Below are 63,573 nucleotides of genomic sequence, written 5' to 3' on the forward strand. Positions count from 1 at the left end.
CCATACGTGCTACATGTCCTGCCCATCTCAAACGTCTGGATTTAATGTTACTAATTATGTCAGGTGAAGAACACAGTGCGTGCAGATCTGCGTTGTGTAACTTTCTCCATTCTCCTGTAACTTCATCCTTCTTAGCCCCAAATATTTTTCTAATAACCTTGTTCTCAAATACCCTTAATCTCTGTTCCTCTCTCAAAGTGAGAGTTCAAGTTTCACAACCATACAGAACAACCGGTAATATAACTGTTTTATAAATTCTAACTTTAAGGGTACCGGTATATGTGTGTGAACGACCACAAAATATTATCAGAAAGTACAGGCTCTAAATTTCTAAAATTGTATAAGGAAATGAACTCACAACTGGACAAAAATTACAAGGTACCAAACAAGACTTATTAGAACTTAAATATCTGAAAAAAGTATTAAAAAAAAGGTTACATTATTTACCTTCTCGCCCCGTTATAGCTGACCGTGGTACAGTATATCGGAATATGATCATTTAATAAAGGTATTTTCGGGGGTGGGGAGGTATATTTCTTACAGTGTTACATCAATATCTGCGATTTTTCAGACCGAATTGTATAGGGTTTGAACTGTAGGTGTACACGAATTATAATAGAGCATAAGTTAAAACAATCTCCCTCTCTTTCTCCCTCGTACACAAACAATGTAGGCCCATACATCAATAAAACTATGTGACAGTGCTAACAGAAACTTTTTATCTGAAACTTACCTTCCTGAAGATATCATATGAAATGTAAATTCTAATTATTTTACTTAATCTCTGATCTTTAAGTTTACACATTTTACCGGGATCACTTTTCTTTTTTCTGCATTGTTCTGCAGTATGTTATTCATCAAGTGGCGACCTGAACATCTGCAGACTTCTAACCCATGAGTATAGGCTGTTACAAAAGAAACATTACAGTGCTTCCATTCCTCAAATGAGGTATAGAAATTCTTGTACATTCAGAAATTTAAAATAAATATTATAGTCCAGACACATGGTCTAAAGACAAATAATTCGTCAATTTAAGCACAGAAACTTACTGTAATCATAAACAAAAGTAAGAAAAATCGTTTGAATTCAATATTTTCTTACGTTATTAGAAAAAAAAAAAAAAAGAGTTTAGACAAGTTTTGGGGGGGCAGTGCCCCCCCCCCCCTGTAACTCCGCCACGGTTTTATAACCTGCCTCTTTCAATCCCTACAGTATATCACTTCCACTCTGTAAAGTCTCCGATTCTAACTTAAGATAACGCTTATCAGTTTTCTTTTTGTTTGTTTCTGTAGCCATGGATCCGGTGGCAGAAGAGCTACTATTGGAACTCCTGTGCCCCGTCTGTTTACACTACATGGTCGCACCCATCACGCTTTGCAACAAAGGTCACAACATCTGCAACAAATGCAAGCCAGGCCTGGAGAAATGTCCCAACTGCGAAGGAACCTTGACGGTTATCAGAAATCTTGGACTGGAGAACGTCACCAAGAAGCTGAAATATCCCTGTACTAACAAACACAAAGGATGCCCAGAAGCGTTTCTGCTAGCCTCTATTCGAGAGCACGAATCACAGTGCCCTTACGGAGTCCACAAATGCCCCTTTTCCACAGTAGAGAAATGTAACTGGAAAGGACACGTTTTGGACGTTAAAGGACACTTCAAAGTCTCACACACAGATCCCGGAATCACTCGAAATGCTACTGGAAAGTTTACGATCACACTAGGGGACTTCACAAACGTCAGCACGGGCTGGTATCAAGCTGTGTTTACGCTGGATGCAGTTTTCTTTTGCTATTTCACAATTATATCTTATTCACTATACAGTATGGTATTGTGTATTGGGGACATAAAGAACGCAACGAAGTTCAAATATGAAGTAACGCTATGTTCTGCGAATGGTGTCCAAAAGATGTCTTCCACTCTTGTGACGCCCTGTTACTTGAGAAATGTTTCAGATATCATTAGAAACAGTGACTGTGTTGTTGTGCCATACACGTTTTATAAGACATGCATTACAAAAAATAATGATATTATTGTTGAAATACTTATTTCTAAAAATTGGTAAAATTTGCTGTTCTCAACCTTTTTCAATTACGTACCATTATTTTTAATCTATCAAGAAAATAGTAGGAACTGTTTAGTGGTACGGAATTAGATTAATATCAAGGCATCAGAGTACAGCTCGATTCAACGTTATTGGCCTCTGTCCTTAGTTGTTTGGCTAGTGAGCGAGCTGTGTGTTGCGTAATAAGAAAAAAAGTTAATCACAAATGTGCATAGGAGGGGAAGAGGAAAGAGGAAGAATGAAAATAATATCTATGCTCGAAGTTGAGGGACACTCATGTCAAGAAAATATAAGCCATCATGACATTGTTTAGTCAACAGACGTAATGGTTAGTAACGGGACGTGTGGAAGAATATCGTGTTTTAAGACGGAGTGTACCGCGACACGATAGGAAGGAAGTGTAAAGGTAAGCGTTCACTACATCGTATCGCACTCATCGGACGAATCGCACGGGTCGGAAAAAGACTATCATTGCTGTAATTGTTATGTATCCGCGTTCACTACACCGTATCGCACGCATCGCCTCTCGGTAAACACGTCCACGTTTCTCGGATGAGCAACTTTTCCGATGCGTGCGATCATGGCCTTCTTTAATAAATCAATTTTAATTGGTCAATTGTTACTATTATGTTGTGCCATGTTCAGTGTCGCGCCGAAATGGCAGATGGAAAACTTATTTCGCGTGTAGAAAATTGCGAAGAATTATATAATTTGAGGAGTTCCCATTACAGTAATCAAGTAATTTCTTACATATATATTATGTAACCAACATTTCTTTCGTTTCATCCTTTTCAATTAAGACGCATGAAGCAATTACAAATTCTTATTCGCTAACAGACGTAATTAATAGACCTAACCTCAACTCCTCTGTTTTCAGCAATGTCAATATCGTACGACGTCATGTTTTAAACAGCTGATAGGGGAATCCGATGAGGCGATGAGATGGAGCCGTTACAGTGAACGCACTGCACTTAAAATATCCGTTGCGTGCGATTCGTACGAGGAGTGCGATACGATGTAGTAAACGCTTACCTTTAGGTGTTATGATTGCGCGGCCTGACCTGTGTGACCCAGCCCGCCAGTAGTGATGAGTAACTCGCTCTTAGTCTATTTACTTTTTACAGGAGCCAAAATCCTTGAATCAAGCTATATCTATGAAGCTGTGAATAGCAGAAATTATTTGATGGCGGAAATAAGTTGTTATAGCAAATAGGGAACTGAATAACGAATCGGCTATAGATGTCAACTGGTATAAACAGTAAGGTATAATTATGTGAACTAGTGAATAAATAATGAATAGCAAAACAAGATAAGATTAAGTATTAAATAGCCGATAGACCGAGCAGCAAGAGAGGAGATAGCTAGTGGGATTAAGGTAGTTCTACTAAAGTGTACTGCAAAGAAGTGTTATTTGTAATGATTGTAATTGTAACAATGTGAAAATGTGAGGTCCACCGTTACATATAAGAAATGCTGTACGCTCACTCCTCGTGAAATGCAGTTTCTTGAGGATCTGACTTTGTGGACACAGCATATTTCACCCTCTTCACCCTTCTACTTTCATGTCACAGCACATAGGCCTACTGAAAAACGGCAGAATCAATGAGACAATGAGGGCATCTGCAGGATGGAGGTTGTGTAGGCCTGTACATTACCGTGAAGGAATAACGAAAGGGCCCTTTTGCACTTTTCAAATTTCTAAATTATTAATACTTGACAATGAAAATATATTTATATTAATTTTAACAATTCTCATACTTTTATAATCACGCGAAAAAATCTTCTGTTTCCTATTAGCCGTTGAATACAGTTTTGTATTAATCTATCAACTGCAGTAACCTACCCGTTACTGAAGTGATAAAAGCCTACAGCATTCTCATAGGAAGATGAATCGACGAATTCTTAGTTCATCACTCTTGACGTAAGAATTATTGAAATTATCATTTACATAAATCGCCAAAATTTTTACTTGTCAAAAAAGGGGGTGTGAAATGAAGGAGATTTTCATGGATTTTTTTAAAGAAAGAGACTTCGTATATTTTCCATTAGCCGAAAATAGAAATGTAAAACATAAAATCTCCTTAAAAAGTAGACTTGGCAACACAGCGATAATCGGAAGATTATCGAAATTAGATTTGCAATATCAATACATTGGTATTCAAATAAAATTATTTCCTCCAGCCCTAGTCGAAACAGTTAAATTTGTTAGTTTTAAACAGTCCTGAAAGTATGTACTATGAATTGTATATCTGACGTAGCCAATGCCAATAACGCCAGAAGAGATGGAAACGATATATCGATTTTTACGAAATACCTATATTTTCATATAGATATATCGGTATCGAAATTTTGATTCAATATATCGTATAATACATCGGTTTTTCTCAAGAAGACATAGTTTATTATTTTTTTGGAATTATTATCATTATCAACAACAACAAAATACACACTAGAGAACTCCGATGATTTCCTGAGAGATAGCGCTAACGAAGATGGACAATTGCATAATTGTGCAAAATTGAAATATCAAATCCAATCAATATCCTGCTCTGATTAGCTGGGCTGGAATTCGAATTCAAGCTGTTTAATATGCAGTACAAAATTCAAAAGCAACGTGTGCGAACGTGAAACTGAGACAAAAGGTTTAATTATTTATTTAGTGGGTTATTTTACGACGCTGTATCAACATCAGAAGGTTATCTACTATTGTTTTAATATTAGCCTAATGTTCTCCAAGGCAGGAGCAACTGCCACTCTGAAAAGGAACCGTCTGACCTCAAAACGGCTATCAAAACTTTTATTACTATGTTCCGAAATGGAAAGAGAAACAAAGATTTAATACCGGTATGACAATCAATTATTTACGGCTATAAATTCTAGTATTGGCATTCTGTTTTCTTATTATAACTTTTAGTGCATAAAAATTCTATCTTTATCATCACCACCATTGTTGTTTGGAGTATTGGAGTGTAACAATAACTTGCAATGGGAGTTTACTATAGAAAGATTGTATCAAATCAATTTGTGAAGTTTGTTAAAACTTGTAACATTTTAAGTCCTGTTTACTTACATTTAAAAATGATCACGTTGTTAGGTAGAAAAGAGCATTATATTTGTGTCCTGGATTGAATTCTATATAAAATTAGTATAGTTGAATACTGTTCCAGTATCAAATACTGATCCATGTAGAGTTCATTTCACTTTTTCCCATTCTATCATTTAAGCTCACCTTATCTCCACCATAATTTTTATTTAGGTTAGAAACTGCATAATATGGTTTTGAAAATGTATTCTTTATCGTACAAATTTACATTTATGCTTTTGACTGTTATATTAATTTCAATAATAATAAGGAATATTAAAATTTGAGTAAGTTTATTGTAATAAATGTTTAATGTACACATGGAAATGTAATTGCATTAGTATTAATTAATATACTTACGAAATAGTAATATATCGATAATCGTTTGGTATATTTTCTGCAATATATACAGGGTGTTTCAAAAATACGGGGCATAATTTCAGGTATGTATTTCCCACATGTAGGCAATCAAAATAGTTCATTATAACATGTGTCCGGAAATGCTTTATTTCCGAGTTATGGCCTTCACAACATTGAAATTCACCGGAACGTTTTTCTTTCCGCAGGTCGTTGCCGTCAAAGGAGACATTAAGAGGCACTCTGACAGTTCATTCCGAGGCGAAGGTTACATTCAGTGTTGTGTAGGCGTTAGACTGTGCGACATGTATTCAAATCAAGAGCTGGCAGAGATACACTTCATGTACGGTAAGGCGGACGGCAATGCTGCGCTGGCTCATCGTTTGTACCAGGAGAGGTACCCACAGCGACAATGTCCAGATCGGAAGACATTTGTACGTCTCTATTACCGTCTGTGCGAGTATGGAAAATTTAACTCTCCTGGTTTGGGAAGGGGACGACCAAGATCTACAACTCCAGAAGTACAGGAGGAGATTCTGGAGGATGTCAATGAGACATCGATGTGAGGTCTGTATTCAAGCAGAAGGTGGACATTTTGAACATCTTCTGTAATGACAACGACCTGAGGAAAGAAAAACGTTCCGGTGAATTTCAATGTTGTGAAGGCCATAACTCGGAAATGAAGCATTTCCGGATACATGTTGTAATGAACTATTTTGATTGTCTACATGTGGGAAATACATACCTGAAATTATGCCCCGTATTTTTGAAACAGCCTGTATATATATATACATATTTCGATTATCGAAATTAGGTTTGCAATATCAATATATCGGTATATAAATTGAGACCCGGAATCCAAGAGGGGCTGAAGTCCATTACATCAAACTTTTGGAAAATTGAAAAAAATGTTTGCTGTTGCTACAAAATGCCTCTGACTATTTTTTGTTTCGTAAGTACATCTCCATTATATCTTTCCATATAACCATGGCAACAAGCTTCTATTAATTATTTTGCATGAGAAATAAATTTTGAAAGTGATTAAATATTGGGCCCCTCTTGGATTCCGAGTCTCAATTATTTCCTCCATTCTTAAACGTCAATCGCAAAACTAGAGCATCGTAACACACTATACACCAAACGATGACACGGAGTCATCAAGCCAATGACATCTACGACGCCCCAAATAATAAACCACACCACAATAATTAAAAACTACAAAAGTACTTGTGAAAACGATTAGATGGGCTGATTCTGACGGTACTGCAATACCGGGCCAACCCGTGACAGAGGTGGAGCAAGCCCCTAGCACTCCGTCATTTTCCAAAAATCAGTTTAATATTCTGGTCCTGTGATGCAGGACGTATCAGATATTAAGCTGATAAGAACAGATTTAGTTTCATTTAAACAATATTTGTAAATAGAATACTAGACACAATAATAATATAATATAAACAGGACAATAATTCAATTGTTCTTTGTTTTTCAGTTTGCAATGTTTTTAGAAAAAAAAATATAAACAGAACAATTACATGTCCTTCACTACTTTGACACTTCACTATCACATTCACTTCACACATATATCATTCGTACTGCCGGTGGCCTGACACGTGTTCGACATATATGTCCCGGCTCCATCGAATAGTGTCCGACACCATGAGCCTCTTCATAAGCACAGCGTACGTATGAGAGATGCCCAGGTGACGGAGAGCAATCTCGTTAGCCGGATCGTACCCGCCCAGGGAGCCGATGACGAACGCATCGACCGAAGTGCGAAAACCCTGTTGTTCGAAGTGAGCCGCCAGGTTCTGGTATTTGTGGATTTTTGTATTTCTAGCAATTTCGAAAGCCGTTTAACGGTTTTCGAAAGGAATGGTGACGTCCAGGATAAATACCGTCCGGTCTCTCCTATCCATCGATTCATAGAGTCATTCTACCTAAGAGCCAGCTGGCTAGTCTCTGAAATTGAGACAACTCATCCTGCCTAAGGTTTTTCCGTGGTTTTCCTAAGGCGCTAAGACAAATGTCGGGATGAGCCCTAAAAGAAATGGGCCACGGACCTGCACTCATATCCCAATGACCCCGGTAATTTTTCTAAATTTAATTAATGATTACATCCTACCCTGCCTATACTCTCTGGCTGGTCTCTAATTTGAGACGATTCAACAAGGCTCAAGACAATCAATCACCTCCTACCTAATAGCCAAATTGGCTAGTCTCTTATATGAGACAACTCATCCTGCCTAAGGTATTCCGTGGTTTTCCTCAGGCGTAAGACAAATGTCGGGATGAGCCCTAAAAGAAATGGGCCACGGACCTATATGCCCTTCCCCATATATTCATACTCGTATATTCCCCCTTTTCTAACAAAGGACGTATTGCCCTAGTTCAGAGCCTATAAATTGCCTATTAAATGTGCGAGGTCACTCATTTAGTCGCAATGCGAAAGGACAGGGAACCTATCAATTTGCAGATTCAGAATTCACGGCGTTTCTTCTGACGGCCTTCACCTACCTTGTCATCGATCAACAGATGACAGAGTCTTCTCTGCACTGCGAAATGGCAAAACCCTTTTCAATGTGCAACATAACACCTGCCATCCTAACGGCAAACAAACGAGTCTTCTCGACTCCTCCTGCACTGCGATATGACACAGTTCATTTGAATGTGCTGATTTACACCAGCCATTTCTTCCTCGTCCCGTCCCGTGATCACTTTGATCACATTTCCGTCCCCTCGCGTATATGGTAGCTAAGAGGTTACGTCCATTTTCAGTTTTCCCCTTCAACATTTTCTAGAGCTCCTTCAGTGAAGCAGCGTGACCCGGAGTGAGACAAGTGGCCAACAGGCTTGGAGCTCACATATTTAGTTCTTACAGCCCTGAAACCCTTGCAAGGACGCGTTTGCGTACCTTTTGAATGTTTATCTCCAAATTCTCCTCTTTCAATCCAATCAATCCAATCCGAACCCTCGTAGTTGGGCAGGGGCTGATTGGAGTAAATCTCATTCGAGCCTGACTTATTCATGGCCCGGGTGAGGCGGTCTAGGACGGCGTTGTGCCTGCGGGTCATGGTGACAAGGTGAGGAGGACAGTGATTCAGGACGTGGGGAAGGGTTTCATTGGGCGGCCCCGCATCGACGACAGCGTTTGTCGCCACCACCAAATCTTCGGCATCCATTCAGTGGAACCACACCCAGGCGAGCTCGATGAATGAATCTCCATTCCGCAAACCTGGTGTAGTTTCCACCCCTCATGAAGTGGTTGGATGCAGAGGCTAAGGTGGTGACGTCACTTACCTTTCCCTGGTCGGGTTTGGCTAGGAGTCGGGAGAGATAGAAGTGTCGAACACCGTCCTTGAGGATAACCTCCGCCTGCTGCCGATGGAGGTTGACGTCGTGGAGTTGGAGAACGAGGTCTTGGTCCTGCGACTTCCAGCACACGTCGAGTTTCAGGCGGAGGCGCCTCGTCGCTGAGCGAAGTCTCGTCCAGGCGGACGAGATGTCCCCGCTGTCTCGCTGGAAGTCCCCCCCCCGTGGCGCCCGTCAGGAATGCTGCTATCTCCTCTGTGGTTGGGTTGCGCAGCAGCTTTTTCCTGACGACCTCCTCCAGGGACGCCCTCGCCAAGCGCGCTGTGGTGACGTCGGGACTCGTCAGGAGACGCAGCCCATGTACTGCCTGGGACACATCCGCTATGACGTTTGTGGGGAGCAGATTCATGCCGCCCCACTGATGACGGAGATATAGGACCTCGGCGCTGGCCCTCTGGGGCAGGTGCAGCCACTTCTTGCCCAATTGTTTCAGCTTGGTGTCTAGCTGCGTAAGTGGCTTCTTCGGCACTGCCCCGGCTTTCAAGTGGAAGGCCAGCCTCGACAGCACGTAGGTGTTGACGGCGTCGAGTTTCTGCCAAGGTGCTAGCAACGCCCTGTCGATCTTGTCGAGGTCGCTGAGAAGTGAGCGGATGGTGTTCCCAGCGGATGGCTGCTTCTGGAATCCCGTTGGGACTCGTAGACTCCGTTCTCGTCCAGGTTTACCATTGGCTCTCCCTGAATTGTGAAGACGGTGCGTTGCGCAGAGTGCCTCTTGCCGTCGACGTGGAGTGAAGCGCACTTCCGGACGTTGAAGTTCAGACCCGCCCACTAAGCCATCGTGGCGGTCACGTCCAGCATGTTCTGCAGTCCAGCGGCCGACGATAAGATGGCGAAGTCGTCGGCGTAGGCGAGAACCGAGAATTCTTCGCCGTGCAGAACGTAGCCCATGTTGAGCTGGGTGACCGCCCGGATAATGGACTCCATCACGATGTTGAATACTATTGGGCTCAGTGGGCAGCCCTGCTTCACTCCTGAAGCAACTTCCACGTCGTCGGTTAGGCCCTCGGAGCTTCTGATGTGGGCTGTGCTGCCATCGTAGAGTTTCTGCACGACTCGGATCGAATCGTGCCCCAGGCCGATCCAGCGGAGACAGTCAGTCCCAGATGGTGGAGTGAGGGACTGAGCAGAACGCGTTTTGCAGGTCGAGCCAAGCGACTGCAATTTCTGCTCGGTTGCGCCTCGCGTTCTGGATGGCTGTTTGAAGCAAAGTTGTGCTCAATACTGACCTCATAGGGCATGAAGCTCTTCTGCTCTGAGGAGAACCGGTCGTGCCGACAGCACTACTCCGTGAGCCTTGCTGCGATGCACGACGCATGGAGCTTGCCCTCCGTGTTTGAGATGCGATGGGGCGCCAATTCGAAATATCCTCCTCCGGCCCCTTCTTGTGGAGCAGAATGGTTGTCGGCCGCTTCCAATCGGCCGCGTCTGTGGTCGAGACGATGGACTCCGTTGAATAGGGCGGAGATGATACAGCCCCCGAGGTTGAATCGGCGTCAGGCTCCGTACCGCAGGTTGTCAGATCTGGGTGCGGTGTCGTCACATCTACGGAGCCGATTCCAGGCTTCCTCCGGGGTGAACGTTGGGTTGAGCACGTCCTTGTCTTGGGAGAGTCGAGGATGTCATCTTTCATTTGCTGAATTGTACAGCACCTGGCCACATTAATAGAATCACTTACAATCTTTTAAATACCTTATTTAATTCTACATTTACTGGAATTGTAACAATACAACTGTACTATCTCCACTATATTTTCAGAGCAAATTTTGAAAAATATTTACACTTTCAGATTACAAAGAATGGGGCACCTTGTCACATTGTTAAAAGACTGAAAACCCTTCTGTCAGAAAATATTCTTCTTTTGACTTGGCCTGGAAATTTTCCGGATTTTAACCCAATCGAGAAGTCGTGGTGACTGGTAAAAAGGATATTGCCTAAATAGGTTATTACTACCAAAGTCATTAAGAGTATGCAACGCAGAGTTAAGGATGTTATTAAAACAAAGAGAGACCTATAAAATTTAAAGACTTCACATAGGCTTAAATAAACATATATTATTTTAATGTACCGAAGTACATATGATATTTCCATGCAGATATTCTGCGTCATCATACGATGAAAGAGTAATGGAATGGAGAAAAATTCTCTCCGGCGCCGGGATTTGAACCCGGGTTTTCAGCTCTACGTGCTGACGCTTTATCCACTAAGCCACACCGGATTCCACCCCGGCGTCGGAAGAATCGTCTCAGTTTTAAGTTCCAACTCTTGGGTTCCCTCTAGTGGCCGCCCTCTGCACTACGTCATAGATATCTATGAACCTAGGACCGAAGTCCACACATGTGCTGAGGTGCACTCGTAATGAGTGACTATGACGTAGTGCAGAGGGCGGCCACTAGAGGGAACCCAAGAGTTGGAACTTAAAACTGAGACGATTCTTCCAACGCCGGGGTGGAATCCGGTGTGGCTTAGTGGATAAAGCGTCAGCACGTAGAGCTGAAAACCCGGGTTCAAATCCCGGCGCCGGAGAGAATTTTTCTCCGTTCCATTACTCTTTCATCGTTAAATAAACTTGCCTATATTGTTATTTTGTAATATGAAAACGTAAATAGGCATTGTTCAAAAAGTGTTCTGAAAATGTATTGGAGATAATGTAATTGTATTTTCAAAAATAAAATTGCAGTCAACAGTTCGGGTTGTCGTGTCCCAGGCTGCAATCCCAGGATCGACGGACTTCCTTCGAAGACGTAGGTTGTACGTAATTCTTGATGTACCGGCGATGACCCCAGATGTTGGAAGATGAGTTGAGTTGAGTTGAGTTGAAAAAATAAATAGAAGGATTACTGTGCTAGCTCACGTTTATTAACGGTTCTAATTATATCAGGTCGAAATGATAGCCGAAGCTTAGTCACAGAATTTAAGTCGCTAAATGAGAACAGATACAAAGTTACAAAATGTTAAAGATACAAAGTTACAGAATGTTAGCGTCGACTAGCGCAGATTGCGCGTCAGAAAATACACAGTTCGCAAGTTAGCACGGAAACAAGAAATCACAAGTGAGCAATAAAGTACAGAGTTCGGAATTGAGAGTTCGCAAGTGAGCGAAGAAACACAGAATACGCAAGTGAGCAAGGGGTCAGGGCGAGTCAAAACTTACATAGGGAACAACAGTCATTGAGGGGGAACACCTGTTTCGTTAGCGTCCCTCACGCGTAGAGTTATGTGACATGGGACATGTTCCCTTCAAAACATAAGGCCGGGTGCACACAGAATCAGACGCGGCGCGGCGCGACGCGACATTTTGTCTCGTGGTACTTGTCTCCCATTGATTTCTTATGATGCGATGCACACAGAATCAGACGCGGCGCGACGGTCGCGAGGAGACACAAGGAGACACGAAGAGACAACTTCGAATGACTGCTAGAAGTTCGTCGCGAGGAGACAGTCTGATAGCTGCAGTGTACTGCGCATGCGTTAGTAGTGGCTATGATTGCACGCTTTCCTTATCTATAAAAAATACTATTGTTGTGTAGTGCACATTATTCATAATGGAGCTCGATGCGGATAAATTAGTTGATTTAGTACAGGAAAGATACGTTCTGTACAATTTTTGAAACAATATCACGACAATAATGTGGTTTCTAAAAATATGTGAAACATTGCAAATGAGATGAAAACACCAGGTGAATAATAATTTATAATAATAACACTGCGTAACAAATGTTAACATTTTTTTTTTGCGCTAGGCATGTGATATATGTTTTCTATATAATTTGAGCCTCCTGAATACGAATAAGACAATAAAAACAGTTGTTGGTTACGGTTTTTGAGAAATGTTGGAATTTATATTTATTCAAAATATTGTTTTATATAATGACAATAAGGCTAAATATTCACTGTTCAGAAGATTACAGCTTTCTTTTTCTGCATTTTCTTTTACACTGGGCATCAGGTACATCACGAGCTAAAGTCCAACAATAGTCTGCTAGCATATTGGTACTCCATTGTCCTTGGTATCTTTTTTCCATAGTTGAAATTTCTTGATGGAAGCGCTCATCATGCTCATCACTGAAATCGCACAATTCTCGGGGGGAAAAAAAGTCAAGATGTGAGTGAAGGAAGTGAATTTTCAGGAAAATTTTACAACCCCTAGTTTAATACGCCAACAGTAAATTTTTCACTAGTTCTTCAGAAAATTAATTCAACCTCCTTGAATGCTATCCAGACGGCTGTCTCTTTTCCTTCCTGCAAAGATTCGAAGTGATTGTCCTTCATTATTTCTCTAATTTGTGGTCCATTGAGAACTCCCTCCTTTATTTTTGAATCACTAATAGCAGGAAATGTTAAGGAATGCGCGCTGGTCCGAGTCCTCATGGGGGAAGAAATTTTCTCATGAAATTTCGGCCAGTGTATGGGACCGGTGCCCACCTAGCATCGTGATGCACTTGGGAAGCTACGATAGGTAGCGAAAATCGGTTGCGAAAGCCAGATATAACGACTGGGGGGTTCATCGTGCTAACCACACGATACCTCCATTCTAGTTGGATGATCGTTCACCTCTGTTTTGGCATGTGGACGTGAGGCCAGCATCCGGCTGGTCGGTCTGGGCTCTTCACGGGGTGTAGCGCCACGGATTATTATTAGCAGGAAATTTTTCCTGGATATTTTTAAATGTTTCAGTTTTATAATTTATCCCTTTAACAAAATTCTTCATTAACTCTAACTTATTGTGCAAAAGGGGTAAAATTACTTCGCTTTGAGGTATAAGGGGTTGATGTATAATATTTTTCTTCCTTGGCTCTAGTGATTGTCGTTTTATTTTATAATGCTTATCTCGAGCGCGAGTCCACACCTGTGGAGTAACGGTCAGCGCGTCTGGCCGTGAAACCAGGTGGCCCGGGTTCGAATCCCGGTCGGGGCAAGTTACCTGGTTGAGGCTTTTTCCGGGGGTTTCCCTCAACTCAATACGAGCAAATGCTGAGTAACTTTCGGTGCTGGACCCCGGACTCATTTCATCGGCATTATCGCCTTCATTTCATTCAGACGCTAAATAACCCAGATGTTGAAAAAGCGTCGTAAAATAACCCAATAAAATAAAAATAAAATATCTCGAGCGCGACTGTCCAATTCGTACAGAAAGCAGCAAAATTTTGTGTAGCCTAATTGCATTCCAAAAAGCAATGCTACAACCTTCAAATCCGCACATATAAACCATTCGTACTTTGAATATTATCATTAAAGCACACTTTAAAGAAATACACGTCTTACACAGAATAGTAACACCACAAAAATATCCTGGTAAACTGAAACGTTTTCATACGGCGAACCTGTTTCTTCCCCTCCAAATGGAACCGAAAAGGGCAATAAAACAATTTCCGCTTCTAGAAGTGGTTTTAATAAGAAAGAAGTGCGCACAAACGTGCAATTTAGTTTGGTATGAGTTACTTTTCTTTACTATATTCCATTAGTGACTTCGTTCTATTCACACATTTACTAAAATGATATTTTGGACACACTTCGTAGCACAGTTTGCACACGCATTCGGGGGAAGGTTCGTGGTACTCTGATCTTCTGCACAGTTTTTTGGTGAACTGCTAGCCTTGTTATGGCGCTTCGTAACTTGTTGTTCGGTGGTTTTGACATGGTGATATATTGCAAAATATAAACTACAGTAATGTAATTAAAGCTCACCGTGAAAGAAATGCACATCTCAAGTAAAATCAGGTAAACTCAAGTGAATTTATACCGCGAACCTGTTTCACTCCCTCAAAATAGACTCGTAGAAGGACAATAAAATAATTTCCCTTTCTACAAGTGCTTCTAACATGGTGCCCTACTTATACTAATATTTTTTTCACATAATGGGTCTTCACATTTGTAAAACAAAATAGTTACGCACGAAATACGGTGATTTTTTAAATAAAATGCATAGAAAATTAATTATATTGTGCATCTCGAAAACCCGAAGTGATGGAACATTTTGCTTGTTATTTATTAATTCAGGAGGTCGAAATTAGTAAGAATTTGTTAGTTTTATGTCTGGCGCAAAATGACTGTTGACCAGTGTAATTTGTAGTAAGTCTAATTCTCTGCTCTATACTATCATCATTATTGATTTAATATATTATTTTTCTTTATTGTGAGTCGTGAAGTAGTCATAAACATAAAAAAAGACGTTTGTGCAGTACATTTTAATTTTAAGACTCTTTCAATCGTATAGATTTTTAGGAGCTTGCGTTCTTTGGAAATAATAAGCAAATACAATAGAATTTTTCATATAGACAGTCCTCTTTTATCGACGCCATTTTCTAGCCTAGGCCCGTTTCCCAATCCCACAGCCAGCAAATCAGTTGTCGCGAGCAGACAGTTTTAAGCTGTCGCGAGGCGTTGTAAAGCAAAACGTAGCGTCGCGCCGCGCCGTGTCGCGTCGCGTCTGATTCTGTGTGCACCCGGCCTAAGAATTGTGACAACAATTAGGGCATACAAATCCCGATAAGTTATGACTAGCCCAGCCCCACCTGTGAGCTGTGAGGCAGCTTGAATTACCATTTAAGTTACTTTCAAAGCCTTTTCAAAGTTTCTGTACAAAAGCTGAAATACTTTTCAAAACATGTGAATGCTCCTTAGAATTGTTTCTCGTAGTCTGTCAATTTTCCATTCGTCTTCATAAATGTCTGTCACACTAAAACGATATTTCACTTGAAATGTCCCAAACACACAATAACGTCAAATATACAGAGGTGTGAAAATTATTAGAATAATCTTAATTTTAAAGGTTTTTTAATAGTTCCTTCACAAATATTCATTGAATTGATGAATATTGGTATATAATATTACTATAATGATGTAGGATATATTTACTATTAACAATGCCGGAAAGCATTGTTGTACATTGGTATTTTTCTTATTTTAATTGTTATGGGAATTCAGAAATTATTATGTTATGTTGGCGGAATTGGAAACATAAAAAATTAATTAAGAAATGCTTTAAACAAATTGTTCTTTGCGTTTACATTGTTGTGAAGGTTCAAATGAATGTATACATCTGTTTTGTGCATACAATTTTTTATGTTTCCAATTCCGCCAACATAATATAATAATTTCTGAATTCCCATAACAATTGTAAAATAAGAAAAATACCAATGTACAACAATGCTTTCCGGCATTGTTAGTAGTAAATATATCCTACATCAGTATAGTAATATATACCAATATTCATCAATTCAATTAATATTTGTGAAGGAACTATTAAAAAAACTTTAAAATTAAGACTATTCTAATAATTTTCACACCTCTGTATTACCCTACAATATAGAACCAGTGACTTTTAATGTAAAGAAAGGGGAAACAACTATTCTAAACTTTAGACACTGAAGTCACTTTCTGAGGTATTCACTACAGGGTATTTGAAATGTTGTAAGTGATTATATTAATGTAGCCAGGTCCTGTACTTCAGAAGCAGATTCGGTTCTCAGATATTCAAATAAATGCAATTGATAAAAACTGCACTACTGCACCTGGAAAGAGTAGTGCGCATAATTTATTACTTTCGCAAATCTACGCACCTTAACATTTCATTTAAAATAGAGATAAATACTAGACGAAGTGGAAAAAAAAAAAATAACTTTGAGACGGAACAAAGGGTTTTTATTTTCTCTACCTTAGCCAAGTTTGCATTCAATGGTTATGTTATGCCCCAGAGCTTAACCAAGCTCTGTAGCATATTTTATATTTGGGCACTGATTTCGAGACAATCCAGGAAACGTTTTACAAGGTGACTGTATTGCATCTATGTCAAACAGGAAATACAGAGCGTCTAAGGCTCGAGAAGAATTTGCACAGCAAACAATTCTCCACAGGGCATGTACCGAAGTCAGTGAACTTGCTGACACGGTACATGGCTACCGCGCGTGGATTTGATATCACTGCCTGAGGTAAAAGTACAGGGACATCACTTTATTTTTACCAACATTTCTAACATTAACCTGGCTATACTCGGAAACACTGTTGCCCCCTTCCATTACAGGAGTTTGATGTTACTAGTGCAATATGTAAACAAATCATTTTACTAGGTATAGGAGGAGAGAAAAGTAGTGTATCCATTTATGTTGTAGGGAAATATGATATTACGATTTTCAGTTTGATCATCACTTTTACGGAATTTATCAAAATACAGTAGAGCAGTAACATTTTTTTTTCTTCAAAAACTCAACTTTTCAGGCGGCTATGTTCGTTATGTAATGTCTACTTTACTTAGCATATTAATTATTGGTGTTAACATACAATATAGAGAATGCATTTAAATTGAGGGGTCATAAGTAAAGGGCTGTAAGTGCACTTAAGTTACTTTTGAGAAAATGGGGTTTAAATATTTAAGCTTTCGTAAAACCGGTGAAATTTTTATTTAAATGTTAATGTGTGATGCGATTAAAATATCCCTTTTCCACTAAAATTTTAGATACTTTTGCTTACACTGGATGCACTTAACTCATATTATTACAAATGTCACTAGCATTCCTTTGCTTCTAGCCACCTCAATTCAAAAAAAGCTAATCTGAATTTTTAAACAAGTTGCTGAAAATGGTAGCCGTTCATTACAATGCAGGCTTCAATTCAGTACGCATATTATTAAAAACATTTTGAAGCATATTCTCTGAAATTGAATTGATCGTTTCTTGAATATAATTTTTTAGTACGATATTATTAATATAGGTTCTTTCTTCTATAGAAAACGCAATCATATTTATGAAACACACTATATACTGCAGTGTTTACTTCACTGCTTGAAGACTTCGAATGCAACAGCGGCCGTAAGTTTGTGTGTCTGACGGGAGCAAGGACATTAGTGAAGGGGTGAGAGTGAAGTACATTCAGAAATGGAGGTACAATAAAAATGCAAGTAAAAATAAAATGATGTCCCTGTATTATCACAGTCTAGTATATACAGTCACGAAGCTCAATGCGTAGTAAATATGCATCCATAGATAGTTGCTAACCACTAGGATCGCTACTATCGCCTCATAACAGACAATACGAAATAGTACCTGCATAGTCTATTGTTCCTAGCACCCTCATGAACTCAAGCTTCGTGACTGTATATACTAGACTGTGGTATTATTGCGTCATGAATCACAGCTGGACTAATCACATTCGCCTAGTTAAATTAATCATGCATTTTAATTGGTTAAATTAAAATAAGCATTGTTCGGACTCTTTTCTTACGCGTAATCTCAACAAAGCGACTTATTTCTGTATTGCAAAGAATAGACTCAGTTGTAATTTTGTTAATTAAGATTACGTCTTAAAGTGCGTATAAACAAAAAGGTCCTAAAGTTCTTCTCATCTGCTTGATAGCATAGGCGACGCCACAGTCGGGAACAGAACATAAAAAGCGTTTTTGCTGACGGATTAAAGACAGTCGTGGATAACCGAGAAGTAAGCGAGGATCGTGGCAATAAAAGGAAGCACAGTATTAAGATGACGTCAGTTCCCTCAGCAGTTATTTTATGTAAGTAATTCTAACCTGTTTGTTTAAAATAAATCATGTTTAATTTTGTGTGAAATCAATTTCATCTTGAAATTCAGATCAAGAACCAAGTAGCTTTCCTATATATCCTGAGAGAACCAGCTCATTCAGTAAAGTCAACCTTCTTTTCCATTATATTATAATTGTGGTGTCAGAAAATCCTGAAAAGCTTGAGTATCATCAGAACACAGTGGCCAACTTTTCCATAAGCTATCCGTCATAGGTTAAGCTAAAACTTAACTTAGCTTGTGTGCTATAAGAAGTGCGCACAACAGTAAGTTATACAGGGACATCACTTTATTTTTACTAACATTTTTAACATTAACCTGTCTATACTCGGAAACACTGTTACCCCCCTTCCATTACAGGAGTTTGGAGTTGCTAGTGCAATATGTAAACAAATTATTTTACTAGCTATAGGAGGAGAGAAAAGTAGTGTATCCATTTATGTTACAGGGAAATATAGTATTACGATTTTCAGTTTGGTCATTACTTTACAGTATTTTATCAAGAAAACAGTAGAATAGTAAACAATTTTTTTTTTCACAAACTCAAGTCTTCAGGCGGTTATATACATTATGTAATGTCTCCTTTATTCAGCATATTACTAACCTAATTTATTCCTGAGAATTTTGTGAGCACTTCCGTAAGAAACCCCAATTTCTACAGCTAACTTCTTGACCGACTTATTAGGATCTCGCTGCATTCTTTCTCTAACATCTTCTACAGCATCTTCTGTCATCTTTGTTGGCAATCTTACACTTTTCTTCCTTTCTGTACACTCTGTTGCTCTAAATTTATCTACCAGATTAATGACATTTCTACGAAAATATTCCGTAATGATATAATCAGGAAATTATATTAAAAAAAAAAAAAAGAAAAACTGTTGTTCACATTCGGTTATATTGTAATTCCAGTTTCCATCATCGTCCTTCATACCTACAAACAGTAAAACAAAACTCTTGTTTAAATAATGCCGTTAAGTACCGTACCATATTATAGGGTACCGTACTTTCGGTAACTCTAATCTTCACTTGTGCTCAGTCCACACAGATAAATTCAGTTATGCTACACACCATACCTGTGTGAAAATAAACTTCAATAATATAAGCTCTTTCTCCTATAGAAAACGCAACATATTTCTGAAACACACTGTACTTTGTACTGTTTGCTTCACTGCTAGCAACAGCGGCCGTAAGTTTGTGTGACTGACGTTAGCAAGGACATTAGCGAAAGGGGTGGGAGTCAAGTACATTTAGAAACGCAGGTACAATAAAAATTGAAGTAAAAATAAAATGATGTCCCTGTATTTTGTCCCGTGTCAATTCATACTCATTTGATGTGCTATAATATATTTATTTATTTATTTATTTCATCAATCTTTGTTCACGTCATGGCGGATTAGATGTGTTCCAGTTCTTAATCCGCCATCACTCTCAATACAAATATAACAAAAACTAATACATAATGAACCTATAAGTATCCTCTGTTTACAGCAATAATAATAATAATAATAATAATAATAATAATAATAATAATAATAATAATAACAAACTAATAATAAGTATAGCTCTTGTATTTAAAACTCTTACTTTAGCTTTTTCACTTCTATACTCAATCTCTTAAAAATTATTCTGTTAACTTCATTGACTACTTTTCGTAGTTTCTTATCGTGTGACTACTCAACATTTATAATTCCATCTCCGTTAGAGCTTTGACTTTCTCTTCCCATCTAATTTTAACTCTAAAAAGAAATTTTCCTAATTTATGCAGACTGCTGGCGTTCATTTTTTTATAAGCTACTATAGCATTTATTGTTTGACGTGCTATATTGCTATAACAACATTAAATGTAACAGACACTTACAGTTTTACATACCTGAACAACTACTTGACATGTTGATACCAAATATGTTTTATTTAACGACGTTCGCAACTGGCGAGGTTATATCAGCGCCGCCAGTGTGCCGGAATTTTGTCCCGGAGTTCTTTTACATGCCAGTAAATCTACTGACAAGAGTCTGTCGCATTTAAGCAGACTTGAATGCCATCGAATGGGCCAGGATCGAACTCGCAACCCCCGGCATAGAAAGCCAGCACAATACCACCCAGGCCGATACCAAATATGAAGGGAATCGACCACTTACAACAGAGTTACAGTACAAAGAAAACGACAGACTCGCAGCACTTCTAAGCAAAAATTGCCGAAATGTGTTACGATACCGGCCTCTTAACTCGCTCTGCACCCAACTTCGCTGATTCCAATACGATCAAATTGAGAGAGTTAATCAATTATATAGAAAAAATTATTGAAGGGAGATATATATAGCCTATATATACTAGACTGTGGTACAACCATCCCAAATTATAAATCACATCACAATAATGAACTACGTAACTAATAGAGATAAGTGGTTCAAGAGACACTGAGGATGACGTGACATAGCGTCGAAACGGGCCGTCTGTCGAAGGTATATACCAGTGGTTTCCAAACACCACGAAATTGTGACGTAACAGAAATGCAACCCGCACACCACTATCGCAGGTAGAGGAGTGGAGTGGGTATCTCCTCACGTAATGCAGTGAATAACAGTGCAGAGGCGGACTATGACAAAAAAACAAAAACAATATAATATTCTTCTACTTATTAACTACACACACTTTTTTCCGTGTTAACTTTTTATCCTCCTATTCATTATTTTTGTATTATTAATAAAATAAAATATATTTTCTTAATTACCATAAAAAGAACGTGTACTTTACATCAGCAGATATTTGAAATAAGAAAAACGTACCAGGCTGGTCACGAAGTTGTAAATTACACTACATACTTTAAAAAAACGTCGAAGTATTTTACACCGATTAAGACAAAGAAGCCGATACTTTTTGTTTGTTTATTAATGAAATATTCAAATTACACTACATACGTCGGAAAAAAAAGTCGAAGTATTTTACACCGATTAAGACATAGAAGCCGATACTTTTTATTGTTCGTTCATTAATGAAATATTCAAATTACAGGTAAGCGTGTGGTAGTCTTTATGACAAGAAGAATAATGACGTCATACACTGTTCTTTTATACTTCATTTAAAATTTTACAACAAATTAAGTATCTCATATTTTTGTCATCTGCACAAAAGAAATACTTTTCCTCCTATGCTCCTTAAAATTAAGTTTTTACACATTAATTGTTATCTGTTTTGGAAAAGACATCGAAGCATAATATCCTACACACTTGTAACATTACATGTGTACGTCCGCTGCTGATACCTGTCTTTACTTATATCGAAGGCTGTAAACAGCGGGTGGGGGTATGATGCCATGGTTACGCATGAGTGGAGGCAGGGGTATGTGTCGCGACACAGCTTTTGGCGATCACTGGTATATACTGTCAGCTCATCTGCCCTGAATCTTGGGGAAGTTAGGGGTGTTGTTTAGAGGGGTGTGAGGCTAACTTTGGAGCAAGCGGCTGGCTAACGGTACTTTTGGTGTGAATACCCTCTGCTTAATCCCCTTTCTATTTTCTCCAAAAAAACATCTCTCTCTTCATTTGTACTTCGAAGACGAAGGTGAACGTTTGCTTAATAGAATTGCTGGTGTAAATATATATTCAAAGTTAAGACGTAGCAATATAACTTTTATGTGCAGAGTACTCCATAGTAACGTGGCGCGGAACTGGTAAATCAGTGTTTTCATAATGCATGCTACATTGTGTTTCTAACTTTCTCTCCATCCACTACTATACTAGGGGCAGAAGAAATCGGCGGATCTGGCAAACCCCTACTTCTCTACCCCGATTCCTACACCCCTCAGAACCTGCTTGGTGTATGGTCCTGTCCCAAATAACTTTCTCCTCCATTGATACTTTTTCACTGCAGGAAAATTTAGGAAATAAATAAAATAATAATATCGTGATTTATAGTAATTACAAATAGGGGCTACTTAATATAATCATTATAATATTTTGCAAGTTCAGTCATTTCACTGATGTAATAAAGTGTAATGTAAACCTAATATAAATCAAATATTTAGCATTACACAAATACTTTGTATTTATGTATTTTCAGAATATTGTGTTGAAATAGTAAATACTAAATAATGTCTATGCAGTATACTTACCAACTTTATAAATCACGATAAAATTAAACATTAAAGCAGGCAACAAAATATTAATGTGTTTACGGATTGTAGAATATGTATATTATTATAACATGAACGAGTTTCGTAATGAAAGCACACTTACAAATGGCTTAGCTTAATAAAATAAATAACATAAGTATGACACAAAAAATCGTTTTATAATTTGGGCACTCAGCACTATTCTGATTCTATGTGGTGAGTTTTATTCAGTCTTATTTATGCGTCTGTATTATTGAAGTCCATCAACAATTCAATACAAGAAGTGTTGAAATAACATATAATCAATGAAAAAAGTCGATAAAATAGTCGCCAGTCACAGTTATATCTACTCAAGTTAATGTATTATTGACAAATTATTAAATAATATTTCATTTTATGATTCTAATAATATTTTATTCCCAAACGTAATGTATTTTACCTAATTATAACTAACACTGGAGCTCCTAAAAATTTAGCAGTCGAGAATATGTAGTAGACTACAATGTAATGCTCCATTTGACAGAGATATAATTAGCATATCAATTAAGAAATTTACCTTATTCCGTGAACAATTTCTAAAAAAAATTAAATTAACTTAATAATGGTTTTCAACAATCTAAATAACGGAACAATTTTCCATTGTTAATGTCTTAAATAAACAACTTAATATAGCATAAAATAAAATGTTATAATATCTAAAAAAAAATATATATATTAATTTAAATGTAAAATTCCATATTATCTACATCTGTCCGTGTATTCTTCAAACCAATATATGTAAATTTAGGCTCCATAGAATCATTGCTTTACTGCTATTCGTCTTCCTTTTGCACAAATTCTCTGGGCCGATCGTAAAGAAGCGCCACTGGCCTTTGACAGTGACTGTATGCATTTATAACAGGACATTTTTAATGTTCTCACAGTTCTTTCAAGAAACAGTGAAGTTGATAAACACCACCTTTAGTAAGGCTTGTGATACAGGGCCCGATTGAGACATGATAGCGATTACAGTACTCGGATGATTAGTAGTTGTTTAAAAATACTGTTTATTATGAGGCATATTGTATTTACGAACAAATTGTAGCACAGTAGTATCACAGACAAGCACTTGTCAATAACTATCATTCGAACGGAGCGACAGAAAGGTTTCTTTGTTCAGGTCATAAACCGCTAGAGAAACTGTGGAGTGAGTTGTTTCCGTACCAAACGAAAAACCCGCCTATTGATTCTGCCTGTACTATAGTGCGAAACTACTAACCCAACCCCGCATTCCTTCCAGGGCAGATGAACTGTGTCATTGACAGTACCTTTTTTTTTTAACAATTTTAACACTTTTTAACGTAAGACTAAGTAAATTTTATGTTAATAGAGATGAGTAAAAAAAAGCTGGAACAGTTTTTTTTTAACTGTTTCACAATTTAAATTGTTTCGTGAAATAACCTGTTCCAACTGTTGCACTGCTCCACTGATCACTTCAATATTCCACATGGTTCCAAGCAACGAGATGGAAATTCTAACTCTTTGGTTCCAAGAGATAAACAGTTCAATTTCTATATAGCTTTCCTGTTCTTTGCTGTCTGCAAAGACCACGTATAGTGCTATCATCGACCTCCAATCGAAAGTAGATACAATATCGATGTTCCACATTGCCTTCGTGCAACAGTAGCGTAAGTAGGACCGCGCAATTTAATTGTACGAATCAAATTCCCTAACAAATCTGATATTATTATTAGCCGCCCATTGAGGGGGAACATGTTCATGGTGCCCAAACATACTGTTAATTATTAATTTACCGCGAAAGATATTATCGGCTAATATGAGTTATTTCTACTAAAATCGAATAGTTATTTACTGTACTCTTCAACAATAACCTACGAAAAATGACTTTCAATGACACAATACACAGAACAGCTGATTTAAAGACGATTCAAAGGCTTTGAAACATGTTCCTGAGGTAGATGATAAATTGAAACAGTTGGAACCAACGTTGTGAGCGTACTGTTATAACTTCACTCTTACCACAATCACAATCAAAACTGTTTCTTAAAGAAAACAGTTATCCTTGCTCTAAAAACTAATTGTGAAAGCGATTAGGTGAGCCGATCCCGGCGGTACTGCAATACCGGGCCAACCCGTGACAGAGGTGGAGCAAGCCCCTAGCACTCCGTCATTTTCCAAAAATCAGTTTAATATTCTGGTCCTGCGATGCAGGACGTATCAGATATTAAGCTGATAAGAACAGATACTACACTTTGATCTTAGCCAAAAGGCCGAGAAGCGATAACAAACGACGCCCGTCGCGACGCTTTTCAAGAAAAACCGACGCCTTTCACATGCGGGTAACCTACACAGTCCCTTGGGCTTAAATAATTATGATTTACATGGATAACCTCAAGCAAGACATGCGTAGCGGTTCTACTTATGTTCCCTGCGCATACAAAGTGCGCAGAATGCTTATATTTGGATATAAAATGTAATTAATGATAAAACGCAATATATATCATTGCTACAGGTGCATATATACGTACCTGCCATCTAGCGGCGGCGGTAGGTGTTACGTATCAGGGAGCCGATTGGGTAAAGAGTTGCACACAGTGTTGCCAACTGGACGGAAATGCCATCAAAATTGACGGAATTTCAATGTAGCGGACGGGAAAAGAATGGCTTTGACGGGTGACGGATTTTCTGGCGGAAATTACGATTTACATCGTCCTTTGACTTTTTCTAGCTGCTGTCATTTGTAATTGTTGGGGGAACGTAGACCAACCCAGCGCATCTCTGCAGAACTAAAGGTAGATGATGTGGATGAATTATTATTATTTTAATCAAGATTGTTAAGGAAGTTGCGTTAATATTGCTTTTATTTGTATATAGATATATTGAGTGGGGCTTTCTTATTTTATTAATTTTGACGGATTCTGACGGATTTCCAGGTGATAGTTTGACGGGGATACAATTTAAGTGTTGGCGACACTGGTTGCATCATACATCGATTGTCTCGCGTTTCGTTCCTCCCAGCTGTTTACATATCTGTTGCTATGGCGACCTTAGAGACAGCAATGTCGTAGTAAAACTTAGGCTGTAAACTTGTGAAGGAACAATAAATGCTCACATTATGCAAGCGACATTAAAGAAAACCTTAGAATTATCTGATCCACAATATTAAATAGCTATTAGAACTGTGAAAAGTTATGGATATTTGTCATAGTCAGCTAAAGCTCTTGAAACGTTAAAAGGTTTCGCGCTTGCCCGAAGAGTTTAATTTATTTGCGATATAGTTACGTTTAATGAAACATTCACGTTTTCAGTTTTCGTGCCTCAACCAGTCTGTAACTGAATTTCACGAGCCGCCACTGATCGCCATGAGGAATGGAGTGCACTTCATAAAATATATTTTCCACTTATGCACGTTCAATGAACTATCCGGGATTATTTCCACTTTATTGCACACGTAATTATCTAAGCTTCTCTACCTGCCCGGTTCCTACGTTTGTTTGCACAGCAGGTATACTTGGCTCGGAAACATGACGGCCTCTCTTCTTGGAATTGGTAATCCCTCATAAACCCCCATCCTCTACTCAACCCCTAGCCGCGTGGCAGAAATACAATAGATCCCAGCATTGCCAAATCTAGTAGTCATTGCCTCTACCTGTTGGGTTTCACCCGTTCTCAGTGTCTTTGTCGACGTGTTGTTTTATACCGTTGTGCGCTTCAATATGTCTAATTTATTCCGGCCATGATTAATGAGTGTTGGAGCAGATGATCCGCAGCCAGGCCTCCTGATACACCTGAAGATCCAGGACCATCACGTCAAGAACAACAAATAACACCGTCGAAGAAAACAGAGTATCTTATTTGCAGAGGAGCGTAGCTAAGAAAACAAAGTGTTAAAATTGTGTCTAACGTTAGAAATTCTATCCATAAAGTAATCGAAAGTTCGGGCAGTTTAATAAGTATAAATCTTAATCACTTAACATCGGACGCAACCGGCGGAGTTGGATATATGGGCATAGAAATTAAGAATTACGGTTCACCAACTAAAGAGAAAATAAACAAATTAAAACAGAATTCGGTAAGATAGACGATTTTATACGTGATTTACAGTATGTGAACAGTACGCGAAAGAGATATCGCCAACAGCATCACCGTCCTTAGCAACCTAAATAATGACATTATTCACAGCAGTGCTTAAAAGTTTTCTAACTTACAGCAGTGAATTAAATGTTTTTAAATCACTCTCTACATGACAACCAACATATTAGCAATAGTAAAATGAATGTATATGAACTTCTTCGCCAACACATTACAAAGAAAAGCCCTACAATTTAAAATTAAATTTACATACCAGTAATGAAAAAAATATTGTATAGCACACTAGAGTAAACAGATTTTATGCGTTCGTAGAAATTATCACCCAAGGCGAAGTAGATAAAATCTAACTTTACTATACATTCTATAACTATTCAATGATCACAGTTTCAGAAAATTTTACCAGCGCAACATTCTTAATTAAGTACAAAATTCTGGAACTTCAATAACATGAGAATTTAACACTTATTATAGAAGTCTACATTTTTTTGTTTATTTAGGCAAAACATGTTAGTGAAAATATAAATATAAAGTGTTTTTAAAATAAGTTTGTTCATTTTTATACCAATTTTGTTTTAGTAATTATAAATTAAGGTATATTTACAAAGATAATATAGTCTTTCTGAAAATCGCGGTTTCACGGAACACAGTTTGAAAAACGTTCGCAAATCACAATGACTTCAAGAATTGGCAACTCGGCTAAGGGTTTATCTCTTGCGCGTGCCTGCAGTTAACTGGTGAAGGGTATGAGGGAAGGTCGTCATGTTTTCGTGCGAAGTATAATAAATATATCCCTGCAGTGGTGTTCATTATGCTATACCGTTGCGGTACAGATACCTGCCTGTAATGATGCAGGGGTAAGATTAGTACTAATGGGTTGATTCCTGGAGGACACTTTCAAAAAAAGAAAAGGAAAATGCTTTACTAATATACAATGCTTGTCAAAATAATTGTATTTCATCACATTCATTATACTACTATTGCATGCAATAATATATTTCATTCTGCGCTTCTGAACCAGAGAACCTTGGGATTAAAGAAGCCATAAATTTAACTACGCGCCGAGATTTAGTGATGTGAGGAACAAAGATTCCGCGAGAACCCCTCAAACGCAGTCTTTCTATATTTGAGGAATGATTTTTTGTTCAGCTGGGAAGGCAGATCAGTTAGGCCTACTCTTGTCTTCAGGTCAATAGTGTCGTGACAGTGAATAAAATGTCCGATTTCTTTGGGCTGCATTAGAAACAATGTTAACTTAAATCTTGCCAATAAAGTATGATTCTGCCCATGATCAGTGGCCTTGAGATACTTTGACAGACTCTGTGTTGCATATGGGCGAATGTTCGATTGTAGACTAGCATAGGCCTCGAACGAGAATCTCTTCCAATGTGTGGATGTCCATTTGTATCCAAACTTTGAATTTTTTCGGTACACATTTCTCTTAGAAGACGACAATATTAGAACCATGTGTGAAAACATTCTAATAAAATCATTGATTCTGTTTATATCATTCATCACCATACTCATGGAAATTAGATTTAACTCGACTATTTTCATTCGTGTCACAAATTTTAATTAAATTACTAACAAAATTGTTACAAGTGTAGGCCTAATTTTCGTCTTAGAAGACGACAAAATGAAAGCCATACGTAGAAAATTGTAATTGGATTCTGTTCATATCATTTATTACCATACTTCCGGAAATTAGATTTAACTTGACTATGTTCATTCATATCACAAATTTTAATTACTAGTAAAATTGTAACAAGTGTAATTTTTGTCTTAGAAAACGACAAAATAAAAACCATACGTAAAACACTTTAATTGGATTCTGTTCATATCATTCATCACCACACTTATGGAAATTAGATTTAACTTCACTATTTTCAAATTTCAATTAATCATTAACTGTAAAATTGTTACATGTGTAAAAGTAATTAGATTTAACTTGACTACATATTACAAATTTTAAATAATTACTAATTGTAAAATTGTTGCATTTGTAATTTTCATCTTAGAAGCCAATCAAATGAAAGCCATATTTTAGAATATTCTAATTGAATTTGTTCATATAATTCATTTAACTCGACTATTTTCATTCATATCACAAATTTTAATTAATTGCTTACTGCAAAATTGTTACAAGTGTAATGAAAATGGGATTTTACTTGATTATTTTCATCCGTATCATAAATTTTAATTAATTAATAACTGTAAATTGTTGCAAGTTTAATGGAAATTAAATTTAACTTTACTATTCTCATACATATCACAAATTTCAATTAATTACTGCCTGTAAAACTGTTACAAGTGTAATCGAAATTAGATTTAACTAGATTATTTTCATCCATACCACAAATTTAAAATGATTACTAATTGTAAAATTGTTGCTTTTAAGGAACCCGGAGGTTCATTGTCGCCCTCACATAAGCCCGCCATTGGTCCCTATCCCGAGCAAGATTAATCCAGTCTCTACCATCATATCCCACCTCCCTCAAATCCGTTTTAATATTATCTTCCCACCTACGTCTCGGTCTCCCCAAAGGTCTTTTTCCTATAACTTTACTATTTTCATACATATCACAAATTTCAATTAATTACTATCTGTAAAACTGTTACAAGTGTAATTGAAATTAGATTTAACTATATTATTTTCATCCATACTACAAATTTTAATTAACTAATAACTGTAAATTGTTACAAGTGTAATTGAAATTAGATTTAACTATATTATTTTCATCCATACTACAAATTTTAATTAACTAATAACTGTAAATTGTTACAAGTGTAATGGAAATTAAATTTAACTTTACTATTTCCATACATATCACAAATTTCAATTAATTACTACATGTAAAACTGTTACAAGTGTAACTGAAATTATATTTTACTATATTATTTTCACCCATACTACAAATTTTAATTAACTAATAACTGTAAATTGTTACGAGTGTAATGGAAATTAAATTTAACTTTACTATTCTCATACATATCACAAATTTCAATTAATTACTGCCTGTAAAACTGTTACAAGTGTAATCGAAATTAGATTTAACTAGATTATTTTCATCCATACCACAAATTTAAAATGATTACTAATTGTAAAATTGTTACAAGTGTAATTTTCATGTTAGAAGACGATAAATTAAAAGCCATATGTGAAAACATTGAGTAATTCTGTTCTTATCATTCATCACTATATCCATGGAAATTGGATTTAACTCGACTATTTTCATTCATATCACAAATTTCAATTAATTACTACCTGTAAAACTGTTACAAGTGTAATTGAAATTAGATTTAACTAGATTATTTTCATCCATACCACAAATTTTAATTAACTACCAACTAAAATTGTTACAAGTGTAATTTTCATTTTAGAAGACAATAAATTGAAAGCCATAATGTGAAAACATTCTGGTTAATTCTGTTCATATCATTCATCACCATATCTACAGAAATTAGATTTAATTCGACTATTTTAATTCATATCACAAATGTTAATTAACAACTAACTGTAAAATTGTTACAAGTGTAATTTATATAGTACGTTGTTTATCCTCTTTAAGGAAGCAGTTTCTCTTAGGAATACAATTGTTCTTATCCTAAATAGGAATTTCAAAGGGAATAAACACTTATTCGAATTACCCAATAATTCGAATTAATCAATCTCTGCTGTAATGTAAAATCGATAAGTAAACAGCATGGATAAATAGAAGGTTCTATCCAATATAAAACCATATGCGCAGATTCGCACAAATAGAGAACTCTAAGATTAATTTCACTGCGTCACATCCTGCTTTGTATTCGAATGAGTGCAGCGTCGAGCGAATTTTAATTGAGAGATCATTCCCTCCCCCTCCCCCCGCCGGGAATTGCGTTCACCCGCCTTAGTAACATTCCACGTCTTTCTCGTCAATGTGATCCAGTGACTTTTCTGCATCCAGAGATCAATCCACGAAGCCAGTTCCCGTTTACGAGAAGTTCTGCTAACAGGTAAATACATGGATATCATGCTTTAAACCCTACAAAATGCGCATTTGCATTACGAATCTTTTTCCAAAAGAAATATTCAAAATATTTTTTTTTAATGTTTTTAACATTTTGTTTTGGATTTATTTATCCAACACATTTTCATAAAAATGTCCATTTCGCCAGTATTCATCATTAATTTAAATTCCTTTTCAGAACCGCAAGTAATATCATTAATTTCAGCGGTGTGCTTGTGAAGTGATCAGTGATTGCAATGTAACTAATTGATAATGGATAAATTCTTAATAAATAAAACTGTAATGAACGGAAAAAGAATGATAAATTGGGTTGTTGAGGTCCACCATTATATCATATATAATATTGTTCCTCGCTATAGTATATACATATACAGGTTGTTTCCGAGGTGGTGTTACAAACTTTCAGGGATGATGGGGAAGGGTACATGTATCAATTTGAGATAAGGAACCATGGTCCGGAAATGATTGAGTCGAAAGTTATAAGCAAAAATAGTTGTGTGGAAATGGAATTATAATTTGGCACCACGTGCCCTCCTTCCCTTAACCTTTGGAACAGTCGTGGAAAGTTGGTATGGGCCGGATGTCTCCTACGTGGGTACTTGTCCCGATACAATCTGTGAGCTTGTCTACTGTTCCCATTGACTCATCCGTATTCGAAAATCAAGTCTGCTTATTCCGCTCTCGTGTACTCCTCCATTTCACTAGGACTGATCGACTGGACATTGCAACTTGTACACATACACTGCTGTCTATAGACGTGCATATCAGGACCGACCATGTCCGTTACACATTACGCTATCTGCATTGCTTTAGTGTAGTTTCCTGCCCCCATCCCTCAGACAGCGCACTGAATGGAATACTGTAAGTAGACAACGTAAACAACGTCAGATGAATACAGTATGTGTAAGATGTAAAGATAAATACACACAAATAAGGTGTGCAGAGGAATAAAATTATTTCATTTCCACACAACTATTTTTGCTTGTAATTTTCGACTCGGTCATTTCCGGACCAGGGTTCCTGATCTCAAATTGATACAAGTGCCCTTCGCCATCATCCCTGAAAGTTTGTAACACCACCTCGGAAACACCACCTCGGAAACACCCTGTAGAAGCCATTCCCCCCCTTCTTTGAGATGTCATTCTTGTCATTCAGTGTTTCCCCTTTTGGTACCGTTAAAGGTCTTTAATCCACTTAAAAACTAGCGTACGATTTACAAGATTTATTGCCATGCTCCCACTTCTTTGAGATGTCATTCTTGTCATTCATTTGGTACCGTTAAAGGTCTTTAATCCTCTTATCCACGATTTACAAATTAGCGCAAGGTTTACAAGATCCATTGCCCAGTCCTTGTAACTCTATTGTCTATCATTACATATCGCACTCTTGTGAACTAGGCTTAAAACCCTCCTTACGGGCACGACATCTATTCATCTACACTCAGTGTCATTATTAACTTTTAGCACCTAAAATTCCGGGCTCTAGTTATATGTAAAGGTTTGTTTGACAAATATACAGAGTTTATCGAAAATGGTGGTCAACCCTTCAGGTATGAATTCCTCATATGTAGAGGAGAAAAAAAAATTATATCAACATGTATATATGTATTTATTCACACTGCAATGGGTATATACCCGGTGGCAGTGGTAACTAATACACTCAATAATGACAATAATAAACACAATTAATAAAAATACAATTAATAGTAATACTAATAATTAATACTAACAATAATAATAATAATAATACTAATAATAATAATAATAATAATAACAGGGAACATCCTAAATTAAATGAAGCACGATCACTTAAAATAACATTTAAAGTAAATCTAATTTGTATCTTAAACCTAAGTTCGAACTAAAACCCACGAGTAGCCTATGATATGTTCATATCTGCACAAGTATCTTTCAACACTACACTCATTTCGCTGTCAACTCACTCACTGCACTGGAACTACGACACATTTCAGTGATTCTATCCTGATTTCACTAACACTTCAAAAACATTTCACATAAATTATAAAGCTTCACTGACAGGAACACACTTCACTTACAGAACACACTTCACTGACACAACACACTTCACTGAGACAACATAATTCTTCACTGATACAACACTTCAATAACAAAATATTAATTACACCCTTTAAATACTGTGTATAATTACCGTCTATTAGTAAAGTCCTTAAGCTTATTTTTAAATACATTTTTGGTTGTTGGTAAAGCCTTTAGTAAGTCTGCAGGTAAAGCATTCCAGTCCCTGATAGTACGATTGAGAAAAGAAAACTTTCCAGTGTCCGTCCTCTGTCTTCTTTCCCTAAATTTATATGAGTGGTTGTTCCTTGGGTCCGGAAATGCTTGATTGCCGCGTTATAGAGGTTACAAGTACATTAAAGTATGTTTGTTGGAATTAGTTTATTAATGATGCAGTGTACTGTACATTTGCTTACAGGAACTGTTCAAAATGTCCTTCTGCCTGAATACAGGCCGCAGCTCGTCGTCTCATTGACATCCGGACTTTCTCCCAAACGCCTGGCATAGCTCGTATTGTCTGATAGCGTTCCGGAACTCGCTGAGCTTCTACATCATTCACAGGGGTGGAAAACACAAGCACCTTCAAGTGCCCCCAACAGGTAGAAGTCCAGTGGGTTGAGATCTGGTGAGCGTGGGGGCCAAGCAATTGGTCCACCTCGCTCTATCCATCGGCCAGGGTAACATAGATCAAGATGTCTACGTACACGAAGACTGAAATGTGGGGGAGCGTCATCAACACCTTGCGCATTTAATTCCAGCAAACAAAAGTTCTGGAGTGCTTAATGATCATTCTTGTCACCGCTAATAGCACGGCAACCAAGGATTTCCGGACTCATATTGATATAACATTTTTTCTTCTCTACCTATGAGGAATCCAGACCTGAAGTTTTGCTCACCATTTTCGATATACCCTGTATGTCATATCGTCGTTGTTCCTGCAATAACTCCTATGTGTAAAATATGAAATTTTTCAGTAGGAAGAAAAAACACATTTATTCTTCTATTGCAGTAGTGCATAGGAGGTCGTGAATTTTTACATTTTCGAAAGAAAGAAATATAATTACATATAGATTTTATTATTTGCTGCATCACTATTTTAAGTTATTTAATAGAGCAAAAATCTGAAAATCGATAAATATGTCACATATGAGTTATTGCCGGAACAACGACGATATATCATACATAATTGGATTGTTGTAGTGGCAGTAAAACTAATAGCTCATGTTCCTCATCACTTCAAGGATCAGCGGAGGGTGAGAAAAGCAGTGAAAGGAAAAATAAAGTACATAAGGGCCGTAGTTTTCAACCATCTTGAGTTAAGCAATTTCTTACTATAACATGAAAAATCGTACGATGTTATTTTTTGAAAAAATACGTAGGCTTATGGAAATTTTTGACAAATGATAATTAAAGATTTCTCAGACTTGTATGCAGAGACCTACTTCCCCCCTCCTCCGATACTGTAGGTATTTACGTCAACATACTTCCACAGTCTAGTATATACAGTCGCGAAGCTCAATACGTAGTAAATATGCAAACATTAGATAGTTGCTCACCACTAGGATCGCTAATATCGCCTCATTACAGGCAATGCAAAATAGTACCGTCACAGTCTATTGTTTCTAGCACCCTCAAAACTCAAGCTTCGTGACTGTATATAGTAGACTATGATACTTCCCCATCATGCTACAAATGTGTTGTAGTTTCAAGCACGGCCGCTAATCTGTCATATCCCAACTCTCAAAATAGTAACTTATAAATTTATACGTTTTAATACTCTGTTCTTTTGTTATTTCAGATGGCGCCACCGGCACAAGTCGCATTGGGGACAGCACCTGTTCCTCTCGAACTCTTCCTTCTTCGTATATTATTTTCTGCGTTAAAACAAACACGAAAATCACCTCCTGACCCCGAGCCACTTCCAGTGTTAACGCCGATCACTGAACCACCGAACTACACGACTGGACTTCCCACTTCTACAACCGAATATTCGCCCATATGCAACACAAAGAAACAGAATCTGTCAAAGTATCCAATGCAAAATGTAAGTATTAATTTATTTGCCTGTTACGGAGGAGGGGCCCGAAGACTGATCGATGGATCTATCAGTCGTGCATTCAATGAGGGACTTTGCAGGGAAAGCCAATTAAAAGGTATATTTTAAGACGCTTTATCAACATTTTAGGTTATTTAGCGTCTGAATGTGACGAAGGTGATAATGCCGGTGAAATGAGTCCGGAGTCCAGCACCGAAAGTTACCCAGCATTTGTTCATATTGAGTTGAGGGAAAACCCAGGAAAAAACCTCAACCAGGTAACTGCCCCGACCGGGAATCGAACCCGGGCCAACTGGTTTCGCGGCGAAACGCGCTAACCGTTACTCCACAGGTGTGGACGAGGTACCATTATTATTATTATTATTATTATTATTATTATTATTATTATTATCATTATTAAATTCCCGAATTGCAGTACGTAACCCTGCTATATAATACATGACGTATGCAAGGAGCTCCTTTTGTGCACTTTAAATCATTTAATAGCTTTATGCCAAGAAGAAACCCCTTCTGTAACAGACGCCTTTATTGCTCTTTGGCCCGCAACAGACACAGTTGCAAGTTTTGGATTAGTTTCTAGAGCAATCTGTAAGAAAGTAATAAGAGAATAATACAAGTCGATAACGACTTCGACTGAAATATTAATTAATGCTGTACACCGCGGTGAAGGGCAGATTACCTACATTATACCACTGATGTTTCATTAGTTTATTTAATTATCCATTATCTCAGGAACTGTTAATAATGTTGATTTCATTTTATTGCTTATATAAAATATTTTGTGCAAGATCGTGCGAATTTGCTTGGTTTCCGCACAAAACCAATCCGCGGAAAGTCTAAAATTCCACATTCAGTATTCCCAACCTAACGCACATAACAATTCCCTCTTCTTACCGCTTAAGTGACATGTAATTGATTTTACTGCTTTAGGCTTTTAACATATTTTTTAGAGACGTTCAATATAGTAATAATTATAAATTGGAAACTTACCACTGCAATTTCACCTAAATTGCACTTAATTATTGTTTTTAATATTTGCAAAAATTAAGTAAACTCTACAATTCCACTAAAGTTACTGCATTCGTGATGCAAGTAACATTAAGGAAGCCGTGAAAAAATCAACAAGATTCCAGACTCATCATAGACTGAGGAAAAAAAAAGACAGACGTATATCACGGCCTGCTGGAGTATAGTAAACACAGAAAACATTTTAAAGCAACAATGTTGAAGATGGATATTTTTGTTTTGCATATTTGCCGTCATTGAACAGAAACCAAGATGGAGATTTCATTGCAACTAATTAGAAATTCCTCTTTCAGGTATGTAATAAACGATCTTCGCACAAAATAATGTACGATACACAAGCGGTATGTTTTCTTTCAATTCTCGGAAATTAAAAAGCTCAACTACGTTTCGCTTTTTCAAACTTTTCCTCGAACATGAAAACTTCAACATACCGCTCTTGTAACGCATATTACTATTTTATTGATCGAACTAACAGACATGCATCTCTCATTTCATTATTGTATTGTGTCATCCTTCTATCATTTTATAGTTCCTGAGGAAAACGTGCATTTGCATAAAAATAATGAAATCGACATTTAAAAAATCCAAATATTTTTTTCAACTTGTAGCTTATTTCTTGACAAATCTGCGCCAGATTTCTTGGAAACCTTGTGTCTTTATTCTATAAAAATGTCAATGTGTCTTCGGTAGTTCCGGAGATAATGAGTCATTAAATAAGCAAATTTAACTTTGGTGCATTGGCGGTGTAGGGTAGTTAACGAGAACACGAGCTCGATCGGTAGCTAACGCAAATCTTTAAAATTGCATCGTGTAAATTGGATAGATTGTATTCTTTTGTAACGTCCACATTATGTACATGATTCATGAAAATTATTTTTTCACTCCATCGTGGCACGAAAGTTAAAAATCGAAATTAATTTCAGCACAAAAGTTCAATGGGTGGTGAGCACACATTAAATATATGTGTTAGATGCTTGAGCCCCGGAACACCAATGTAGTCGGCGTCTATGGACTTGCCACATACATAGATAATACTGTATATTTCTAACTTTCCTTTCGTGCTTATCTGCCGCCCTCAAGCTGACTGCCATCGAAGTGAGAGAGAGAGCGAGAGAGAGAGAGAGAGAGGAATGCTGTTGCAATATCGCGTTCTGCCCTGTACGTAACCTAAATGCAAATTTGAGCAGCAGGCTACAAGTGTGCACAATGCGTGCATCCGTTAGATTTGCAATATTCGTAAGTATGATCATTAGAGCGGTGCAGACGGAGCACATGACAGAATGGCATCATAGCAAGGGTTCCGACGTTACTCGGCGTGTTCCCTGTGTACAAGCGACGGTCATGTACACGATGTGTTGACGTACAGACGACACAATAGAAATGACACAGTTCCCTAACGTTTCTGCAATTAATTTTCTACAGATACTTTAATAAGATATCAAAACTGCAAAACTAATTAACCATTTCATCCCAAACAAATAATATATACTTTACATGTATGATTTCATACAGAACGCGAACAAAATTACTGTTTCTTTGTAACGGGTTCATGATATTCTATTCGCAAAAGCACTTGAACTATTGTTTTTTGTCTTTTTCTTTTCCTTACAATGAGTGTGAGTTATTAATGCACACGTTATAGTTATCACTTTTCTTCCAAATATTGTTACAGTGCACAACAAATGACATTTGTGAGTTATTAACAGAAAACGATTATCGTCTATCTGATAGCATGGCCTTGCATGTGGAGGAGCTTCTTTCTACGTCTGTTGAAACAACTGAGGCATACGTAAAATCCTGTGCAACATATTTTAAACTTCTGTTAGTTCTTCAAAGGAATCCTTATCTCCAGAAATACTGTCACTAATCTTGCAAAGTTTATAATATCCACCATTTTTTTCAACATATTTGTTATTTTCGCAGATATTATTTTAGCAATTTTATCGTCTACTTGAGTCACTTTCTTCCAGATATTTCGCAATAGGAAAAACTGATCAATCAGTTTTGTACCAGACTTTCCTAAAGCTGTTATGCAATCACGAATAAACCCGTAATTCGATTCAATGTATTCCAATTGTTGTTTTATGCTTGAATCAACCAACAGACGTAGGGCTAGTGGTATTGCAAATGCATCTTTCACATCAAATGATTGAATAACATTCTGGACCTGGTCGAAATATTTACAGTAATAAATGCTGGCCTTCAATCAGGAACCCCATCGAGTAAGTATAGGAGAAGGAGGAAGAGATACACCAGGACATATCTTCTTGAATGCTTAACAAAACGCATCACACATTTCTTCATGGAACACGGATGAAGAACTATGACCCTGCTCAAATTTTTCGCCTTTTTTTTTTTTCAACTTCATGAGGGCACGTTTGTGTACATCCCTATTTACATGTCTTAGAATATTACATGCTCTATTTACTGAAACTGATATTTTACACAATTTGCAAAATAGTTTATCTTCGCTGCAACAAAAAAATATCACCATATTCGGAAATAAGTCTCTTAAACTTCGCCGAACGAATTTTCTCCCCCTTAGGGATCGCAATACTAGAACCGAACTGTTCTCATGTTCCTTCAGTATTGACGTTTGCTTTACCACGCTGTACCTACTGCTTGCAGCTATCCTGTGTACCGCAGAGTCAGACCTTTGCAGGTACACAAGGTGAATTTACAATCCTTGCCCTGTTGCCGTTGTGTCGAAAAACTGCTCCCTTTGCACTGCTCTAATGATCATGTTTCCCGTCTTTCCAAAGTCTGTTTTGGCTAAGGCTAAGTGATCGACGAGCCCTGCATTCTCTTATTCTCTTATTTCAAATTCTGCGCACCGCTATCCCAATCTACTTAGCTTCTCGTTTTCAAAATTTATCCGCATATCATCAGCTAAGTACCAGGTCTCATCATAACAATTTACTCATTATACCTTACCACAAGACATCTTTATATTTTTCAACCTATACAGTTGCTATAAATTGGAACTCGCTTCCGAGTGATGTAAGGGGTTGTTGGACAATAACTTCATTTAGGTCAAAATTACATAAATTCTTGCTTAACAGATTAATTACTGATTAATATTTGTTACTTATAATAGAACTAACATCTGTCCATTCTTATTATTACCGTCCATACCTGTGGAGTAACGATCAGCGGGTCTGGCCGCGAAACCAGGTGGCCCGGGTTCGAATCCCGGCTGGGGCAAGTTACCTGGTTGAGGTTTTTTCCGGCGTTTTCCCTCAACCCAATATGAGCAAATGCTGGGTAACTATCGGTGCTTGACCCCGGACTCATTTCACGGGCATTATCACCTTCATATCATTCAGACGCTAAATAACCTGAGATGTTGATACTTACTTACTTACTGGCTTTTATGGAACCCGGAGGTTCACTGCCGCCCTCACATAAGCCCGCCATTGATCCCTATCCTGAGCTAGATTAATCCAGTCTCTACCATCATATCCCACCTCCCTCAAATCCATTTTTATATTATCTTCCCATCTACGTCTCGGCCTCCCCAAAGGTCTTTTCCCCTCTGGCCTCCCAACTAACACTCTATATGCATTTCTGGATTCGCCCATACGTGCTACATGCCCTGCCCACCTCAAACGCTTGGATTTAATGTTCCTAATTATGTCAGGTGAAGGATACAATGCGTGCAGTTCTGCGTTGTGTAACTTTCTCCACTCTCCTTGTAACTTCATCCCTCTTAGCCCCAAATATTTTCCTAAGAACCTTATTCTCAAAAACCCTCAAACTCTGTTCATCTCTCAAAGTGAGAGGCCAAGTTTCACAACCATACAGAACAACCGGTAATATAACTGTTTTATAAATTCTAACTTTAAGATTTTTTGACAGCAGATTAGATGACAAAAGCTTCTCAACTGAATAATAACAGGCATTTCCCATATTTACTCTGTGTTTAATTTCCTCCCGAGTGTCATTTATATTTGTTACTGTTGCTCCAAGATATTTGAATTTTTCCACCTCTTCGAAGGATAAATCTCGAACTTTTATAGTTCCATTTCGTGAGATGCTGATACACCGTCGTAAAATAACCCAATAAAATTTAAAAAATATATTATTACCATTAATTTCTCTAAATAGAATACGAAAACCTCTAATGGCAAAATCTCATTACATTAATATTCTCAATGTAATAGTTCTAGTAAACTTCTATTATATTATTTCTCATCATTTTAACCAACTAGCTATATCAATCTAATTATAATTCTTTACATATTGGATAAAGACTGAATTGAACTATACTAACTCATAAATTATTACTTTTTCTTATAGGTTTTATCTCAAATTAAATAAGCATGTACTAGTCGTTAAAACTTAACTGAAGAATATTGTACTGATTAAGGCTGGTTGAGTGGAAGAGAAGGCCTTATGGCCTTAACTCTGCCAGCGAAAATAAAACATTCTATTCTACGTTCCACATGCTTTACGAGTCCCGGATACTACACAAGTCGAATCTTTCTCCGCGACCAGAGCACCCATTCAAGCCCCTCTACAGCTCGTTGCCCCTCTATAATCAGTGAAAATATTGGGATGTTGTTATGAGCAACACACAGCAATAATCTATGTAAAAGTTAATTTTTCAGGTACTATAGAATTGAAGAGTCCACTGCAAGAATGATGGATGTCATTTGGAATACATTTTGCAGGAGAAGCGATTGAAAGTTTGAAATGCTTAGCGCTCAAAGCTTAACTGTGATTTTCCGATCATTACTGGACAATGACTATCAGTGTTAATGCCATATACAGTAACTCTCTATGTACATTCTATATGTCTTAAGCTATGCATTGACAGTCTTGGTTCATTTTCGACAAGAAAGTGACATCCATCATTCTTGCAGTGGACTCTTCAATTATTATCTGTTATTAATGGAGAAAATGAAGCCAATACTATATATATCGTCTGAAATCTGACTAGTGTAATATGAAGCTAGTTGCCGATGTATGCAATGGAGGGGAAAGGAACTGGCTACCCTACCCCATTATCTCCTTGCCTAGTTACCTTATAAGTGGTGCCTTGTTGGTATCACTTGTGAGGTTCAGACCTATCTTTGGACAGTTTACTAAACAATAACAACACACATATATGTCGAACATGGAATAAGACCACTAAGAGAAAGAACCAAAGGCGAAAGATTCGATCCAATGCTGTGGATAGAGCCTCGGCGTAGCTCAGTGGTTAGAGAAACCAGTGCGTAGAACTGATGGTCTCGGGTTCGATCCTCGGCGCCGGAGCGAATTTTTCTCCATTAATAACATACACAGCAATAAGTTCGAGCAGAGACACCCCATGCAATATAATTTATGTTACTATATATTATGTTCTTAGGAATTCTCAGCGATGACCGAGACAGAAAGAGAGCGTTTGCTGCTGGAAGCATCGAAAAACGGCAGCCTGACAACAGTTCAGCTGCTCCTAGATTTAAACACGAGGACAGAAGTACGTGACGAAGAGGGAGAAACGCCACTGTTGCTGGCGGCGGCGCACAACCACTTCGAGGTGGCACTGGCGTTAGTGGAGGCGTGCGCGGATGTGAATGCCGGGAACCTGTTTGGAGAGCGCCCCCTGCACTTGGCGGCGCCCCACAACGACGCGAGGTTCATCCACCTGCTGCTTGCCAGAGGCGCCGACGTCAACGCCAGGACGGCGTTCAAGGACACGCCCCTGCACTACGCGGCGCAGAAAGGAGCCCAGTCTGCGGTGACGGCGCTCATCAGAAAGGGCGCTAACCCCTACGCCAACAACGAGATGGGGCTGACCCCGTGGAACATCGCAATGATGCACGGACATTTCCAAGTTGCTATGCAGTGGTTCTGAGTGCATGGAGAGTTATCTACCTACCCTTCAACACAAAATATCCATCCGCCTGAAAACCTACTGCACTGACTCGTTGTTAAAAAACAGCCAGTTAATGTAATTGCTATACGGTACACCAAAATGTATCAATGTTAATGTAACTACTGTAAAAAATTGAAATAAACGAGTACAAGTAAATACAAACGGTCTTATTAATAAAAACTCTTATACAGAGAATATAATATAAAGAGTGTTTCTTTTCAATCATATGATATAGTTTTCAATTTACGTTAACACGCGTTATATATGTTAAGTATTGAAATAATATCTTATACAAACGCTTTTGCCTTATTAGGGCATTTTCACATACAGTTTCTTGATCCTAAATTCTATATTATGATTGCAGTCTTTCTGTGTTACATCGTGTTTATGTAATTGAAGGGGTCAGAGCCATAGTGGGCCAAGCGCCATACAATAAAAACGGACAAAACAAGGGTTAAAATTAAGTGCTTACCATAAGTCAATGAAACATCTAGCAAATAATATAAAGTGTGCACATTAAATAGTACATTATGCAACGAGCCTATAATGATAGTAATTAAGAATCGAGTATGGATATTTGTGAAACGAGCGCAAGCGAGTTTCATAATTTTCATATCAGCTTCTTAATTACCATTATAGGCGAGTTTCATACGACTTTTTATGCTCGACCATATTTCTAACTTGAAATTACCGGTATTCAGATATATACATTCCGATTTGTATCTGACAAGATCGGAAGTGACCTTGTTCTAGGTCGTGAATTGTGAGATGTGCGCACACGCGAAAGTATTGATTTTTTTCCGAGGAACAATAATGTCATTGAACTTGACATAGCCCCGTTAAACTTGATAATATTATAACCTTGATTATTGAATTCGACATTGAAAAACGAGATGACAAATTGAATTTATTTGAATATTATTTACAATTAACGCTAATTATTATAGCAACAGAACATAACCTTCTGCGACAGTATTGGATTTCCAGCCTCCGTGACTTTTCGCTAATTCTCTTTCGATTGCATATCCGAGAATAATCGATACTTGCGGTTTTATAACGGTACAAACCTGACTTGTCATTAGCTGAACAGATGTAAGCTGAGTTATCATTGGCTGAAGACCTATACTTTAATGAGTAGGTGTACTTTAATGACATGCATTAAAGGACTGCTACCAGATGTATAATTAGTACATTTCGGCATGGTCGAGCATAAAATAAATTATAATGTCAATCTTCATTAAATTATGGTATTCACTTAACTTTAACCCTTGCTTTCTCCGTTTTTAATAAATGGCGCTTGGATCACTATGGCTCTGAACCCTTCAATTGTCTTGTCAAATGTGTTAAAATGTATAATTATATGAACACTTCATCGATCTCATGAGCCTTATTTATATATTATGTTTTCTATAGTAACAATTATCATAGTGTCGAAACTCTGTAGTTCGAAAAGTATGTTGCTACCATAGACAAATAAATGAGGCTAACAGGCCATACACAGTACAATAATATGGCTACTTTGTCTTCGAATGAAAATGTAAATCGGTTATACAGTAATAGTAATAATAATCCGAATGTTATAAAACTTACACATCCTGTAAATAATGGATATTAATAGTATCTGTTTAAAACTGGCATACTAACAAACCTTATAACAACGGAACTTTCGAAACCAAAGAGTTTTGTATTAATAACTTTACAAACTCTTTGATCGAAACATGGTTAGCGCTGTCCCGACCACTGCAGCAAACTAAGAAACATCTATGAGCATCAACATCTATCATTTAAGTTAAACCCCCCTGGTTGTCACCACTGTAGTTCGGGGGGTTGCACGTTTGCCTGTTGAATAGGAACTGCGCTTCGGTGTGAATTCAGTACCCACTTAGTCTGAATAACTGATTGGGTTTCTTCCGAGATTTTCTTCAAATGTAAAGCAAATTTCAGGTAATCACATGGTGAACCCTCGGACCTCATTTCGCTATCAACAATTCCATCGACGCTAAAAATAATCTACTAATTGATGTAGCACCATTAAATAACTGACTAAAAAAAGGGTATTAAAAACGAATGCAAGTAGTAACACATTTCCTGCATCTGATAACTAGTGTCTCGTGAAAAAATGTACCTTTCATTTGCTATGTTTATCTCCGTTACCATGACATTGAAACTTACAAAAGGGCCATCGGCGAATAGGGATTATAAAAAATGGACACTTCGCGTCGGTACCTTTGATGTAGCCAGACTGATTTCAATGACCTTCAAGCCAGCTAGAGCGTGAGATTCTGCTTTCTCCCTAGAGTTGGCGCTGACATCACACCAGCTAGCAGTCGACACAGCGGAAATATAACACATAATTAATACATCTAGGTACATTATGTACTCAAATAAAATAAATTGGATCCATAAAATAATAAATCCGTCATTAACTGTAATGTCTAAACTCTATAGTTCCTTTATAATGAGAGTTGAGACGTTGACCCCAACAACAATTAAAATATGTAATGATTTGATAGCACTGAAAATGGAAAAACAAAACTCTTATGAGAAGTAAAACCATATACCTGTATTACATTATATACAAATATTAAACGAATTTGATACATAATTTTATAATGTATTATATTATTTTATAATATAATTTATTATATCTGAAATATAAAAAATTATTATTACAACTAGTTCGTCACTGAGAAATAAGGAAAAGCTGTTAACTTGAATTTATTTGAAGCCAAGCATTACTGGATTATGCAATAAGGTAGCGATGTTTGAATCATGTGTCTCAACTCTATTCTCAATTATTATCTTAGCGTACACTCGATTACACTAACCTCTAGCGCTTGAAAGTAGAACTAAACGCTGGCGCACAGAGAAACAAAACACAGGAAAATTCGCGCAGTGTCCATTCTTTATAATCCCTATTCGCTGGGGCCATTACTTCATAAGTAAACAGAAGCGACTAGAAGTATTTGAAATGTGGATATGGAGAAGGATGGAGCATGTGAAATGGAGAGACATAATAAGAAATGAAGCTGTGTTGGAAAGAGTGGGTGAAGAAAGAATGATGCTGAAACTGATCAGAAGAGAAAAAGAAATTGCTGGGTCACTGGCTGAGAAGAAACTGTCTTCTGAAGGATGCACTGGAAGGAATGGTGAACGGGAGAAGAGTTTGGGGCAGAAGAAGATATCAGATGATAGACAACATTAAGATATGAGAAGACAAAGACGCAGGCAGAAAATAGAAAAGATTCGAGAATGCTGGGTTTGTTACAATATTTTTTGCTTGCAGGTATTCAACTATTAAGGTGTATACAGCTGTGTCTCCTAGACGAAAGAGTGATGGGTTTTAAAGGTCGATAAAATCCTTCAGGGTCACTAAGACTGAGTTTGGAAATTTTTACAATTTTAATCCGATTTATTTCATTTTTTAACCATTTGTTAGATGCATTAAGAATAAGTTGTGTACAAATTTTGAGTTCAATCGGACTACTAGTTTCGAAGTTAGTTGTATTTTAATTATGCAAATTACCAATGTAATCAAAAGTTCCATGAGCATTACATTCATACGGTCCCTCGTTCACAGAAAATATTTTAACGTTGAGAACTCAATGATATCTAGGCTAGTTTAGGCACGATAAATTTTTGAAAATAAGACATGTATTTATTTATTTATTTATATTTTTGATTTACGTAATAATTTTCTTAGCTCCTAATTTTCAAGATAGTTAATATTTCTCAACATTAGACCTCAGATAATATATGCGTGGATAAGTACGAATATTTTCGTTAAAATTGCATGCACTTGGGGCATTTTGAACATCAACAATATAAATTTGAATTCATTTTTGTGTGTGTTTCAATAATTCATATAATAATAAAAATACAAAAAGCAAAGTTTGATATTTCCGTCTTTGACTTATTTATTAATTGTCAACAAAGTTATTTTTGCTAATACATCTTATTACACGTGAACATTTTCGCCCCACATTTGTCTGATGATTTCCATAACAAGGGGCGAAAACGTTCACGTGTAATAAGATGTATTAGCAAAAATAAATTTGTTGACATTTAATACTGTAAACAAGTCAAAGACGGAAATATCAAACTTTACTTTTTGTATTTTTATTATCAACAATATAGTTTCGAGAAAAAGACAAATTTGTGAAAAGATACATACTGACATATGGAGCAACCCTATATAAAAATCACTACTAGACCTCAAAGAAGACGCAAAAGCTAAAAACCTCCTAAGTTACTATCAACTTCCTAAGTGCCCAAGGACTATTTTCGTACGGAAAACCGAAAATTGATTTTTTAATCTTTTTTTTTTTCTTTTTTTTTTCTTCTAAAAGTCAGTCCTAATGCCCCTTAAATACATGGCTTATTTTGGGAGGAAAATCACGTTGGGGTGCCTGCTTCGTATATTTACAGCATGTAAAAGAAACATGTCCGTGATAGAGGGACCTAGGGAAAACATGCCATCTATTTCTTGCCCACATTGAACGTTTATGCTGAATAACCTCTGAAGTTAAGCTGTCTGTCGTTAAATAAAATACAGCATTTCATTCAAACCTCTCATATTTTAACATACCATTTAAAAAAGCAGAAAAGTTGGATAAATTAAACTGCAAAGCAAGAGCAACACAAAAAATGTAATTAACATTTGTCAGCAAATTTATACATGCCGACCACAGCAGCACTAACAACATTAAACCTGAAATCAATTTCTTGCATGTTCTTTCCAAGAAGTCTCTTGTTACCATAATAAACACATCATAGATATGGGCTCATTGAGTTGGGAGATCAGATAGGCTACTCATAACTTAGCTTAATAAAAAAAATCCAATGGTGACCACATTCCTTACTATCCAGTGGCCTCGAAATTAATTACTGAGAAACATCCGAAGCTTAAGGCTTCAATGTGGAGGAACTCCATCCTGTTGAGAGAATATGTGAGCTGCAGCTATCTACTTGGGAATAAACGAACTATCCCAGCATATCAAGGTACACAGCATCAAAGAAGAAAAATGACCCAACAACCCTTTCGTCAGACTACACCAGATAGGACTGCTATTCAATTTTGAAATACCTCACATGTGTTCAGGTTCGATATGTTGATTTTGCAAGCCCTGAAGTAGGCTACAGTTTGTATGAGAAAAAAAAAAAATATATATATATATATATTTTTTTTTTTTTTTCTAGACTTTGAAGTAGGTATACTGCCTAAAAATTTGTTGTATCAGTTGAAATTATCGGAAATGGAGTCATTTTCTACCATCTAGATGGGGTAGGATATTCTAACCTTTTTTTAAATCCTTGATTGCCATAAATTCAACCAGTGAGTAAAATATTCGGTTACGATTCCATTTTGTGAAATAATTTTAAAAAATAATACAATATAAATAATATTACAATAAAATAATACAATAAAAAATAAATACAATATAATATCACAGTCTAGTATATACAAACGCGAAGCTCAATACGTAGTAAATATGCAAACATTAGATAGTTGCTCACCACTAGGATCGCTAATATCGCCTCATTACAGGCAATGCAAAATAGTACCACACAGTCTATTGTTTCTAGCCCCCTCAAAACTCAAGCTTCGTGACTGTATATTATAGTAGACTGTGATAACATGCAGAGTGGCAGTATACAGCCTGCGATTCCAATTGTGTTTCTCTCATGATGATAGAGGAGGCCTAGAAGTTTAATGTTTAATGACTATGGAATTCAGATGCACGACTGTTGCTATGACATTCAGTGTACAAACAAAAGAGAAACATTAAAAAATTTAGCAGCTGCCAGGAGTGTAGTCATAAATAAAATAGTACCGGGGCACACAGCAAAAAGATTGTTATTATTATTATTATTATTATTATTATTATTATTATTAGGATAAACCCCGACAAGACGCTCTTGGAATACCTCACATGTGTTCAGGTTAGATATGTTGATTTTGCAAGCCCTGAAGTAGGCTATAGTTTGTATAATGAGAAAAAAAAAAAAAAATATATATATATATATATTTTCTTTTTTTTTTTTTTCTAGACTTTGAAGTAGGTATACTGCCTAAAAATTTGTTGTATCAGTTGAAATTATCGGGAATGGAGTCATTTTCTACCATCTAGATGGGGTAGGATATTTTAACTTTTTTTTTAATCCTTGATTGCCATAAATTCAACCAGTGAGTAGAATATTCAGTTACGATTCAATTTTGTGAAATAATTTTAAAAAATAATACAATATAAATAATATTACAATAAAATAATACAATAAATACAATATAATATGCAGTGTGGCAGTATACAGCCTGCGATTCCAATTGTTTTTCTCTCATGATGATAGAGAAGGCCTAGAAGTTTAATGTTTAATGACTATGGAATTCAGATGCACGACTGTTGCTATGACATTCAGTGTACAAACAAAAGAGACCCATTGTGCAACTCAAACCAAGAAATGGATTCAGAACACCTCAAAATCTGTGCTTCAGTGGCTGGTCATGATAATATCTTTGAAAAATATTGGAGTGCAAGAGGTCAAATGACTTTATTGTCAAACGCCTGGCATTAGAAAACAACAACAAACAAAAGAGAAACATTAAAAAATTTAGAAGCTGCCAGGAGTGTAGTCACAGTCTTATATATACAGTCACGAAGCTTGGGGTGATTTTTTGCCAACGAGTTGCATTTCTTGCAATAGTTGCTAGCCGCTTGGAGCGCTGTGAGTACTAGGAACAATAGACTGTGTCACTGCCATCGTGATCTAATACAGGCTGTAAGGCAGGCCATGTGACTCGCTTAACCCGATCACGGAGAGCGGCATTTCAATCATATAAATTAATTCGAATGTATAAAGAGTAACATATATTTCTCTAAAATGTAGTGTAATTGCATTAATAAAATTTAAAACAATGATTGGGGGACACTTCAGACATAATTCCTTGCGAGTTAAGGTGTAATATTATTTTTGGTGTGAAAATTAGGTTGTTCGTATGTGTAATACCTGCCTTTATTTCGATTAAATATTGCGAAATTCTTGTACATTCATTTATGCACGATTCAATAATTTTCAGTTGCACCGCACGAATATTTAGATATGTTGAAATTATAGGTTATGTTTACTGTACCAGTTGCCCCTTTCTGTCTAATTTTAGTGGTCTCCAATGCCCTGTCACTACATATGTTATGTCATATGGATATTATATGTTATGTTTACTATATTTTACTTATATTCCTATATTCGCAATTATACATTATAATTAAACATAATGTCATGTATGACACCCATCACATTCTATTTGTCTGTATGTTAATACTACAATTGAGTACTGAATTATTGTATTTATCTACTACCTAAGAGACGAAGTAACACAATGATACGTACACTAATTTCATAGGAGTGGTATGGTAAATTTTCTGTCTACAATTAAGGAAGGTAGATGTGCTAAATTAAAATCACAATATAAATTCGCTTTTATTGAACCTCAAAATAGCTTCCATTCTAAACTTGAAATGTTGACGCAAACAGATTATATTAACATGTATTCTCTTCACATTAAAATAACACAGTTTTGTAATTATTTCTGCAACATATTATGCAACAAGAAGTAAACAGAACTTATGGACACATTACACTAAATAAAGCTTAGCAATGATAAGCACTAAAGTTATAATTTAATATTTCACTGAGCTCCATACACTGAAATAGAAAACCCGAACAAACATTATGGCCTGGTCTAGATCGAAAAAGCACTGACTGTGGCGTATTTCGCATTTTTGTGAAAAGCTATGTAAACTGTGAAATGTTAGTTATCGGTTGTAATAACTGTAAATGGCTAAAATACAATAATTTGAATAATAATATAGGACAAGGAGACGTTTGTAGTACTATAAATTGTAAGAAAAATAGGTTAGAGCTATCCTTCTTCCGAAAGATCCAGGAAGGTGAGTTTATGGAATATAATATATATTTTATGAAAATAATATATAAACCTTATGTATTTCATATTTCAATAGTGGAAAGAAGGTGTTAATTTTTTCAAAAGAACACGATATCGAAAGTACAATACATTTTATCGTCTGCTAGGGAAAGAGTCTGTGATGAGGCGGTAGTAGCGATCCTGGTGGTGAGCAACTATCTATGGATGCATATTTCAACTGTTTATGTTTGCATATTTAGTAAGTATTAAGCTTCGTGACTGTATATAGTAGACTGTGGTGTAGTCATAAATAAAATAGTACCGGGGCACATAGCAAAAAGATTGTTATTATTATTACTATTATTATTATTATTATTATTAGGATAAACCCCGACAAGATGCTCTTCAAGAAACTGAGTGTAAATTGCGTATTTACAACGACTGCATATTAGGCAGGTAGACTAATTTTGTCTTACATAGGCCTACAATATCTATTATCATTTTCTTAATGAATTACAACATTCATGGTTAATAGTACATACTCCATTATGTAATACACCAAAGACATTTACAGTACCAGTATGTACTTAATTTTTCCGAAGAAAAAAAAAAGTCTTTTATAAATGTTTTCCTGGTTTGTGAACCCTTACAGTGTATAATCACGTTTTCAAGACGATTTAAATATGAATTTACACTAAATGACATTTAATCAGAACAAGAGCTTTCCGTTTTCAACACCTATTATAATCAGAATCACAGTCACAATGTACCAAACAAAATAAACTGACTAGCAAAAATTTACAGAATTACGGCCGACTGAGGAAGAAGGGTGTAGGAAAAGGGTAGGGTATTGTAACTAATGTGGGTTTAAGCACATAAGTAAAGGGCCAAATAAGAAGATGGAGTGTTGTATGTAGGCTTAAGCGTTCAAGAAAGTACTGTATTATTATTATTATTATTATTTATCAGTAATGCCACTGCTAATTACTATCAATCTATACTTATAAAATACAAAACTGAGTATGAAGCAACTAAGACAATTATTATTTTATAAAGTAAAAATAAAAGAGCAGGACGCTCTCAGGTTGCAGAAAAAAGTAGTGGCTAGAGCACTGGACTTATAATCCTGTGGATCCGGGTTCGATCCCCAGCATATCCCCGATTTGTAACTTGTGTTGGGAAGCCTGTGGTTCAGATAACACAAGGGTTTGCTCTGTGAGCTCCATTTCCCCTCTCAATTTCCCTGCAAATCTCCATCATCACCTCATCTTATCATAGGTATAGCATAGACCAGTGTCCTATGGTACATTCTCTCAGCAAATAGGTCTACACAACTGGCTTCATATGAGTGAATGACAAACAGTCAAGTACTGACTAACAATTAAAAGAAAAAAATAATAATTTAGCGATAAAAAATACTGTTGGTACAAAGATAATAATAATTTTATAAGGAAGATACTGATGGTGTAAGGAAAATTATTTTATAATAAACAATAAACTCATAGTATTCAATCAGAAATAAACCATTTCTTCGCATTCAGTGATGTAGGCCTATACCAGTAATGATTACTGCTTGAAATGTTAAGAATTTGATGAAAATATTGTATTATGCATTCTTAAAACTTAATGAAATCTTAATACCGCAAATTTTTTAAATGTTTTTGGTGCAACAAGCACTTCTCTGTGTGCGTTCGCCCCCCCCCCCCCCACCCTCACAGGAAATTCGATATCAATTCAGGGTCTTCTAACCGACCCGACACATTATTGCCACCATACTTTAAACATCAACATAGATGAAATTTCTACGCATCCATGGTTTTTTGGTAGTTACGTATGAACATTGTTACTGAATATTACATGACATTCCTTCACAGATAGTGCAAATGTACGGTATTCTAAAGGAACAAAATGACACAAAAATGAAAAATTAGGTCCAGTAATATAAGTGGTAGAAAAGTCTTATTTTGGCGCCATTTTAGTATTCACATTTATCAAATATTTCCTGCTAACTGAAAACATAAACAGTACAGTAATTGTAGAAATTATTACTTACCGGTACCCAGACATAGACACATCTTCATCTTCTAAAGCCAGCTCTTCTTTTGGTCTGGTGCTTATTGCAGATGCTTCCCAAGGCAGCTCCTGTTTGCAAGAACATTACAAATTAATTTTACATTACTCTGACGAAATCTAGCTATGACCATCATTATCCATGGAATCTATAATTAGGCTACTTACGCTCTAATAGTAACAACGGTAATTATTTACTTCAGCAATACAATAGTTGCTGACGTGCCCCAAGAGAAACTAACAGGAGAGGCTGGGAATAATGGGTTTTGTAAGTGGATCATTCACAAAGTGCATTGTGTTTGTGACATGGCGCCGTTTAATATATTGCTATATAAAAGTAACTAACTCAACCTAATCTAAGCCAAACGAACCTAACTTCCGGCATAGTCTGAAACAAAACTGGATTGAAGTCACACAGGAAGAATGGAGAAATAGTGGATACCAACGGTATTGCTAAAATAAATAATTACTGTATGAACTAACAACTATGGGTAATTTCATAGAATCGGTGTACTGGGTACAAAAAGGCAAACCACGAAGCACATCTTAAAGACTTCATGTTACGATTCATGCTAAAGAACACAAAAAAGCGACTTTAAATTATTTTTAAAATATTATTAATAATTAAGGCATATATAGGCCTAGAAATATGCAAAGTATACAAATTTCGATAATTGGATAGGAGAGACCTTACGTGTTATTATTAGGCTATGCCGTTTTTTCCGCCAACTTAACCTCACTGGAAGTAGGTACTACTTATTGTCTTTAAGTATTTTATTGGTTTTAATGCTGTTTTGTTTATTAAGCGCTAGTGGGTGTTTGGGAGCGACAGCGTATAAGGAGGGGATGTGACCACCCCCAACAAACAAAATTACGTATTTTGGGCAGGTTGGTGGGCTTCCAGCTCCACCAGTGATCACATCCAGTTTCTACTACTCCATACAATACATCAAGGGCATTTTCAGTGTTTTTTTTAATTCCCTATAGTGTCTGGGACGTAAGTAATATTCACCCAAAATTACATTTCGAATTAGATTGGGATACGGTATGGTTACCGAAATATGCTATTACTTTATTAGGTTGAATATAGGCCTATAATTAAAGTTGGATCGACTCTCAGCTAAGTGAAAGGTATCACCTGAACTTTCCGTGCTCTAGTTTCGCCTAGCCTTACCCTATGATATGAAAATATATATTTATTTATATTTCTACTTTAGGCTATATTATGACATCAGTTACGATGTGCCATCCCACACAAAACAATCCGTTTATACACTTAACCACAACAGCAGGAATTTAGTATACCGTTTCTATGAAATTACCTAATTATGATTTAATACTGCACGGTGTTCGATGTGGTACAATTTTTGGATCGATGAAAAAACATTGAACAATCTGTGGCTAAGTAATGGCTTCATTATAAGAAAATAATGAAAGGACAATCTATTTGATGCTTCAAGAGCACTGCAGAAAACTGCGCTTGGTAACAGGCACAGCTACAGTAAATTCCTCTCTCGTTCTTTTCTTATTTAACTTAATAATGCACACTTCTACAATTCGTGCACAGTATGAATATCAAACATTCTAGTATCATGTCGAACATCGTAAAAGACTTAGATAAGAATTTGGGGTAATTTGCTAGAAGACGTCGTTGCATATAGACCACTTTTACACTAAACCTAAAATTTGTTTTTGCAAGACATACTAAAACCCTAAACTGACCTGACCTAACCTAACCTAACCTAACCTAACCTAACCTAACCTTTTCCTTAATCTGTGACAGGTTAGGTTAGTGTTTTAGTATAAGTTGTATACACTAAGGTTAGGTTTAGAGTAAAAGTGGTCTATATGCAACGACGTCTCTTAGCAAATTCCATTTGGCTGTATTATAGGAAACGCATCCCGAAATCAATGGTCTTTCACTGTGCTATAAGAGAGTTATGTTGTAAAAAAAAAAAAAGGTAATTATTTTAGAAAGATTCTCTGATCTACATTTTGGTACGTTTTTATAGTTTGTACTTACATGTTAATCTACTATTCACAACATAACTGTCGAATTTCTGTAGCTATTAGCACATGACATTTACACGTTCAACATAAGTTAACATACACCACCAAGTTTCTCATTTCCCGCCATACAATGACAGCAGTGTCGCCAGTAGAAATTTGCATTGTTACCAATCTATATATGATCTAGGCTTTCACCTGACCTAAATCATAGAAGTATATGATCTAGGCACCTGATCACAATCCTAGATCACAATACAGTATATATCAAGAGGAGTAAAATAGAACAATTGGAGAAACTGCAGTTGAGCAGAACAATTAAAAGAAAATCTATTCTACTCCTCTTGGTATATATGATGGGGTACAACAAACGAGTTAGAAAGAAATTATCTATTTGTTGGCTACAACTGATCCCGAAAATGACCAGAAGTGGCTTTGCTTTTCAAATACCAGCCTTTCTCTCATCGCTACATGCATATACGGTTAATTTGTTTCACATAGTACCTTGCGCACGTTCGCCATTATTAAACATCTCTTTCTTAAAGATTGCCATTAAATATATTTATAATTATGTTTATTAATAATATTATATTCATTATTATTGCTTCAACACACATCATTGTCATTTTGGTGCACAGTTACTTTACTTGCTTTGGTGATATCTGGTAACTGTTGGCGACATTGAAAAGACTAGTCTTTTAGTAACCCATGAGTGATCAGCGCAACGCGAACATAAATACAGGGGGGAGGATATCCGCTAGGAACTGAAGTAGGGGAAACGGAAATAGGAATATGCGCGTCAGATTGAGAGGCGTTCATCATTCTTTCCGTGACCAGCGTTGAGCGTGGTAAACAAAGCAGTGTAGACTTCGAGTACCGTAATCATGAGCGGAGTTGAGGACCTGTATTTCTTTTTGAAGTTGAGCAGGGAGAACTCATCAAAGGATACGGTTAAGTACTGCCAGGAGCATGGACTACTTGCTAGCCATTACAAGTGTCCAACCTGTGGGAAATCCATGAAATTAAGAGATCGTAGTGAACTTAGTGATGGTGTACAATGGCACTGTACTGGAAAGGGCAGTGACAATGCGCACCGTGTGAGTCGATCTGTAAGGACTGGAACTTGGTTCAGTACTTCCAGACTTACGATGTCCAAGCTACTTCTATTGACATACTGCTGGTTTACGAAAGTTCCCCAGCAGAATGCCAAGGAATGTGCTCAGGTGGACAAAAACACGGTGCTGCAGTGGTACCTGTACTGTAGAGAAGCTTGTGGAGTGATTGTGGAAACGTTTAAAGGCAAATTAGGAGGAACCGGACATACAGTTGAGATCGACGAGTTCAAATTCGGTAAGATGAAGTATCACAAGGGTAAACTTGTCGAGGGACGGTGGGTGCTTGCTGCCGTCGATCGAGAAACCCGTGAATGCTTACTCTTGCCGGTGCATGATCGGTCCAAAGATGTTCTCCTCCAGATCATTAAGGACCGAATTGTGCCAGGAACCACGATCTATTCAGATTGTTGGAAGTCATACAATACATTGAATGATGAAGAATTCAAGCAACTCACTTTGGATCACTCCATTAGATTCAAGAATCCCCAGACACGCGCCCATACGAACCGAATCAAGGGTGTATGGGCGCATGCCAAGCGGAGTATGCCTACTACCAATGTGGAAAAGGGTGCTATGTTCGACTCCTACTTGTCTGCCTTTATGTACCGGCAATGGAGGGGCCCGAATCATACATTTCACAGCTTCCTCCAAGACATAGCCAAGGTATACAAACCTAATGTCAGCGACTAGTTTCAGGATTTTCTACTGGTGCTCCTGGTCTAATGGGTCCTTTTCAGGGCCCGCAGGGACCTAAGGGGAATTGATGTGACGTTCTACGAGAACTAATATAACCTCTCATTCCCAAACCAACCTCACCGTCACGTGGCGGGTCCTGATTAAAGCAAACGAGGCTCTGGTGACCATGTACATTATTTTAACAGGTGTCGAGTACTCATACTACTGGTGGGTGACTGTTCTTTTGCCAGGTGAGTTATTTTACGAGATGTCAATGCGCATGCTATCTAGTGAGTGACAGTGTTACCCGGAGCTTTTTTTTTTTTTTCAGAACACGGATTCCTTCCTTTCCCTCTTACTTTAAAATTCCAACCTCACAAAATAAATTGGCACTGAAAGTGCCTTTTCGTAAGCAGACAAATTTGCTCTTTTGGAATCCGTATACTGAAATTTTCCCACTCGCTCATCGCACCAAGATTTTTGAAAAAATTTGTTATTGTGGCTGTGTGGATAATGAAGTTTCACACTTGCGTTACAACCTAGAGCAGTGGTTCCCAAATCGCAATCTTATTTGACTGACAGTACACTTTACTGAATGCCTACGATATTGCGACACACTTGTTCTTTTTTTTACCAATAGTAGGGCTAATATATCTTACTTACTTACTTACAAATGGCTTTTAAGGAACCCGAAGGTTCATTGCCGCCCTCACATAAGCCCGCCAGCGGTCCCTATCCTGTGCAAGATTAATCCAGTCTCTATCATCATACCCCACCTCCCCCAAATCCATTTTAATATTATCCTCCCATCTACGTCTCGGCCTCCCTAAAGGTCTTTTTCCCTCCGGTCTCCCAACTAACACTCTATATGCATTTCTGGATTCGCCCATACGTGCTACATGCCCTGCCCATCTCAAACGTCTGGATTTTAAGTTCCTAATTATGTCAGGTGAAGAATACAATGTGTGCAGTTCTGTGTTGTGTAACTTTCTCCATTCTCCTGTAACTTCATCCCGCTTAGCCCCAAATATTTTCCTAAGCACCTTATTTTCAAACACCCTTAACCTATGTTCCTCTCTCAGAGTGAGAGTCCAAGTTTCACAACCATACAGAACAACCGGTAATATAACTGTTTTATAAATTCTAACTTTCAGATTTTTGGACAGCAGACTGGATGATAAGAGCTTCTCAACCGAATAATAACACGCATTTCCCATATTTATTCTGCGTTTAATTTCCTCCCGAGTGTCATTTATATTTGTTACTGTTGCTCCAAGATATTTGAATTTTTCCACCTCTTCGAAGGATAAATCTCCAATTTTTATATTTCCATTTCATACAATATTCTGGTCATGAGACATAATCATATACTTTGTCTTTTCGGGATTTACTTCCAAACCGATCGCTTTACTTGCTTCAAGTAAAATTTCCGTGTTTTCCCTAATCGTTTGTGTATTTTCTCCTAACATATTCACGTCATCTGCATAGACAAGAAGCTGATGTAACCCGTTCAATTCCAAACCCTGCCTGTTATCCTGAACTTTCCTAATGTCATATTCTAGAGCGAAGTTAAAAAGTAAAGGTGATAGTGCATCTCCCTGCTTTAGCCCGCAGTGAATTGGAAAAGCATCAGATAGAAACTGACCTATACGGACTCTGCTGTATGTTTCACTGAGACACATTTTAATTAATCGAACTAGTTTCTTGGGAATACCAAATTCAATAAAAATATCATATAATACTTCCCTCTTAACCGAGTCATATGCCTTTTTGAAATCTATGAATAACTGATGTACTGTACCCTTATACTCCCATTTTTTCTCCATTATCTGTCAAATACAAAAAATCTGATCAATAGTCGATCTGGGCTAATATATCATAATTATAATTACATGTATTTGTTCTATTGTATGTATACTGTACATAGAAATGAGAAAAATTGGAATGCAAAATCTTGTTTAAAAAATAGTCCAGAATTTAAAATTCAGAAGCTCATAATTAAGACTGTAAATCAAATGTAGCATAAAAATGTTATTTTTTCGTCTCGGAATTCGGTTAATACGGACTCTAGTGTAATTTATCATTTCTGTAGCCGTACTTAACACCTTTTTCTAAAACTCCAACACTTCTCACACTTAATACCTCTTTGTGCAAGAAACAATGAGTATTCTCTATAATTGGGTTCATGTTTCCTATAAATATTACGTATGGGAAAAACAACTTGAGAGTTACTTTATTTATGATTTCTTAATTGTATGTTGAATTGGTTATGTCATTGGCTGAGGAGAAACTGCCTACTGAGGGATGCACTGGAAGGAATGGTGAACGGGAGAAAACTTCGGGGCAGAAGAAGATATCAGATGATAGACGACATTCAGATATATTGATCATATGCGGAGACTAAGAGGAAGGCAGAAAATAGGAATGATTGAAGAATGCTGGGTTTGCAGTGAAAGACCTGCCCTTAGGCAGAACACATGTATGTACTGTCAGTGACTCAGGAGAAGACGAGAGCGGACTGAGGGGGAAGGGATGTGAACAGATAACGTACGACAACATGTCAATATTTGTAATGTAGTAAGCGGAAACATTAGGTCTCCTTCTGTTCAACTTAGCTTTAATGTCCATACGCATTGTTACTCATGTTTCCTGCACGAGTAATAACCTGGCTACTGGGATGCTTATCTGAGCGATGTTTATAATAATCAGCAGCGATAGTCAAGAAGGTCACATTCTTGCCCCTCATCTTCTCCTGAGTAACGGACAGTATGTTTAATTATGTAATGATATATAGTAAATGAGGGATTCTTTTATTATAGAGTATCACTTTGGTAATTTTCAATAAACAGACATTTTCAGGAATTTCGAAAAACTTACAGTAGCTATATTTCTCTAAAATTGGACGTAATGAAATGAAATACGGGTTTTGTAACTGTCCATAGTAGGGGACTGAAAAATATGAATAGTTTCTTTGAAACCACTGAGTTACGGAAGCACTGCAATTTATTCAATGGGGATGGGATTTCTAAGAAGTAAATAAGTGAAGATGGAGGCGAACCAATTACAAATATTATATAGCGGGAACCATTCATATAACGTGACGTTTATACTATAAAAGATAGACTACTCTTATTTGAAGGCAATTCATAGTGAAATTTTACATACTGTACATACTTTAAAGTAGTTACCAAGAAAATGAAAGTTTAATTTTAACTTAAAGGGACTATAAATTACAAAGTGTTGGGGACACGCCTTAGCATTTTTCTGTTTAAAACACTGTGCTGCAAGCCAGAATGACATGAGTTCTGTTCCCAATGTGAACTTTATGGCTGCATTATGGCCCTGGGGCTCACTCAAGCCTTTAACATAATATATAGAATAATTCCATGGCAGCAAGCATATAAAAACTGAAAATTCTTAAAAATTACTTAAGAAGCGACATGGGCAAGATTGACTATCAAATTTAAATATTTCAGTTGAACAAAAGAGAGCATTGTTTATTTGCTATAGTTACATAATAAAAAGATATATTTTTTAATTATGCAAATCTAGTCTTTCAGGTAAAGCTTCCTGTAAAGCAGATTTGAATAATTTCAAGGAAAAAATCGTTCCGGGGCCGGGTATGGATCCCAGGACCTCTGGTTGAACGTACCAGCACTCTCCCAACTGAGCTACCCGGGAACTCCACCCGACACCATCTCAACTTCCCTTGAAATTATTCAAATCTGCTTTACAGGAAGCTTTACCTGAAAGACTAGATTTGCATAATATATACGTCACTGTGTACGTTAACAGAAAACCACAACTCCAAGTCACACAGAGTTTGTGTGCACTCGATGTGGGTCTCTGGCGTTTCGTCAGCCCACGCGAGTTGTGTGAATATAAAGGGAAAAGTTGAGACGGTGTCGGGTGGAGTTCCCGGATAGCTCAGTTGGGAGAGCGCTGGTACGTTCAACCAGAGGTCCCGGGATCGATACCCGGCCCCAGAACAATTTTTCCCTTGAAATTATTTTTTAATTGATTGTTAATTCTCTAGAAGCTCTTAGTGTTTTCCGGTTAGACTCATAGATGATATTACTTGGTCAACAATGTGACTGTGAAACTTTTGTTTAGGTTTGCTGAACCTGGAACCTCCAGATCTGGAAGCCAGCATTCCGACCAGAAGACCACAGGAACAATCAAAATCTTCACTGCAAAAGCTCGCAAGCTGAATCTTTGAAAGAGTTGTATTTTACATTCATTAGTCTAATTTTCATAAGCAGACACTGCTGATAATAAAATTATAAAGAATGTCCTTTAATGTAATTAATATCGAACCAGTAATAAATAATATTGCAAGATACTGTGCGTTTTATTTTATCCATCATTTCCTATATTTAAAAATCTGTTGCATAGGCCTACAAAATTAAACTAATTTTAACTAAGATAAAAACTGTAGACTGAAAATTTGTAAACCAATCATGACTAATGTATTTCTGTAGCTTGAATTCTTAAATATAAGAAAATTGCAAATGGATTTGAGATCAATTTTATTAATTTAATGTGGGGTCAAGTAGGGCTATTATAAAAAAATTAAGTCGCGCTACTTTAAATATATATATGAAGGATTTGGAGTTAAATGTACTTTTTATTTGTAATAATAGGTAAAAGTGAACAAAACCGGTGTATCATATTGGCCTTCTGTGTTGCCTATCCTGATACAGTGCTATAAATCTGGCTGCATATAGAGCAATGAAGTAAGGATACTGTGATACACACAGATGCTTAGTGTATCATATGTAAAAGTTTGGTTGAAATCACATTAAAACTGACAAATCTTTAGCAACTTACATTTTACTGCCAATACTAGAAAATTGCTGTATGTCCAAATAGTTCTTTTGTGTGTAAGGAAACTGAGTGAGAAAATTACGATAGTTCATATTTCTAAAAGAAATTAAAATGCGTTTTTAAATGATGAATATATTTTTCAAATTTGCGTTAAATTTCAGCAGTAAGAAGGATTATTAAGCTAACATTTTTTACTTTTACTGCATTGTAGGTTCCAACACGTCAATTCGAACATCCCTTAAGATCTGAGAAATTATGAAATACTCCTCGAGAGGTAATACATTTAAGTTGGAAAACTGATCAATTTGGTCAGTAGCCCTAAAAAGTGTACCACAAAGCCCTTCTCATTCATACACTAATTACTGCTAGACTGATCAACATTCACAGCTTTTCTTTAGAGAAAAATGAAACTCACTATTCTGAGTAAAAGGAAAATTAAAAAAATTATTCTAGCTTTATTCATTCAAGAGCAATAATAAAAGTATGCGAATATCACATCAAAGTTTTTGCAAGCAACAAAATTGTCTTTTCTTTTAATACATATATGCTCGACCATGCCTAAATGTAGTAATTATACACCTGGTAGCAGTCCTTTAATGCATGTCATTAAAGTACACCTATTCATTAAAGTTCAGGTTTTCGATTATTCTCGGATATGCAATCGAAAGACGAGGGAAACGTTACGGAGGCTGGAAATCCAATACTGTCGCAGAAGGTTATGTTCTGTTACTATAATAATTAGCATTAGTTGTAAATAATATTCAAATAAATTCAATTTGTCATCTCGTTTTTCAATTCTAAATCAATTTCCAGGTTATACATACTCTGCATTACATCAAGGTCAATGACATTATTGTTCCTCGGAAAAAATCAATACTTTCGCGTCTGCGCACATCTCACAATTCAAGAGCTATGAACAAGGTCTCTCCGATCTTCTGTCAGATACAAATAAAATATATACTTCTGAATAATTTAAAGTTAGAAATATGGTCGAGCATAAAAAGTCGTATGAAACTTGCCTATAATGGTAATTAAGACGCTCGTATGGAAATTATGAAACTCGCGCTCGTTTCATAAACAAACATACCTGCGTCTTAATTACTATTATTATAGGCTCGTTGCATAATGTACTATTATGAGGCTGATTTTTTTTTTTTTTTATTTTGTTCAATATTGCTCCTTAAAAGATAGATATGATAAAACTGTAACATGACTCACATGTATAATGTTACGTAAAATAAAAGATACTTTTATGCTTGTTATTTGCTACGAATTTCCCAACAAAGCAGAAGACGAATACAAAGAGTAGTAGCAAGGTAGTATGGCTTCTGTATCCTTAGTGTATGTGGTTAAACAACAGAGAGGAATAACATTTTTGTCTGAGACAGTGATTCACCTTACACGAAAGTTTAAAATAATTTAATTATTTATAAAGTGTTTTCTCAGCAAAAAAAAAAGCGGAACAACATATTGACACTGCGGCCAATTGAGCCTCATTTCAGAAGCGTCCTATTGTTTACTGTAGGATTATTCTAACAGCGAAAAGATTCCGTGCATTTTTTTAAAGTGCTTCATGTCTTTGTTGCAGCAAAATGAGGGTCGAAAAAAGAAAACTGCAATTCGGCCAGCTGACTGCAAAATGGTGGACAATCAATATTGGCTTCTATTACTGCAGATATAAATTTAATTTTAAAAACATTGAACATGTTAAATATTTTTGACTTGCATGATAATGTATGAAATAATTATTACTAGACGATTTTAACAATAATAAATGTTGCAAAAGACCAAAACACGCATTCTGCCATGATGGATCGTGCAACAAACTCGTAAAGCGGTGTTTGGAGTTGCTGCAGGGAAGGTAAAGCAAATGTAATAAAAGAACAGTCTTGCTGCAGTGCTTCACGTTTCGCTTAAAAAAAAACGCAACGATTATAGTAGGAATTTGTGGTCCCCTCAGTTTCCCGACCTAACGCCATGCGACTTTTATCTCTGGACTCTATTGTAAATTAAAGATGTATACAATGCAAACCCATACACACTGAAAGAACTGAAAATTAATATCCAGCAGGGAATTACCACCATTTCTCAATGACCATTGCAGCAAGTAATGGGCAGTTTCTTAAAAAGATATCAAAGATTTATGAACAACAAAGACGAACAATTTCAGCACTCCTTTCATAAAATTGGGAAGTATGAGTTGATCATCTATTTATATATTTCATGTGGGCTTTCCAAACTCTGCCTTAGTGTTTTCCTACAGTGGGAAATAGTGAGGGTGTCCATTATACCCAATAGAGCAGATGTGAAGTTGACATAGTCTACATCAGTGTTGTATTTTGCATAATGCTTATAGTGTGCATTAGAGAAACGCTTCAAATGTACAGCTAGCCAAACGAAGATTGGGAATTCATTGTATTTGGTTTGTTGTTGGAACTCATTGCGAAACTCTCTTGAAATATTGTGTTGTAAATAATGGACAAATATTATAGAAATTTATTCTTATTAATGTGAATCTATAATTTTCTCTAATGAGAGATACCTAAATAAAAGAAACACTTTTATTTTTTGCTGTTTATAACAAAGAAAATGAACTCACCAGAGATGACCTGTGTTATTTTTATTCCCTTCTCAAACGTTTTCATTTTATGGCTTTGTTTTAACAAATAATAATTTGGAATATATTTATGATAATCACTTTCACGTGTTAAATGTAAACTAAGTTTGTAAATACCTAGTTAACTAGTATATCTAACTCCAGTGGCGGCTCGTGGGTATTGTATTCAGGGGGGCTGCATACAAAAATAAACCATGCAACTTACCTTATTTAAAGATTATTTCCATGCGCCTTGTCTTGTAGGTTGCAAACTTTAGAATCATCTTCTTATTAAAATCCGATGTCGTTTAACATAGTCTTTACAATGGAAAACATAGCTAATGCGGTCAGTCTCTCTTCTCTCATCGTATTTCTGAGATAGGATTTCACTCTCTTTTAAACACGAAAAGCAACGTTCTGGTTCGGAAGTTGCCATTGTTGTGGTGATAGCTATGCGTAGTAGTTTCACAACTTCCGAAAATGAGGCCTGCAAGTTCTCAGATAGAAGAAACTGCAAGAGCTTGACTGCGTCACTGATATTTCTGAATTCTTGTCTCTGATACAACACAGTGAGTTCCGTTTTTAGTTTGTCTTTATCGAACAATGGAAAAAGCTACACACATACATTTAGGTCATTTTCAGGAAATGAGCTTTTGTAGTATTCAAATTTTTCTTGAACCAGAAAAGAGATAATATCAGATGATCTATGAACTGGGATCGGGTGTTAGCCTGTGTGAAAATGAGGTCACACACTTCCTTGGCTGCTGCA

General features: G+C 36.8%; 3 protein-coding genes and 2 non-coding genes across 5 annotated transcripts; 2 read left to right on the forward strand and 3 right to left on the reverse strand.

Moving 5' to 3' along the window:
• Positions 1–6,743: 6,743 nt before the first annotated feature.
• LOC138695386 (U2 spliceosomal RNA) lies at positions 6,744–6,934 on the reverse strand. The gene has a single exon (XR_011331148.1). It is a non-coding gene; the product is annotated as a U2 spliceosomal RNA (small nuclear RNA).
• A 3,026-nt stretch (positions 6,935–9,960) lies between these two features.
• LOC138692908 (uncharacterized) lies at positions 9,961–53,717 on the reverse strand. The gene is made up of 3 exons (XM_069816250.1): positions 53,608–53,717; positions 51,568–51,656; positions 9,961–10,523 (listed from the first exon to the last, which is right to left on the reverse strand). The coding sequence occupies exons 2-3, from the start codon at positions 51,579–51,581 to the stop codon at positions 9,968–9,970; spliced, it is 570 nt and encodes a 189-aa protein (XP_069672351.1). The 5' UTR covers positions 51,582–51,656; positions 53,608–53,717; the 3' UTR covers positions 9,961–9,967.
• On the reverse strand, positions 24,603–24,795 carry LOC138695383 (U2 spliceosomal RNA). The gene has a single exon (XR_011331146.1). It is a non-coding gene; the product is annotated as a U2 spliceosomal RNA (small nuclear RNA).
• Positions 30,441–41,647, forward strand: LOC138692902 (ankyrin repeat and protein kinase domain-containing protein 1-like). The gene is made up of 3 exons (XM_069816237.1): positions 30,441–30,598; positions 34,447–34,692; positions 41,084–41,647. Exons 2-3 carry the CDS (start codon positions 34,447–34,449, stop codon positions 41,570–41,572), a joined length of 735 nt encoding a protein of 244 aa, XP_069672338.1. The 5' UTR covers positions 30,441–30,598; the 3' UTR covers positions 41,573–41,647.
• Positions 53,718–54,378: 661 nt separating the features above from the next.
• LOC138692918 (uncharacterized) lies at positions 54,379–59,723 on the forward strand. Its single transcript, XM_069816277.1, has 2 exons — positions 54,379–55,632; positions 59,495–59,723. The coding sequence occupies exon 1, from the start codon at positions 54,476–54,478 to the stop codon at positions 55,394–55,396; it is 921 nt and encodes a 306-aa protein (XP_069672378.1). The 5' UTR covers positions 54,379–54,475; the 3' UTR covers positions 55,397–55,632; positions 59,495–59,723.
• Positions 59,724–63,573: the final 3,850 nt, after the last annotated feature.

The sequence above is a fragment of the Periplaneta americana genome, chromosome 2 (assembly GCF_040183065.1).
Source record: "Periplaneta americana isolate PAMFEO1 chromosome 2, P.americana_PAMFEO1_priV1, whole genome shotgun sequence".
Lineage (NCBI taxonomy): Eukaryota > Metazoa > Arthropoda > Insecta > Blattodea > Blattidae > Periplaneta > Periplaneta americana.

What these genes read in the sequence shown, in the direction of transcription:
- LOC138692918 (XM_069816277.1), top strand. Translation starts at nt 54,476, where the DNA reads ATGAGCGGAGTTGAGGACCTGTATTTCTTTTTGAAGTTGAGCAGGGAG.
- LOC138692902 (XM_069816237.1), top strand. Translation starts at nt 34,447, where the DNA reads ATGGCGCCACCGGCACAAGTCGCATTGGGGACAGCACCTGTTCCTCTC. An exon ending in CAAAGTATCCAATGCAAAAT is followed by an intron (nt 34,693 to 41,083) that starts GTAAGTATTAAT and finishes TTATGTTCTTAG; the next exon opens with GAATTCTCAGCGATGACCGA.